Source organism: Vanellus vanellus, assembly GCF_965231255.1.
Source record: "Vanellus vanellus genome assembly, contig: HAP1_SCAFFOLD_35, whole genome shotgun sequence".
NCBI lineage: Eukaryota > Metazoa > Chordata > Aves > Charadriiformes > Charadriidae > Vanellus > Vanellus vanellus.
In genome coordinates, this window is record NW_028128889.1 from 1922862 (window position 1) to 1993655 (window position 70794).

The 70794-nt window shown below is 51.6% G+C and overlaps 2 protein-coding genes and 1 pseudogene across 3 annotated transcripts; 1 reads left to right on the plus strand and 2 right to left on the minus strand.

Moving 5' to 3' along the window:
- Positions 1–318: 318 nt before the first annotated feature.
- Positions 319–20322, plus strand: LOC309683954 (olfactory receptor 5AP2-like; the record flags this gene model as incomplete). The annotated part of the gene is made up of 4 exons (XM_082499924.1): positions 319–481; positions 5730–5821; positions 6002–6156; positions 19293–20322. 4 exons carry the CDS (start codon positions 319–321, stop codon positions 20320–20322), a joined length of 1440 nt encoding a protein of 479 aa, XP_082356050.1.
- A 7776-nt stretch (positions 20323–28098) lies between these two features.
- On the minus strand, positions 28099–29034 carry LOC309683842 (olfactory receptor 10AG1-like; annotated as a pseudogene). Its single transcript has one exon. The product of its transcript is annotated as an olfactory receptor 10AG1-like (transcript).
- A 34035-nt stretch (positions 29035–63069) lies between these two features.
- On the minus strand, positions 63070–64059 carry LOC309683955 (olfactory receptor 1E5-like; the record flags this gene model as incomplete). The annotated part of the gene is made up of 1 exon (XM_082499925.1): positions 63070–64059. One exon carries the CDS (start codon positions 64057–64059, stop codon positions 63070–63072), a length of 990 nt encoding a protein of 329 aa, XP_082356051.1.
- Positions 64060–70794: the final 6735 nt, after the last annotated feature.

Sequence of the window (70794 nt, forward strand, 5' to 3'; positions counted from 1 at the left end):
ACACCTAACCTGGAGCTCTCATCTTTAGCCCTTCCCTGAACACTAATGCCAAAGCTGAAACCCTCACCACGTGCCTCAAGCCTAAACCCTAACCCAACTCCCTCATCCTGTCCCTCAATCTCCCTTCCTCTTCAACCCCTCTTGTAAGCCTCACTCATGTTTCCCAGGAGGTAGAAGGAGGGGAAGGATTGTGAGGTTTTGGAGGGACAGGGCAGGGAGCTGATATCAGAGATGCCGTGCTAAACCTCCGACTTATAAAGAAAAAGGAAGGACTGGTTGGGGAAGTGAAGGCTACGGGCAGCCTTGGCTGCAGTGACCATGAGTTGGTGGAATTCAGGGTCCCGCAAAGAGGGAGTGGGGCAACAGGCAGGACCAGAGCCCTGGACTTCAGCCCCTCTGTTTAATGGGACAAGGAAGCAGGTGATGAAGGACATGGCAAAGTCCAAAGGAGCCAGTGCCTTCTTCACCTCCATCTTTACTGGTAAGACCAGCCTTCAGCAATCAGTCTCCCCCGAGACCAGAGGGAAACTATGGAGCAGGGAAGGCTGACCCTTGGCTAACTCACAGGGAATCGCAGAATGCCAGAACGGTTGTGGGTGGAAGGCACCTCTGAAGGGAGGGTGTAAAGGCAGAGACAAGCTCTTTTCACTCTTGCCCAGTGACAAGACCAGAGGTAACGGGCACAACCTGAAACACAGGAGGTTCCCTCTGAACATCTGGAAACACTTTTTGACAGTGAGGGTGACTGAGCGCTGGCACGGGGTGTCCAGAGAGGTTGTGGCCTCTCCCTGCTTGGAGACATTCAAAAGCTGTCTGGACAGGGTCATGGGCAACGGGCTGTAGGCAGCCCTGCTTAGAGAAGGGTAGAAGGTTTTGGGTCAGACACCAGAACACAAGAGGCTAATGTCTTAGCTGAGATGAGATGAATCCAAGTTTTGGTTTGTGAACCAAGGAGGAGATGGAGGGAGGTTTCCAGTAGGCAAGAGCTGAGGTGCTGACAAAAAGGGAGACCATGGACAGGTGAGGCACAGACTGTGGAAAAGGCATTGTGCTGTCCCTGCTTGGAAGGGATCTTGGGCATGGCCCTGAAGACCTGCACACAGGACAGCACAATGAAACAAAACACCTAAAAGCCCAAGAAGGCCAAGAGCATCCTTGCCTGTATGAGGAATAGCGTGGCCAGCAGGACTAGGGCAGTGATTCCCCTGTACTCGTCACTGGTGACGTCCCACATCAAATACTTTGTTCAGTTTTGGGCCGTGCACTTCAAGAAAGGCCTTTAGGTGCTGAAGAGTGTCCGGAGAAGGGCAACCAAGCTGGTGAGGGGTCTAGAGAACGTCTTATGAGGTGCAGCTGAGGGAACTGGGGTTGTTTAGTCAGGAGAAAAGGAGGCTTGGAGGAGGCTTTATCTCTCTCTATAATTACCTGAAAGGAGGTTGTAGAAAGGTGGGGGTCGGTCTCTTCTCCCAAGTAACAAGTGATGGCACAAGAGGAAACATCTTCAAGTTGCGCCAGGGGAGGTTTAGACTGGGCATTAGGAAAAACGTCTTCAGAGATGGAAGTGATGTAATCACCACCCCTGGAGGTATTTAAAAGACCGGTAGATGTGGTGCTGAGGGCCATGGTTTAGTGGTGGCTTTGGCAGTGTTAGTTTGATGGTTGGACTTGATGATCTTGAAGGTCCCTTCCAACCTAGATGGTGCTATGATTGTATGAAAAGCTAAACAGAGACTAAACCCAAGACCCCAACCTCCCTGAGGTGGCATTCTGAGCAGGAAAGCTTGAGGGTCTTTGGGAATTTATCAGAAGAACTGGTCCATGGCATTGCCTTGGTGGACTGGTATGGAAAAATATATTAGCGTTGTGCAGCAGAGCATGGAAAAAACTGCTGCGCCAGGCTGCTGTTGTCATTTTGACACAAGTCCTGCTGCTCATCAGGGTCTCACAGGACAAGGGTTTGCAGATGGCAACCTAGTGGTCGTAGGCCTTGTGTCATGTTTTCAGGCCAGCCAGCAAATAGGACCAGGCAGCCTCTCTCTCAGCCCCCCTTCTACCCTAGAGGGGTAGGGAGAAGAGAGAGAAAAAGATGAGAAAGGGGAAAAAAACCACCCTTGTGGATTAAGATAAAGACAGTTTAATAGAACAATAAAGGAAAATAACCCTAACAAGAATGGTAGAAGAATATGCCAGGCACATGTCGCTCTTGCTGCCTGGTGAATTGGTTTCCCAGAGCAATCCAAGCGGAAATCACAGATTCTTTGCACCAGCAAACCTCCATTTACACACTGAGCATGACATCATCATGTTATGTATGTGCCTCTTCCCAGATTCTGTGGGAAGCTGATAAAAATCCTTGACCAGTATAGACATCACTTAGCAACAGCTAAACCAATACGCATCATTGACATTCCTTTCATACCCAGTCTGAAAACACAGCAAAAATTAGAAAGAAAATTAACTCTGTTACACCGTGACAGTGAGAAGAGCGCACTAAGCTCACACCAAAGAGACAAAGAGAAAGGCCTGTGCAGCACATCCCGTGTAAGAGATGGCCCTGGTGTCCCAGAGGGAACTGCCCATGGATTTGGGGAGAGTGGTAGAGATGGTGCCAAGGTCCAGCAGGGAGAGGCTGAGGAGGAAGGAGTACATGGGGGTGTGGAGGCGGTGGTCTCAGGCTATGGCTGTGATGATGAGGGGGAAGGGAATACTGCTTTAGCCCGAGGGCTTCCAGCTTGGGATGAGACGCCTGCATTCCCTCAGCTGAATCGCTGCCCTGCACAGGGGAAGCCAACCCCTCCCTGTCCCACCCTGTGTGTCCTTTCATTTAGGGCAGTAATGGCATTTCCAGAGGGGAACATTTACAGCCTTTGCAGGCAACCACACTCTGCTGTGACAAACCATGCTGCTGGAGTCAGTCTCTCTGCTCTTTAGAGAGGGACAATTGGTGATTCCTTCTGCTGACTGCAAAGGACATTCCCCAGGGGTGACCTGGAACACCAGGGATATCTCCAGGGAGCTGGGGCGGAGACAGTGACCCCTTGGGCTGGGTCTCTTCTCCTGAGCTGATCCAGGCTCCTAGGACAGGGGGAGCTGGTGGCAACCGGGCAGTGCTGCGCTGAGACAGCTCTGCCCAGGAGCAGCTCCTCTGCAAAGCCCAGCAGGGCCGGGGGCACTGCCTGCAGGTGACAAGGGGAAAGGAGATAACACGATTTCAACAGCTCTCTGAAGCGGGAAGACAGCTTAAATCTCACTGCAGGAGAAATCCTCCACCTGCCCTTAACATGGTAAGTCTCTGGCTGCAGGGCAAGGCAGAGGAGAACCCTGGAGGGCTCCTCTAGAGCTGGCCCAGCTCATGGCTGGGAGGATGTGTCTCAGTGTTTCTGCCGGCTTCTCTAGCGCAGAGGAGGAGGATATTTTCTGGAGCCGTTATTAGCTGCCAAAATAGCCAGAAGGACAGGGCATGCCACCTCCCTTCTGCCAAGGATGGCTGCTGGGGTGGGAAGCCACGGGGTGCAGCCCAGGGTGCCCCGGGCTGTCCTTCAGAGCTGTGTCTCTCCACCCCTGGGAGCTGTATGCCGCGTCAGGGACTCTGCTGCTGCCGCCGGGCTCAGCACTCAGCCTGCCCAGGGAGCTCCCCACGGCGCTGCAGGGAGAAGCTCTGGGTAGACGGAGTGACCCACGGCAGGGCAGGGTCCTTCTGCCTGTCAAGGGGGTGATGGGTGGGTCAGGGCTGCTCTTAGCCCCTGCTCACAACCGAGACTTGTCTGGAGGGGACTTTACATGAGTATGACCAGGGCAGCCTTGTCTTGCTCAAGCCTGTTCTTTCTTGAAGCTGTGCTTGGAGTTTTCGCTGGTTTGTCTGCATGGGAATGGAGATAAGGCTGGCTGGCTTAGAAAAGGGCTGGGGCTCCTAAGCCACCACTCTGAGGTTTACGAGGAACCTCAGCAAGTGCCTTCAGCACCCATCAGTCTGCACATAGCACCAGCATCCCCTTTCCAGCTTCCTCAGGCTTTGTGACATGCTGGTTGGCTCCTGCTACCGTGGAGATGCCCATGGGCAGTGCCCCTCCTTTGGGAGGTGTCTGCAAAGCAGAGCTGAGCCCGCAAAGGGTGGGATGAGGTCTGTGAGTGATGAGGGGGCACAGAGGTGGGGACAGAGAAGCAGCTCCCAGCAGGGACAGGTTTAGGAAAGAGAGACGTAGGGAGGGAGGGAGAGGGTGCTGCTACCAGAAATGCCGAGGGAGGGGGGATTTGGGCACCTTCCTGCCATCCCCAGCAGGGCAGAAGCCTTCCCCAGAGCAAAGCCTCTTTCTCCTCTCCCACCCAGCAGAGCCTCTGCCCTCCAGGCTGTGGCTTTTCTGCCTGAGTAGCCTCCTCAGCAGCCCCACCCCTGGGGAGGAGAAATTCCTGAGTGACCATCTGCCTGTCCCTGTCCTGCCTGCCTTGGCAGGGACATTGAGGCATTTCTCCATGTTTCCCCGGCTCTCTGTGCTGCCTTTTCCCACCGACTGCAGGCTCTGAGCGCTGCCATGGGAGGGTCTGGGACTGAGTTCACATACACCCCCACCGCCCTCCACCCCCACCTCAGGACACCCCATCTTTAGGATATTCCTCTCTTTCTTGGGGGTGGGAGGGGCTGCTGGGCTGCAGGCTGCTCTCCATCAGCTCACCACTCTGCCATAGCATCTCTGTGTCATCTGGGAGCCCCCTGGAGAAGACACATCTCCTCACTCAACACTAAGGGACAGCCCCTTTACATCTCAGGACCCACAATATTTCACTTCCAGTACAGCAGAAATGCAAAAAAAAATCTGTTTTAAAAACAATCCTCCATTGTGGTGGGGCAACTCGAACAAATTAAACAAATCAAAATCTCCAGAGTTCTATGCTGTAGTTGAGTGAATTGGGAGCAACAATGGTAAAAAGCTCTTCTCTATCAGAAGCAGATTTCATCTGAAATCACCCTGTGTTCCTGTTGAACATTTGCTGCATGGCACAACTGACTTCTCCAGAGCCCTCAGCAGCACCCCTGCTCTCCTGGCAGCCTCAGCCAGTACCAGTCGCAGCTCAAGGAAAAGGGAGCTGCACAAACGTGTTAGTGAAAAGACAGAGGCATTTTGAGGGATTTCTAAAAAAAATGAAGTAGGTTTTCCTCAGAGAGGTATACCCTAACTCGTCACTGTCTTTTCCTCACTGGACACGACCCTGTGGCAAGAGGCAACAGATGGCCAACAGCAGCTCCATCACCCAGTTCCTCCTGCTGGCATTCGCAGACACACGGGAGCTGCAGCTCTTGCACTTCTGGCTCTTCCTGGGCATCTACCTGGCTGCCCTCCTGGGCAACGGCCTCATCATCACTGTCATCGCCTGCGACCACCGCCTCCATACCCCCATGTACTTCTTCCTCCTCAACCTCTCCCTCCTCGACCTGGGCTCCATCTCCACCACTGTCCCTAAAGCCATGGCCAATTCCCTCTGGGACACCAGGACCATCTCCTATGGGGGGTGTGCTGCACAAGTCTTTCTGCTGGTCTTCTTGATTGGAGCAGAATATTCCCTTCTCACCATCATGGCCTATGACCGCTATGTTGCCATCTGCAAACCTCTGCACTACGAGACCCTCCTGGGCAGCACAGCTTGTGTCCACATGGCAGCAGCTGCCTGGGGCAGTGGCTTTCTCAATTCTGTTCTGCACACTGTTACCACATTTTCAATACCACTCTGCAAAGGCAATGCTGTGAACCAGTTCTTCTGTGAGATTCCGCTCCTCCTCAAGCTCTCCTGCTCAGACTTAAACCTCAGAGAAGCCGGGCTAATTGCAGTTAGTGCATTTTTAATCTTTGCTTGTTTTGTTTTCATCATGCTGTCCTATGTGCAGATCTTCAGGGTGGTGCTGAGGATGCCCTCAGAGCAGGGACGGCACAAAGCCTTTTCCACGTGCCTCCCTCACCTGGCCGTTGTCTTCCTGTTCATCAGCACTTTAATGCTTGCCTACCTGAAGCCCCCCTCCATCTCCTCCCCAACTCTGGATGTGGTGGTTACTGTTGCATACTCAGTAGTGTCTCCAGCAGTGAACCCCCTCATCTACAGCATGAGGAACAAGGAGCTGAAAGACTCGTTGAATAAACTCATCCTACCGGTGGTACTTCAGAAGCAGTGAAATGCACAAGTCATCTCCAGTTTATCTTAGACAGGTGGTATGCTTTGGGTGTTTTTTCCTTGATAATCATGGTCATGCATGAGTTATTGCATTCATCCCACTTCTCCAGGGACAGAAAGCCTGTCTGTCTCACCCAGAGGCTTTCTGTAAATCTTCCTGGTTCCAGATAAACTGCTTCCAGTTTATCGATGCCTCTCTTGAATTGTAAGAAGTTAAAACCTGGGAAACATTCTGAATGTGGTCTGACAAGAGCTGAGCAGAGAGGGATAAAGATTTCCCCTGGCTGTGCTCCTGCTTATACAGCCCAGGATACCTACAATCCAGGGCCTTGTATCAGAGCTGAAAGCCAGCCAGGCAGTCCGTAGCCTCTGTCATTGCAGCGGGCTACCCAAATCGAGGGGCAGGACCTTGGATTTGTACTTGTTGGCTGTCGTAATGTCCCTATCAGCCCATCGCTCCAGCCTAGCTAGGTCCCTCTGGATGGCAGCCCTGCCCTCTGATGTAGCATCTGCTCCCTTTGATTTGGTGTCCTCCAGAGCAGGGCTGAGTGCGAATCCCTGCATGGGGCACCAGTGGGGCCGCACAGGGACCAGGCACTGGGCGAGGCAGCCAAAGCTGATGGGGACATCAGAGAGCATTGAAGGCTGACATCGGAACTGTGTCAGGGGACATCTCCCCACCCCGAACACAACTGCCCCGTGGGGTTTCTGTGCAGGGGGGGCATGGGACCACATTTAGGGCAGCAGGGCTGGGCCAGCGAAGGGACAGGGCACTGACAGGGGACACAAAGCAGCCAAAAGGAGGTGAAAGCAGGGACAGGCCACAGAAAAGGGATTGATATTTATTGCCTTTGTGTCATGGGTGTGTTTTTTGAGAAGGCAAACCTCAAAACCTGGAGTTGTTGGTTGCAAGGGAAGTCAAGAGCAAACACAAGAAGGAGCACATATTGTCAGGAACATCATGAAATCCCACAAGGACAGATGCCAGCTTCTGCCCCGTCAGTAGACTAACCTTGGCAAAGGCAAAGGCTGAGGGCTGCCTGGCTGGGGAGCAGCCCTGTGGGAAATGTCTCGTTGGGCAGCAGGCTGGACAGGAGGCAGCCATATGCCCTGGCAGCCATGAAGGCCAAGAGCACCTTGGTCTATAGGAGCAGGAGCACGGCCAGGAGACTGAGGGAAGGGACTCTCCCCCTCTACATGGCATTCATTAGGGCACATCCAGAATACCTTGTCTAGCTTTGGCACCCCCAGTACTGAAAAGGTGTGGGCAAGTGGAGCAGGTCTGGGGAAGGGCCCTAAAAATTCTTGGGGATGGGTGGGGCTGGATCACTTTCCTTGTGAGGGAAGTCTGAGGAAGCTGGGTTTGTTCAGCATGGAGGAGGCTGAAGGGAACCACAGCAGGGGGGGCTCATCCTCTTCACCATGCGGCCACCCAAGCATTGGAACAAGCGCTGGTCACCCTGAGAAGTCATGCAGTCCTCCATTCTTGGAGGTTTTCAATACTCAACTGGATCAAGCCCTGAGCCAGCAGGTCTGGCTGAATACCTGACGCTGCTTTGTGTAGGAAGTGTGACTACAGACCTCCCAAGGTCTACTCTGAATGAAAATGATGGAAGCACCCTCAGTGAGTTTGCAGACGACAGGAAGTTAGGCGGGAGTATTGGTCTGCCTGAGGGTAGGATGGCTCTAAAGTGGTATCTGGACAGGCTTGATCCATGGGCTGAGAACAATGGTATGAGGTTCAACAAGGCCAAGTCCTGCCCTTGGGTCACAACAACCTCATGCAGCACTACAGGCTTGGGGACGAGTGGCTGGAAAGCTGCCCAGCAGAAAAGGACCTGGGGGAGGGGGCGGGTGTTGGTTGACAGCCGGCTGAATATGAGCCAGCAGTGTCCCAGGTGGCCAAGAGGGCCAAAAGCATCCTGGCCTGTATCGGGATTAGTGAGGCCAGCAGGATGAGGGCAGTGATTGCCCCCCCGTCTCAAGTACTTTGTTCAGTTTTGGGCCCCTTGCTACAAGAAAGACATTGAGGTACTGGAGCATGTCAAGAGAAGTGCAACGAAGCTGGTGAGGGGTCTGGAGAAGAAGTGTTATGAGGAGTGTCTGAAGGAACTGGGTTTGTTTAGCCTGGAGAAAAGGTGGCTGAGGGGAGACATTATCAGTCTCTAAAACTACCTGAAAGGAGATGTGTGAGCCGACTCGGGCTGGACACAGGAACAACCACAAAACCACGGGTGAAAGACAAAGAACCAATTTAAACTCAATACCACGCAAATCAGGGAATCTCCAAAGTAACACCCGGGCAGAGGGACGCGAGCAGGGCATGCAGGCACCGCAGAGCAGGAGAAAGTCCTTGTTAGCAGGAGCGTGTGAGCTTCGACTTGCTGTTCTCACCTGCTTTTCAAGGGTTCAAGTAGTGGTAGTTTTCCACTGTGCTTTGAGCTTCTTCAACAACAAGGCAGTGATCTCAGGTATGCCAGATAAGGTGTCCCTGAGTCCATCCCAGGCTTACGTTATCTAAGTGTGGATGTTCTACTTGTGAGCACTCAAGGCTGAACAACAATTAGTGTGATACATGTGTTGTCCAGCAGCCCAAGTGGGAGTCACTTGAGCGTGTTTACAATCCTCCTCGCCAGTCTTCCATTATTTTCCCATAGGAGGTTGTAGCAAGGGGGAGTCAAACTCTTCTCCCAAGTAATAAGCGAGAAGACAAGAGGAAATGGCTGCAAGTTATGACAGAGGAGGTTTGGATATTAGGAAAAATGTCTTCACAGAAAGGGTTGTCATTTTGTGGAATACAATGCCCAGGGAAGTGGTGGAATCACCATCCCTGCAGGTATTTAAAAGACGGGTAGACATTGTGCTTAGGGACATAGTTTAGTGGTTTAGTGGTGGTTTTGGCAGTGTTAGTTTGATGGTTGGAATCAATGATCTTAAAGGTCCCTTCCAACCTAGACAATTCTATGATTCTATGGTTCTATGACATTTCCGTTGAGTAACAAGGTTCAGTGTGGACCCCTTGCTTTCTAAACTCCTTTTTGAAGCCTAGGTCTGGCTGGATCCAATCTTAGTCTCAGATTTGGTCGATGGTTCGTGTCTAATGGAATTATTCTTACAACATTAATAATATGTGGGTAGCTATATGGATTCGCAGTGTGTCAGAGTATTAATTCAGCATGCTATCAGTCACTTACTGAGGATCCATCGTGGTTAAGGGATCTCTCCGCCTTGGGTAAGGAAGGATCTCTCAGTCTCAGATAAGGAATCTCTAACCTTGAGAGGCGTCCCTGCTCAAGGGGAGAGTCACCTGCCGTGCTGTCCGCCTGCAATCCAGGGAGAGTTCACACTGAGCCCATCCTGATGGTAATATTGATGGAGTGAAGTAGTTGGCTGCTCATCAAAAGTATAGACAAGACAGTTGTGTTTCACTCTGGTATCTTGTTCTGAACATTGGTTAACTTGTACTTTTGGTTTTGAAACCACCTAGGTGGTCAATGAGTCAGTGGTCGTGGTCTCCCCCTGCCGGAATTACCTTTTATCCACTTCTCCTCTGATCTTGGCAGTTCCAAGTGGTTTTCTGGGTTTGCTGACCAGGCCTACAGTTCATCACTCTCTTGACAGGAATACCCTGCTTATCAACAATGCTACATTGTCTGCTGGTATGTTCCTTAATTGAATTGTAAATAAATCACGTCTAATTACTATTCCTCTTTTTAATCTTAGGTAAATAATGAAATAGGGTTGGGGCAGTACAGAAGACTTGAGCAGCAGCAGGTTTCCTTGGTTGCTTCAATTACATTTTACATTCCGTTTTTCTGGTTTACGTCAGTGTTACTACAACATCATCATATTTTGAAGCTCCTCAGTACCCAGTTCTTGCCCAGTCCCAGCCACGTCCCATGTGGGGATTCACAGACAGCCCTGTTTGAGAGTCTACTGGGGTCTGGGCCAGGAGAGAGCTGGGGCAAGGCTGGACGTTCTCCTGATACAGGCACTGGAGATGGTCGGTGAGCCAGACTGGGGGGTAACAAAGGCCCTGGGCCATCTTCCCAGTGTGTCTATGCCACCAAGGGCACAGACCAGCCTTCTCTCTCCTGCACCTCCACGCCTTTGAGCCCTTCCCCAAGCCCTGGCTCTGCACCACAATTGCTCTGGTGTGACTCCTCACCCTGCGTGGTCACACAGGACAAGCCAGACACTGAGGATTTTTACTCCTGGGCACTTTCTAGCCCAGCCCGGCTCCATCCCAGCTCTCTCCCAGGTCCCCTGGCCTCTCTCCATCCCAGAGATGGCCCCACAGCAGTGCCTGCCCCAGGGTGCTGCAGAGCTCTGGGAACTCACTCCAGAGCCCCAGCCCCTCGGGAGGGCACAGCAGCTGCTGGGGGGCAGAGCAGGGCCAGCCCCAGAGATGGGGGGCATCTGTGGCACAAGGACAAGGCAGTCAGTGCCACCCTGTGTCCTCCTCTCCAGGCTATTCGGAGAGGTCGGCAGCCCCTCTGGGCCACCCCCTCTCCCCAGGCCAGTACAAGAGCCCTGGCCCTGGGGATCCTCAGGCAGCTCCTGCTGCCCCGGTGACAGAGCGGCCTGCCCCAGGCTGCTGCAGCCAGAAAGGTCTCTTCATTTCCCACTCATTCATACTCTGCTGATGGTGGGTCTCACAAAAAGAAGTTGCAGCTGCCTCATTTTATTTTTTTCTTTAAATACAAAGAGAGCCTGACTCTTATTTTACCCAAAGTCTCTGGGTCACACAAGACAGGTGGATACTTAACACGACAGGATGAGTAAAAGAATTTCTTTTCAGAAAAGATCATCACAAGGGGAAAAAAAGACAAAAAGGAGGAAAAAAAAGGGAAGGAATGCAAGGCTTGGCCCATCACAAGACACACTGGGAATCATTTGCAGAGGAAGGTACGCAGTTTGTGGCTACTGAAAAAATGTCTAATCCATTGCCTCAGGGCATCCTTGAGCTCCCGGTTCCTCATGCTGTAGATGAGGGGGTTCACTGCTGGAGGCACCACCGAGTACAGAACTGCCAGCACCAGATCCAGGGATGAGGACGAGATGGAGGGGGGCTTCAGGTATGCAAATACACCAGTGCTGATAAACAGGGTGACTACAGTCAGGTGAGGGAGGCACGTGGAGAAGGCTTTGTGCTGTCCCTGCTCCGAGGACATCCTCAGCACGGCCCTGAAGATCTGCACATAGGACACCACAATGAAAACAAAACATCCAAAAAAAGGAAAAGCACTAGCCAACAGAAGCCCAACTTCCCTGAGTTTTGAGTCTGAGCAGGAAAGCTTGAGGATCTGGGGGATTTCACAGAAGAACTGGTCCACAGCATTGCTATGGCAAAGTGGTAGTGAAAAAGTATTCCCTGTGTGCATTAGAGAATAGAGAAACCCACTGCCCCAGGCAGCTGCTGCCATGTGGACACAAGCTCTGCTGCCCAGGAGGGTCCCATAGTGCAGGGGTTTGCAGATGGCCACGTAGCGGTCGTAGGCCATGACAGTGAGAAGAAAATACTCTGCTGACATCAGAAAGAAAAAGAGAAAAACTTGAGCAGCACAACCCGAGTAGGAGATGGCCCTGGTGTCCCACAGGGAATTGGCCATGGATTTTGGGAGAGTGGTGGAGATGGAGCCCAGGTCGAGGAGGGAAAGGTTGAGGAGGAAGAAGTACATGGGAGTGTGGAGGTGATGGTCGCAGGCGATGGCAGTGATGATGAGGCCGTTGCCCAGGAAGAGCCAGAAGTGCAAGAGCTGCAGCTCCCGTGTGTCTGCGAATGCCAGGAGGAGGAACTCAGTGGTGGAACTGCTGTTGGACATCAGCTTCACAGGGAGCTGCCCAAGGAAGAGAAGTTATTGCCAGGTTAGGACAAACATTTTGCAATATAACTCATTATTTCTCATAGAAACGCTCCAGTTGTCTTATTCCTTAGTAGCACCTTTGTTCAGCTCCATTTCTGGAGCTCCTTTGGTTGCTGTTGGAGTGTGCCACGAGGAGCTCAGGCTCCACTGTGTGCTCCAGAGTACTCTATTCTACTCTGCAACGGGGCAAGGTGGGGATTTAGCTTTCCCATTCACAATTTAAGTCAGATTTTAGCCACTCATAATCATAAGATTACCAGGGGAATATTATTTCAGAGATGAAACTGTCAGCATCTTTCCTGTAGTCTGAGTGAACTGCTGCATCTGGGGAGATGCAAAAGCATTGCCTGTGGCTTAGAGCAGAGTGAGGAGAGCTGGTCTGTCCATCAGCCTTGTTCCTGGCTCCTTTGTGCTTGGTTTGACCTGGAGCACATTCACTCTTTGTTTGACCTGGAGCATGTTCACACTGTCATATTATGTCCCCAAAGAAACAGAGGACAGTGGAGAAAGGAGGATTCACTTACAGAGTGCAGATCTGCATGGCAGGACCCACAGGGTCGGTGTCTGAGCTGCAGCTGAAACCCCACTCCCCGGCAAGTTGAGGGGAAGCCCAAGGGCGGCACAGACAGGAGGGGGAGGAAGAAGGAGCATCAGCAGGGTTCTCTGCAAAGGCATGCAAGGTGAGGGAGAGCCTGCAGAGACGATGCTGGAGCTCTCTGTAAGCTGAGGCAGAGGGAAGTTGGTGTTTGTGTTGCTTCCCCAAGACTTTTGCATCTTTCAGCATAACAGCTGAAGAGTCTCTGTTCCCCACCCAAACCTGAAAGTTGAATTTTAATTCCTCCTTCATCACGCAGCCCACCCAGAGTAGAAAAGTCAAAGCACAGACTCCTTCACTTTCAGGTTACCCTCATAAATATTCCCCTTGAAAAGTCCCCTCGGGAACACCCTGGGGGTGATCTGGGGGTGTGAGCAGCCCTGCCCCACGCAGCACCCTCTTGACAGCAGAAAGATCCTGCCCTGCCCTGCCCTGCTGGGGATCGCTCCTTCCACCCGCAGCTTCTCCCCGCAGTGCCATGAAGAGCTCCCCGGACAGGCTGAGTGCTGCCCCTGGCAGGTGGCAGGGTCCCTGCCCTGGCACACAGCCCCTGGGGCACAGGGACCCTGCTCAGCAGGACAGAGCTGAGCACCCTTGGCTGCACACCCACCCGCACAGCCCTGCAGCCGTCCCCGGGAGAAGGCGGCCGGCATGCCCGTCCCTCTGATGGTGCAGCAGGGAAGCCCTGCTCTGCAGCGCGTCCTTCTCCACACTCAAATACTCTGAGCGCCGCCCCGCCACATCCTATCTACGCTCATTTTCATTGACCGGCAGCCAGAGACTTACTGTGTTCAGCGCTGAGCAGATTTCTCCCCCAGTGAACTCTCACCATCCTCCAACTCCACACTGCCTTTAACTCTCTCTCACTTCTCTCGTGTCTCTTCAGCGCCTGCAGGCAGTGCCTCAGCCCTGCTGTGCTTTTCCGGGGAGCTGCTCCTGGGCAGAGCCGCCTCTCGGCAGTGCTCCCACTTGCCGTGAGCTCTCTCCGTCCCAGGAGCCCGGCCCAGCTCAGCAGCAGAGGACCAGGCCAAGGCGGCACTTTCTGTGCCCCCTCTGGGCTCCCTTGAGGTGTCCCTGGGGCTCCAGGGGAATCTCCTGTGAAAGAGGCTGAAGCAATCACTGATGTTCCCTCCTTCATCCGGGAAGAGACTCTGACTTCCAGCAGTTTCATTTCTCCTCTCCGGGACAGAGTTAGCTCTAAATATCACCTTTCCTTGTCTCATCATTAGACAGGACACCCAGACAGTGCCAGGGAGGGATCTTCTTCACCCTGCTGAAAGAAGGGATGCAGCTGCGTCAATCAAGGCACCTCCTTCTGGGTTTGTAGTCCTGAGGCTGGAAGGGGACTCAGCTCCTCCCACGACTGCCACAACCCCACAGGTGGTGGGATTCCTCTTGCCCCAGTTCAGATGTGCCCAAAATAGGCTCCTGCAGGGGAGTTCCTTCTTTCATCTCCCATTGTAATTACTGGAGGTGGAGGCCAGGAGTGAGCTGTTCAGACACACACACCCCTGGTGACATGTGAAGTGCCAGAGGGGACCAACATGGATGCTGGAAGCTGAAAGCTCTAATGGAGCAGTTCATAGAGACAGGGCAGCGTCTGGGGACATTTTGTTGGGGCTGGTAGGAAATTCTTTTGGCCAACTGAAATGACAGCAGATGCCCACACGTACAAAAACTGAACCTGTAACTATTGCTTTTGTCCAGGACAGCCTATAGAGGTCTTCAGCTGACCAGATGGAGTCATGTGCCATTGGGGGAGAGAAGTCTCTCTCTTTCTGTTCTCCACCAGCTGTATTTTCTCCATGTCCTTTGAGTATAATGACAATGGTCTCATGTGCATCTCTTTATTACGTAACTGAATTCAGGGCAACTGCATCTCAATTTCATGGCCAAATACAGGCCTGCAGTGCTACGTGAGATGCCAGGGCTCTCCAGCACAAGTGCACACAGCTGACACGGACGGCTCAGGTCCTATAGAGGAACTCCATCCACTGACTGAAGCCCATCACTGCAGTGACAGAAGGTGTGCCTGTTCCCTACCCAGTAGATGCAGGGAACTGCATGAATACAAAGAACATCACACCAGGGTCTCCACTCAAGTGCATTCCCTCTCAAACCCTGATGGGGTTTCCCCCATCATTTAACCATCCCCTTGATGATAGAATCATGGATGAGGCCAATGATTTTCACAGTTTGCCTGTACCACAGCACGTCCACTCCCAAGGACATTTTCAACATCATCTCTTCCTTCCTGACATCAGCTTCTGCTCCACCACAGCCCCTCAGGCCTGCAGAGACACCACAGACAGCAGGCTCCTCTTCTGCTCCGACTGAACAGCCCATCCCCGTTTCTCTCTGGCTTCGGGGAAAGCACAGTTCGCTCTTTGTGTGGGCACCTGATTTCTTCCTTACATTGCCATCCGCCATCCACTCCAGCGTGTCTCTGCCGTGGAGCAAAGACTGTGCACACATGAGGTCTTGGAGGCTTGGTAGCAGGTTTCCCCATGGCAAGTCCACTCTCAGCCCTGGTGCCGCAGCCCAGACATGCACCGGTGCCCTCAGCTTGGGGCACAGGCAGGAGGAGTCCCACGTGCCATCTCTTCATTCACTTGAGGGGAATAACAACGGAGGTGTGTTGGGACAGCCCACGTGACTGGGGTGCTGTGATGAATGGGCAGAGGATGATCATGAGAGACAGGCTGGAAAGATCAGGAGGGGAGAGCTGTCAGTGCGAAGGAGATATGCTTAGATATGTGGAGCTCCTCTATGGGACCGACAAATGGAGTGAGCCCTTATGGCTGAGGGTAAGGGGAGAGGCTGGTAAGGGTGACGTTGTTGTGAGAGAAAAGAAGACCAGAGGGCTCATGACCTTGCAAAATGGCCTTATGTGCCAAGTGTGAGCATAATTTTCCTTAGTTTCTCAGGCCTTATGTGCCCCCCGAAGGGGTCTGTAATGACCTGGTGTTGACTGGAAAGGAAGCACAACAGTGTGCAGACAATCGTTGAGGTTTCTGGATGGTGTTTGGACACAGCTCGGGAGGTGGGTCTTTATAGCACAGCTGCCCGATGGGCCAACTATGGTGACCAAGAGCAGGTCATGGTTGTGGAAGCCAGTGTCGTCCTCAGCTGTCATTCCCTTAGCCTCGCAAGGAGTCAAAAACCTTGAGAATGTTTAACACCACAAACAGTTCGGTGAGGAGAGAGCTATTGGTGAGGCTTTGCAGCTCCTGGGCCCCTGACAGACTAACCAGGAGGTGTGTGTGTGGCTTAGCCCAACGATTGGCTACGTAAATGCTGAACCTCTCTTTAAGAAGTTGTAAGAGTGTGACAGGTCAGAGCTGTAGCTTAATTAGTACCTTAAGCCCAAATTACAGCTGTGATATTGAATAAAACTTCTCCTCCTTCCCATACATCATGTGGTCAGAGCGTTCCTGGCAAAGAACCTGGTTGGCTCAGTGGGAGCAGATGGCAGGTTCTCAGGCCCATAGCTCTTCAGATGAGCTTTCCTGCAGAGGACACAGCCAGGTGGGAGGCAGGAGCAGGAAAGAAGCTGTCTCCATTGCCACCATGCACCATTGCCTGAGTGCAGCCTGTGCAGTGAAGGTTCCAAAGCAGTGAGCTGAGGGAGCCCACTCAGGGCTCCACTGGCAGCTGGATTAGATGGGAAGGGTGGGCTCCAGCTGGAGGGCAAACACCATAGAGGTGGGAGTCAACAAATAGAAATGGGATGGGATAGCCTGGGCATGGGCTCCTGGGGCTGCGTCTGAGGCCTTTGGGTATGTGCAGTCTCTGCATGGAGAGAGAAACGCACCAAAAGCAATGAATGTCCAAAGAAAGGCCATAAACTGTGCTGGCAAAGGAGTTCCCCCTCTTCCTGGACCACCACCAACTGGATGAGGAGTGAATGTGCCCAGCTTGGACTGGGACCCCCAGCACCTTCCTTTCAGTGTGAGGCTCCCAAGATAAACTGTGATTCGATATCTCATGTCCATGGGAGCAAAAGCACAAACATCTGTGTCCTTTGGGCCTCCCTCTCCTGCCTTTCCAGCCAGGGCAGAGGAACAGGAGAGGGTTCTCCCAAAGTGGAAGCCCACCAGGACTGAAAGGAGCCATGCCCACTTGCTCCCCTTGGCTAGCAAAGGAGCAAGGGAGGCCCCTGTGCACCTCCTGTGCAGGAGAGAGGACTCCTATCTGGAAGGACATACCCACCACTCTGCTGCCTTCAGCTGCCAACAAAGCAGGTCCCTCTGCCTCAGAAGGTCTGAGGCTTTCTCATGCTCTGTGAGCTGATGCAGTCATCTGAAGGGAACTGAGGTGAGTGCAATTTCTGGGGATTTTCTTGTTCTGCTCACCAAATTCAGAGCAGCTCCTGGTTCAGTTTCCCTGCCTCAGTTTACATCGTGTTTCTGGGGGGTCAGCAGTGCCTGAGGCTGTTGACACAGTCTCCACCATCTCAGAGCTTCCATCCCACCAGGGAGACAATTATACTGATTCTACTCTCTGCAAATCCTCAGGGGCGACACGCTACAGTGGAAACCTTTAGAGTCTCCTTTCTGCTATAAACCCGGGCAGACTTGAGAGATGAGGGAGCCTTCAGGTGCTGCTGGAGACTCACCTTAACAGCTGCTGGGAGAAGAGGGCAAGGGCAGACTGAGGAATGAGCCCTGGTTCAGGGCTTGTGGTGAGGTCCAAGAAGTGAAGGTCATGGTAAGGAAGAGGCAGAAGGTAAGACGCTGAACTTGGACTTCATTGCCATGATCCATCAGAGCTGATGTCAGTGCTTCATGACGAGGACTGCAGGTTTGTGATGGGTGTGCGGGGGGCTGTTTAGGTCTGAGTGTTATTAGTCAGGCTGCTGGGTCTTCAAAGACAATAAATGAGAGCATCGAGATAAGAGTTTCAGCCCCGTCCTTTCCTGCATGTCTTCCCACCCCAGCTTCCACCTTCCACCAGAAAAACCCGGGCCCCCGGCTCTGCACAGTGACATCCCAGGGACAGCCCCGGGACACTTTCCTTCCTTAGCTGGGAAGGCGGGAGAGCATTTGGGTAGGTTGTGTGGGGCCACATTGCCTGTGCCCTTCACTTCATCCTTCACGGGGCTACTTCAATTGTCTCAAGATTTGGTTATTTTTTTTGTTGTTGTTGTTGATGGGTTTTATATGTTTTCTCACTCTCAGAATTAGGATTATGACCATGTAGTTTTTGGGTTTTTTTCCAGCTCTCAGCTTTGTCACTCCCCTGCAGTGGAGAGGGCTGGGGGTATCAGGCATTCTGAATAGTTTTTGGCAAACTCTCGGCACAGTTCCTTTGATTATCACCGCTGGAATAAGTGCATTCCAGCCCAAGAGGTGGGTGTGAGGCCCTTGGAGGGCACTGCTGTTGCACAGAGCTGTGTTTGTTGGGCATGAGCTTTCTCCAATCATGCGCTGAGGCATGTCCTGGCATTGCCAACGCCCCTGACCCTGATCGTATCCCACCTCAGCCCCAGCACCCTGCGGACACCCCGCTTAATGTCCTGCTTGCCCAGGCAGCCCCTCAAGCACAGCTGGCCATGCCGAAGTCCTGCTGCTGGGCTGGGATCTGCAGGCAGGCATCCTCAAACCCCTCAGGAACCACTGCTCGTGAGGGAAAAATGTGAAGCAACAGGTTCTGCCCAGCAGCTCCCAGTCACAGAGTCACAGAGCGGCTGGGCTTGGAAGCCACCCCAGCATATCAGCCTGTTCAGCCCCCGCTTCCTAAAAGCAGAGTCAGCTGAGGCAGGTGGCTCAGGACCATGCCCAGTCAAGTTTTTAATAGCCACAGGGATGAAACCTCTGCAGCCTCTCTGGGCAGCTCTTCCAGTATTTCACCACGCTATCTTTAAATTCCAATTTCCTGTATTTCAATGTGTTCTTTCTTCTTGGAACCACTGAGGAGAGCCTGGACTTGGCTCCTTTTGCCCTCCCATCCTTCCTCCCTGCACAACCTCTCCCATGTGCCTTGGCTCACTCCCAGTAACCCCTTCCCTATTTTGGGGTTTTTTTGATCCCTTCCTTGTCACTTTTTATGCCACATTTTGACCCGCAATGTGGTTTTCAGCATGCTCTCTGGCAGTCCCCCAGCACAGTGCTTTGGTCATCTGAGGCAGTAACTCCTGACTTGCGCTTTCTCAATAGGAGGGATTTGCCTGTTGGGTGGTGGGGAAGGAGTGGGGTGGGAATCCTTTCCTCCTCATGGGAGTGTTTCCGAGAGCTGTGGCCACTCACCTGCAATGTGCCCATCCCTTGCTTTGGCGGAAGGGTGGTGTCTGCCATGATGCTTCACACACTGGGCTTTTTTGGAGAGCAGGGTTTATTTTCTCTGGCACACTTTGTCTTTCCTGAGAGAAGAAGGATGTTGATCCTCAACACCTATAGCACATCTTCCACAGGCGTATGAAAGTTATGTGTTTCTGTGTGAGCAAATGCATATCATAGATTTATTGCACAGTGAGAAAGAAGAACTTCCATTGGGCAGATGGCCTCTAGAATCTGCAGACGGCCTTCTGGGTTGAGCATTCTTTACCTATCAGGAAGAACATTTGTTTTTCTACTTTCACGAGGCATGAAACACAAACTCATGTGAAGAGAATAACGCCCTACACAAAAAATTATTGAAGGTAAACACTGAAATGTGTTTCTTTCTCATAGGTCCTCTTTGGAGGAACTGAAAGATAAGGAAAGTTGCATGGCCAAAGGGGAAAGGGACAACGGGACATCATCCACCGATTTTGTGCTGCTGGGAATAAGTGATGTCCCCACACTCCAGAACCTGCTCTTTCTCCTCTTGCTTATGATCTACTCAGTCACCGTATTTGGGAACATCCTCATCGTTGTGCTGGTGGTGGCAGACCGGCACCTGCACACCCCCATGTACTTCTTCCTGGGCAATCTGTCCTCCTTGGAGACCTGCTACAGCTCCACCATCCTGCCTCGGTTGCTGGCCAGCTTCCTGACTGGGGACAGCAGCATCTCTGCACACAGCTGCCTGGCTCAGTTCTACTTCTTTGCTTCCTTTGCCACTACTGAGTGTTACCTGCTGGCGGCCATGGCCTATGATCGGTACTTGGCCATATGCCAGCCCTTGCTCTATGCAAGCCTCATGACCTGGAAGGTCTCTGTACACCTGGCAGCTGCCTCTTGGCTATGGGGATCACTGCTGCTGGTGGTAGTCACAGTTTTCTTTTCCCAGTTGCAGTTTTGTGGCCCCAAGACGATTGACCACTTCTTCTGTGAGTTTACTCCATTGCTGGAGCTTGCCTGCAGTGACACCAGAGTGTTGACATTCATTGGGCTCATCTTTGCCTTCCTGGACTTAATCTTTCCCTTCCTTTTCACACTGGGCTCATACGTGTGCATCATAGCTACCATCCTGAGGATCCCATCCAGCATGGACAGGCAGAAGGCCTTTTCCACCTGCTCCTCTCACCTCACCATTGTCACTCTTTTCTATGGCACCCTCATCCTTGTCTACATGGTGCCTAGAAGAGGCCCTCTGAGGCAGCTCAACAAAGTGTTCTCCTTTTTCTACACTGCCCTCACACCCCTGGTCAATCCCCTCATCTACAGCCTGCGGAACAGGGAGGTCAGGGAGGCAACCAGGAAAATAATCCGGAAGGCTCTGGCCTGCACCCACAGCTTCCTTGGTGGCACAGGCAAAAGACACTTCTTGTTCCTTTGAATAGGAAAGCTCTAGACACCAATTGGTTCTTCAGACGTGCATGCTACTTGTGGAGTGGCAGAGGGAAGAAAGAACAAAGTCCTTTTAGAGAAATACTATTGTTTAGATAGCAATGTTGAAAATGTCTTGGGTTTGCTTTTCCCTTGATAATAAACACCTTGGTAGACTTACATTTGGGAGCTGTTAAAGTGTTAAAGATTTCTTTGTTGATGGAGATAAGAAAAGATATTTGGCCTAATATGTGAACATTTTCTAAGGGCCATCACGAGGGCATCTTTCTTGCTGTGGGGTCCCAGGGTTAGAGTTATCTTCCCCCAGTGGTGCACATTTCAAGAGCATGAATCTTGCATGGCAGCCACTAATGAAGGTCTGCTTTCATTGCACTGCCAAGGAAAAATGGGCCATTCCTATTGGGTGGATCATGTCGAGTACAACCATGCACGTCTCCTCATTCCACTGGCCAGGCCCTGCTGCAGGCATGCCTCAGGATCCAGCTGGGGATGCAGCAGCTCAGCAGCTGAGTGAGAAGCCTTTGCTTCTCTTGCTGCAAAGGCAGGTGGAGAGGCTGGACTGACACAAGCACTTCCTCTTTATGAGGGCTAACACAAGATCATCACCTGCATCTCCCTCCCTCCACCTTTCCCTCCCCTCTTCCCAGGGAAATGAGCAAATCCCTGCTCCAGCTGTGCTCCTCTGGCTCCAGCTCAAGGTCTTCTCTCTTCACTGGGACACCTACTCCCTTGCCCCATCTCCTCCATTTGTGGAGGATCAGGCTTTCCACCTCAGCCCTCCTTCCCCACTGGAAAGCTTTGACCCAGTGTAGGGGGTCTGGCTGGGATGGAGCTCATTTTCTTCATAGCAGCCCGTAAGGTGTTGTGTTTTGGATTGGGGACCAAAACCATGTTGATAACACCCCCCTGTTGTAGCTTTTGCTGAACAGTGTCTGCACAGCATCCAGACTGTCTCTGATTCTCACACTGCTCTTACAGTGAGTAGGTTGAGAGTTTACAAGAAGTTGGGAGGAGACACAGCAAGGACAGCAGACCAAACAGATATGCAATGCCGTATAGCATCATGCTCAGCAATAAAATTGGAGGGGAGGTGGTTTTGGGTGGGTAGCCATTGCTTGGGGACTGCCTGGGCATTCGTGTACTTGTGGAAGGTGGTGTTTGACTTTACATCTCTTACTATCTTCTTGTTTATTTATTTTTTATTCCTTCTTCTTTTTATTTCCTTTGCGTATTAAACTATATTTATCTTGACCCATGACTTTCCTGACTTTTGCTCTTCCTAGTCTCTGCTCCCATTCCACTGGGGTGAGGGGTGAGTCAGTGAGGGAGCGGCTGTGTGAGGCTTCACTGACAGCCATGACCAACCCACCCCACCCAGTTTATCCAGGGCCGAGGGCAGGGATGGTCATTGCACCCTGGTTCTCCACAGATCTCAACTTTTTCAGTGGCCTGTGCTATGGGAGCCAGTATGTCAATGGCCTTTGCCTCCAGGGCACACTGCTGACTCCTCCTCAGCTCCTTCACCAGTACACGTGTCTTTTCTCCTCTTCTCCCTGTGACTGCGGGGATAAGCTCGCAGTACAACTGGGATCCATTAGACACAAATGTTGGTTTTAAATGCTGCCTTCTATGTGAGCAGGGGCTGCAGAGATGCTGCATGAGCTCCTCATCGGCTCTTTAGGCTGCCACATGTATGACAGGGCTGATGGCATCTATCGTTCCTCTGGAAAGGAGTCTGGAGGGGTGAGGAGAGGATGGGGATTGTGCACGTTCCCTGGGGTGGGCAGTGAATGGAGACTCAGAAGAGTGATCACGGTACAGAGCCAGGTCTCATGGAGAAGGAAGCAAGGTGTGAAAGGTGGACAAGAGATGAGCTGGTCTGTGCCACAGTCCCTGGACACCCTGGGGAAGCTGCCCCAGGGCAATGGGGAGCAAACCAGCCCCGCACCCTGACCACTTCCACCTCTGGCCATACACCCCAGGCCCAGGGAGGGACCTTTGCTGCACGGCCAGTTCCATCCTCCTGCTGGGCTCAGTGCCTGCAGGGGGCATGGCCAGACCTGTGCAATCTCTCCTGGCCTAGATGCTGCCACACCCTGCAGCAGAGCTGTCTGCACACACCAACGTGGGATTCAGCTGGGGTTGGGCAGGGGCAGGCACTGGTGGGAGGGAACAAACAGGGGACTACTTGGGGAAGAAGGAGAAAGGGCTGCCATGGGGACTGTTTAGGGGTAACATTTATCCTGCCCTGAATGCACCCTGGTCCATGTGGTGTTGGAGGCCATGTGGGGCAGTGGGAAACCCACACACTGGACACAGCAGTCCTGATGCGGTTCCCAGAGGGAAAGCATCACTGCCCTTTCCCTGCTGCCTCTGAATTTGCTAATGCAGCCCAGAATGCTGTTGGCATTCCCAATCCTAAGGGCACGCTGCTCCCTCCTCTCCCACTTGCTGTCCACCCACCCTCTTTGCAGAGCTGCCTTCCAGCCGGTCATCCCCAGCCGGGCCTGTTGCATAGTGTTGTCCCAGTGCAGTGGCAAGGGGAACATGGCATTTGTCTTGGATAAACATATTCCACCCAGGCAGCCCCTTTCACCAAGCCGTCAAGGACTACTGCATCCACCTCACCCCCCATCCCAAGGGCCCATCGTGTTGTTGTAAAAGGCATTCAGGTTGGTCAGGCACAGTTTGCCATTGTTGAGGTAATGCTGGCAGTTCCCAATCCCCTTCTTGACCATCAAGGTCTTGGGAATGGCTTCCAGGAGGATTTGGTCCATCACCTTCCTGGGGACGTAGGTCAGGCTGACTAGACTGTAGTTCCTTGAATTTCCCCTTGGCTCTTCATGAAGATGGGTGGTATGTTTGCCTTCTGCCAAGCATCAGGAACCTCCCTGAGTTCCATGGCCTTCCCAGGATGAGAGAAGCAGAGAGACAATGACTTTGACCAGCACCTTCAGCACCCTTGGCTGCAACTCTTCATGTCTGTATGAGTGAGAGTCGCGTAGGACCAGTCAGCTCACTGACACTCTCTCCACATCCCCTTGGTCACCAGGCACCCTGCCCCACTCAGCAGTGCCACCACAACTTTTTGCCGCCCTCTGGCTGCCAACACTCTTACTGAAGCCCTTCTTGCTACCCTCTGCCTCACCCAAGCAGTGCCCATCCTGGGGGAAGCTCTGCCCTGTGCCTGGGGAAGGTGGACAGATAAGGACCAGGGAAGGCTGGAAGAAGACAGGACAGCTCTGCAAAAGGCCAAGGGGGAACGCATTGCTGAAGTTGGGGCTTGAACCTGGGGGTCATCAGATCAAACTTTCCTAGCTCAGCTCCTTCTGCCCTGCCCCAGGAGCCCTTGTCTTGGTGCCAGCCCTGCCTGAGCTCAGACAGGCATGCGAGAGGTGTGCTCCTCAGGGAGATATTGTGACTAGTCCCAGCTAAACCCCACAGATGGGACCTGCCCTCTCCCTGCCCATCCCTGGTCCCATCTCTCCAAGGGCACTGGAGCTGCCTCAGGTTCAGGCCATCTTGCACACCTCTCGTAGGATTTTAAATGCCACCATGTCCTGTTCGCTGCAGCCACGTGACACTGACCTTCTGTGGAAGAGCTCACGTACCCATGGTCCCACGGTGCTGGTGGGTCTATCTCAAATATTCCCTCCAGAAGTCCACCACAGGCAAAATGGTCCAGCAGGCCCTCCTCCCACATCAACCCTCTCATCTAGCTGGGTCCATCCCCAGAGGAACAGAGAAGTGGCAGGATCTGACAGTCCTCTTTCCAGTGCTGAGGCAGGCACTGGGACAGCGCAGTGCTTCCCCGTGCATGAGCGCCTCACAGGTGCTGAGCACATCATCTCCCTCAGAAGTGAGTGCAAGCCGAGCAATCCCGTGTGGGATTTGACAGGATGGGCAGGGGCAGGCACAACAACGAAAAGGAAATGCAGATGAGGAAAACAAAAATCTAAAAAGAAAATGAAAATCTAAAAGGGGTGGGGTGGGAACCCCAAACTGAGGCTAGAAAAGGCATGTTCCATGGCGTGGGGAACTAAACCCTCCAGCAGAGCACAGGACACACTGCAGAGCAATAAGCCCAAAGGCTGGGATTTCTCCCAAACCTCCTATGTGGCATAAAAGCACAAGATCTTGAATTCAGGTTGGGAGGGGGATGGCCATCACAGGGATTGCTGTCACTGGAGTTGTCAGAGATGGGAGCATACCAGTGACTCTCTTTGTCTTCTCCAAGAGCCCTAGCCTTCCCTTCCTGCCTCTTCCCAGACCCCTGTCTCTCCCTGTCTGCTCTGGGACGCCCAGCTCTCCCCCTCTTTACCTGCCTGTTCCATCCACCCTCCTCAGGAGCTTTTCTCCTACCGGCTTGTCAGTAGGGCTGGGCATGCTGCTCGATGGGTCTGTGTGTGGCCACATGGGTGAACATGTGCTTCTCCCATACAAATTGTGTCTGTCCTCTCCACCTCCTTCCCTCTCAATAAAACCACATTGAAAGTGAACACCATTTGGCTACGTAAAAATGTGGACAATGTTGTTCCCCATACCCACAGACAAGCTGTGCAGTTGTGACCAAAACCAATTTGGTTTCTTCTCCCTGTGGCCACCTCCCACGCCTTCCAGCTCATGTCCTGCTTCTCATCACATCCTTGTGTCATGGGCCATGTTGTGACAGACACTCACCATTTCAGGAAAGATCACCACATGCACGGGCAATGAAAAGGTGTCTGCTTTGGTCTGCAACGAGCTCTGCCCTTTCCTAGGAGGCCTTTGTACCAGCAGCAACTGCTGTGCTGTGCCCATCCTCAGTGCTACATGGACAGCTGGGGAGAGGGCAATGGAGCTCCCTGTTTTAATGGACAGTGTTCCGCACAGGGACACTGCCAAGCCCCAAAGAGCCACGCACCCAACTGCTTCCATTTTTCACGGCAGTGTTTGCAGCACCATTATCACGGCAGTGTTGCAAATTTTCTTGCTGAAGCCACAGGACCAGCAATGTTGAGCTGGGAGAGACTTTCCAGGATCCATCCCTGCCTTGCCCCTGAGGAGGATTTTCTAGTGCAGGAGTGAGTGAAAAGCCCTCTGAGCAACTGCATTCTATTTATTCTACAGGAGACACAGGGGGATGTGAAAGGCCCATGAAGTGTTGGTGTTGTGTGTGGCTGCTGATACAGTCAGTGCTTTCTCACTGTAGTGCAGGGTTCGGGTTCACACCATCATTCGGTTGTGTTTTCAGGCCAGGAAAGCATGTTCTTCAGCACTGTACCACTGACGTGAGGGTGGCTGATCCCTGTGCACACACAGGGTCACTTGTCTACAATGAATTTCACCTGCCGTGTGATTGCGTAGTCATTCAGTCTTAGTAGGTCTTAGGCAGATGCCAGTGCACACCCCTGCAGACCTCCCCTCCACTGTGAGAACTGACCTGTCTGTCCTTCCTTTCTTTTCTTTCTCCCTTCCTCCCTCCCTCCCTCCCTCCCTCTGTCCTCCCCTCTTTCCCTTCTCCCCTCCTTCTCTCCAAGTGTTGTTGCGGAATGGTGAGGAGTCCAGCCCATGCAGCAGGCCGCTGCAGAGTTGGTGGGGACCAGCTGGTGGAAGCAGGGCAGGCTGTCAAGGAGGAACTTGGAATCACCTTCCAGGGAAGCAGACAATGTTTTCGGAAAGCCAAAGCTTCCTCAGACTTGACCTTTGCAAGGGACAGGAAGGGTAAGATGGTGAGCTGCTGCCACTTCCTTAACATGGAAAGAATTAACAAGGACAGTGTAGGGCTAGCTGCTCAGCTGGGTCGAGAACCTACTAACAGCAGATCCAGATAGGTCTGAAGAACTCAAGGCCTCCTTCTCCCAACTCTTCAACAACATGTCCCAAGCCTTTGTGTGTAGGGTCACGTCTCCAGAGGAGAAATACAACCAGCAGTGGATGAGGGTGCGGTCAGGGATTACTTCATGAACTCAGCGCATGCAGGTCTGTGGGGATGAACAGACTTCATGGGAGTGTGTTGACAGCTGCTGCTTTCACTGCGAGGCCATTGTCTGTCACTTTTGGAAAGCCATGGTGATGGGAGAGGTCCCTGGTGAGTGGACCCATGGCCACATTGCACCCATCTTTGAAAAAGCACAGAAGTTCAACCTGAGGAACCCCAGGCTTTGATGAGAGTGTGCCATTGAATGAGTCCTCTGCAGGTGACATTTCTAGTCACATAAGGGAGAAGAAGGTGCCCAAGAATGGTCAGTGTGCTTGTATACTCAGGGGAAATTATGCCTCACCAGGCTGATTGCCTTCATGATAAACTAACTGTATAGAGGACTAAAGTGGATGTCATTTGCCTCAGCACAGGAAGACGTTTGACACGGTGTCCCTCAATATTCTTGTATTCAAATTAGTACGCTAGAGTCTGGATGGGTAGACAACCAGGTGGGTAAAGCACCAGTTGAGTGATTGGGCTGAGAGAGCATTAGTGAAGGGGTCACACCTCCCTGGATGGGCAGCAGAGGGGTCTTTCCTGGACCTTGTGCAGTTTTTAAGTCTTGGCTCTGCAGTGTCCAGACGTGGGGGCTCTAAAATAACTGCCTCCCAGGACTCTTGTTCTACTCACTGGCTGCTCTGCTGTTGTGGGTTAACCCCGGTGGGCAGCGAAGCACCACAGAGCTGCTCACTCCTTCCCCCCACCCCTTGTGCCCCCAGTGGGATGGGGCAGGAAGAAACGAAGTATACAAGCAAGAAAAGTTGGGTTTGAGATTTTTAAAGATGTTTAATAAGTGAAGGATAAGTGGAAGAAGAGAGAAAGAAATGAAAACAGAACAAGTGATGCAACAGCAATCACTCCCTACCTCCCATGGGTAGTGGGATGCGCAGCCAGTATCCAAGACAAAGGTGGCTAAATTCCCGAAAGCTCCCACTTTTCCCTTTTATTACCGAGTATGATGTCATATGGTAGGGATTATCTCGTTGGTCAGTTGGGCTCATCTGCCTGGTTGTGTCCCCTCCCAACCCATTGCGTCCCCACCAGTCTGTTCCCTGAGAAGGCGCTGATGCTGTTCAGCAAGAGCTAGAACATCAGCGTGTTACACACTTTGTCTGCACAAAGAGCAGAGAGCCCCCTCACCCCAGAAACTTGCTGGAAATGAACTTTAGTAAGGAAACAGGACAGGCTGGAGAGATCAGTCGCAGGCAGCTAATTATATGACCAGCCAACGCTTTACATGTGACCAGCTCTTTTTAACCCCTTTTCCCTCTGTTTCCCATGTTTGTTGCTCCCCAACCCACCTTGATCCCTTCCTTTCCTTTGCCTTTGGTCCTTTCCTAGACACGCCATGAGGAAGTGCAAGATGACTTTCAGATCTTTAATTATCCTAAGTTGATTCCATCCAAGGACACTCTGGATACTCAATGGGGTCTAGCAAACGATTTCTCAGCCTGAGGGTACTCATCTTCTTCTCATGGGATGTGTCACCCTCCCATCCCTCTTGACTGCTTTGACTATTTTCCTTTCAAGGTACTGGCAGCTTGGGCAGACACAGCCTGAACAAGCGATTTGCAGTCAACTCTCCAGGGGAACTGCGGATGTTCTGGAGTAGGAAGATATCGAGGTGGAGCTATCCAAGATGGCAGGAAGGCCCCAGCAGAGCTATCGCCTTCCTGAGGAGGATCATAGCCAGGCAGGACACCACTTTTCTCTAAGCTAATATGGGACACCTGTGTTCACACAACCAAACACCTTGTGGGGGCTTTTGGTACTGTTTCGGCTTATTTCACAAACTCTGCAGTATCACTTTCTCCATAGGAGTCTCTTCAGGGCAATACTCACTTCCTTATTCCTCAGGCTATAGATGACAGGGTTAAGCACGGGGGTCACAGCTGTGTAAAACAGGGCAAGGTATTTGTCAGTGTCTGCAGGGTCTCTTGACCGTCCTTTGAAGTACACAACCATCGCGGAGCCATAGAAGAGAGTCACCACCCCGAGGTGTGAGGAGCAGGTGGAAAAGGCTTTGCGTCTGCCCAGAACTGAGGGCATTCTCAGGATTGCCCTGACAATTTGCGTGTAAGAAACAACTCTCAAGGAAAAGGGAAGGACTGCAAAGAGCAGGATGATGGTGTGCAGCATCACTCGGTTCCAGAAAGTGTCTGCACAGGCGAGTTGCAAGAGAGGGGGCACGTCACAGAAGAAGTGATGAAGGGCATGGGAGGCACAGAAGGGCAAAGTGAACACCTGGTACGTCTGCCCTGCCTGTACTGGTATGACAGCCAGCCATGACCCCACTACCAGTGTGACACAGAGCCTCCCATTCATGATGAGGCCATAGTGCAGGGGGTCACAGATGGCTACATAGCGGTCGTAGGCCATGGCAGCCAGGAGAAGGCTTTCGGTGCTTCCCAGCAAAACCAGGAAATACAGTTGGGCAGCACAGCCAAGGAAGGAGATCCTGCCGTCTCCCATCAGGAAAGCCAGCAGCATTTTTGGCAGCCTGATGGAGATATAGCAGATTTCCAGGAAGGATAAGTTCCTCAGGAAGAAATACATGGGGCTGTGGAGGCTTGGGTCTACCAAAGTGATGAGCACGATGAGGCCATTCCCTACGAGGACCATGAGGTAGATGATCAGGAAGACTGTGAAGCACAAGTCTTGCAGGTTGGCCTGGTCAGAAAATCACAGAAGAAATCCAGGTCTGGCTGTATGATTCTCCAAGCCTTTTCTTTGGTGCATTTCCTGTATACAGAGAAATGCAAACAACACGCTCACTGGACAGTGGCAGTGGCCCATCCACCATCCCACACCCCTCAAGCACAGCGAAAGACTGCAGACACCAGCGCAGGTGTGACTGCAGTGTTAGCAAAGCCCCAACAAGATCTGCATGGCTGCATGGGAGTCTACCACCAGGTGCTTGTTGAGAAAAGGCTTCTAAGAGGAAAACAGAACAGGGATGTTCAGTCCAAATCATGGAGTTTGGCAGTATGGACCGGAAAAACGTGTCTTTCCTTCTTGGGAGGAGATGTTCTAAAAAGCATTGCCTGGTGATAGATGAGGGAAAGGAAGGGAAGGGAAGGGAAGGGAAGGGAAGGGAAGGGAAGGGAAGGGAAGGGAAGGGAAGGGAAGGCAAGGCAAGGCAAGGCAAGGCAAGGCAAGGCAAGGCAAGGCAAGGCAAGGCAAGGCAAGGGCAACACCAGATTTCACTCTTAGATTGTAGTGAGAGAGATTTACCTCAGCTCTTCTGAGACATAAGAACTCATCTCCTGAAGCTCTGTCCACACACGGTGAGCAGGGAGACATGCTTTGGATCCAAATTTTTCATTTCTACATGGCTGACAGGTGAACTCTATCAGAAAGAAAACAAATTCTATCTGTCCATGAATCAGAAACATTGATGGGGCATTTCAACACATCAGAAAAAGTGCTATTTGTGCGTCTATCCCAATCCCTCAGGGTGCTAAAAGGAGCCACTGTGCAACACTGTCTCAAAGAGCTTTCAATGCATCCCAAAACAAAGGTGATCAAAGGCAGAAGAGTGGAGATTAGAGGGTGATCTCCCAAGGTATCTGGTTTTCCTGAAAAGGTCAGGCTTTTATGACTTCTGAAGGAGCTCTGTGCAGTTCCCTGTTCCTGACCTTGCTGCTCTGTCGCATGGATTTATGGCAGTTTACCGAGGGCTCGGTCGCTCTGATGCCAAGGCAGAGATGTTTCCCAGGCCCCTGTAAGCCCTTGCAGAGCCGAGCGATGCTCTCATTGACTGGGAAACTGAGCCTTCCCCTCTGCATTTCCCACATTCTTGTGAATAACAGACTCAAACAAAAGGTTTTTTAAAAGTTTTGGTTTGATGCGGAGAAGGCATGTTCTCTTCCAGCGCTGAGGGTGCTGGCTGCGTCTCTGCAGCTCTCGCTGACTGCCTTCCAGAAGTCGTCTTAAACTCTGATGTATCGATAATGAGAAGAGCTGGTTAGAAAACATGTCATAAAAGCGTTCCCATTAGCCAAGTGAAAAACACACCATGTTTTGTCCAAGAGGTCACTTGAATTCACAGACACCCAGTCTTAAGAGCATGATTTTTTTTCCTTTTGTTTTTAATATTCTCTTTCTACTGTTCCTGCCTATTTTGGTGAGTTTTATCCATGGAGTTCTCTTAGAGCTGCCCTTTGAAATCTCCAAGAGAAAATCAGGGTTTATGTGAGGGAAAAGTGACCACGATCTCTTTCCTAATCTCACAACTTATGAACGCCAATGCACAGGAGCATTAAATACTTTTTATTTCCTGAAATACTGTCAGATATTGCATTTAGTGTACACAAGTTTTTAACAGAAAGCAGCCGCTTATAGGCAGCTTTTCCATAATCAGCATTGTCTGCTCCTTTCACATCCCCCCCGCTCCCAACCCTACAGCATCTTCTTTCTCAGCGCTTCACAGGATCACGCACAGTGCATGGTTTGGACTGGCTTTGGCGTGGGAAACTGCTGGAGGACTCTTTACCCGGGGACTGTCTCAGCAGCAGCGTTTCTCCAAGCTGAACCAAACCTGCTCCTCTGAGCCCAGCCGAGCCCCACAGATGCCTGCAGCTGCCGTGGCAGTGGCTGTGCTGCCACGGGCTCTCAGCACTTCAAAGCGTGCCAACAGGGAGTTACCATTGTCAGAAGCCACAATGCAGGGACACGCTCCTCACTCCATGATGCTGCAGGAGACGGTGCGGTCCTCTCTTCCTTTCTGTCATTTCCCTGGAAACCACCTGGATGGGGTTCCCCAGACTCTTCTCTGCCACTCCTGTTCCCACCTGGTTATAAGTCAGTGAAGAACCCCAGGAGAGAAGACAGCAATGCTGGTGCGACCAGTGCTCCTCCCCCGACACCCACAGCATCATTACCAACTTGAGAAAGACTGTCAGAATAATGATTATAAGGGTCTGAGCAACTTCTAGAATGTGACTTCTGAAAACAGAGAAATTGAGAAATGAGATTTAGCTGCTCAAAGGAAAACTGCTAAGCTTGTAAGGGGATGGGAGGAGAGGCGGAAGGCAAGAAAGGAGCAGTAAAGAAAAAAAATGAATCTGTATTTAACTTTAGTTTGCAGAAATGGAAAAGGCTGCTCTGCAACACCTCCTCCCAGGGCCTCCATTTTGGCTGTGCCCTGCATTAGCTCTAAGGTGAGATGGTCTTGAGAGGTCAAACTCCAATTGCTCATGCTGTTGGAACTCAGGTTCACCTCCAAAGAGGGTGCAGAGAGAAAGCTCGGGTTGGAGGTTCATGGGAAGGTAAGAAAGCCTGTGTCACAGAATCACAGAAACACAGAATGGTCAGGGTTGGAAGGGACCTCTGGAGATCACCACCGCCACCCCAGAGCAGGGTCAACTACAGCAGTTGCACAAGACGGTGTCCAGGCAGGTTTTGAATGTCTCCAGGGTAGGAGACTCTACCACCTCTCTGGGCAGCCTCTTCCAGTGCCACTTCTTCTCTGCCACCCTCAAAGAAAAGAAGTTCCTCCTCATTTTAAGATGGAACTTCCTATGTTCAAGTTTGTGCCCGTTACCTCTTGTCCTATCACTGGGCACCGCTGGAAAAAGACTGGTCCCATCCCCCAACACTCTCACTTTAAGTATTTGTAAGCATTAATAAGATCCCCCCTCAATCTTCTTTTCTCTAGACTAAAAAGACCCAAGTCCCTCAGCATTTCCTCGTAGGAGAGATGTTCTAATCCCCTAATCATCTTTGTAGCCATTTCATGTAGTCCTTTCATGGCACTGCACATATCTATGTTTGGACAGATTACTGTGGCCCCAGGGCCCCCCAAACGGATGAGTGTGTCTGACCAAGGCAGCCTTGTGTGGCTATATAGGGGAGAGCTCCCAGGGCAGAGCATCTCCTGCCCTTGAGTGAGGTTCATGCAGTCCTTGATTTCTACCTCTGAAACTATGCATGGGTTCAGCCCTGCTGTTCAGCCAGTTCTTCACGCAGCACACCATGTACCTGGACAAGTTGTCCAGAAGGATGCTGTGAGGGAAGCTATCAAAAGCCTTATTACAATCCACAACTACATCCTCCACTTTCCATTCATCCACTAGGTAGGTGACCTTACTGTGGGCCGTGGTGAATCGCTTGTTTCTCTTGATGTTAACTCCTTCTCCCAGGTGGGCATTAGGGCTCTAGACAGCCACCAGTTCAGGCTGGGCTCTTCACTGTCCAAGAAGGGCACTCTGTGCAGCAGAGCTGAGATAGTTTCCTAGCAAAGTCTGAGATAATAAGAGGAGGAGAAAGCCTAAGCTCTGACTCCATGAAGAGCAAGTAGAAGTGTTGGAGGTCGTCTGGCCAAAGATTCCTTATGACAGGGGAATCCTTTCCCACCACTATCACTGGATGGAACTCTATGGACATTTCCTGAAGTGTTTGAGTGCAAAAAGCCCAAAGAAAGTCGTTTAGTCTCCACACCGTGCCTTCCTGGTGGGCCTTCCGGGTGACTGTGCCTGGGTCCAAGCTCATCACAGTGCTTGACCCAGCCATGAGACTTCTCTTGCCTATCACCTGCACAGACAGATGTGACCTCACTATCTACATCCAAGCCATTTTCCTTTTTATGGCCTGCAAGTTTCTCAGACAGAACTGGCTTCATAGTCACCTTCACAGATATCTGCCCGTTACGCACCTGTGAGATTGTGATGCACAACTGACATAAGTGGAACTTCCTCACCATCACCCACCCTGTCACCTACAAGCTGATCTGACATCTCATCTCACATTCACCTTCCAGCACCATGTGACTACTCCAGGACATCACAGTCTCTGCATTCACTCTTCCTCCCGGGGAAAAACAGCTCCAAGTGAGGGTGAGAGGACAGGCGGAAGGTTAGGGGTTTGGAGGGAGGGTGCTGGGGCTTAGGGGGTTGGGGTTTCTGTTAGCAGTTTGCGTTCAGGCGAACCAGAAATTCTGCTGAGAATTTCTACTTTGTGCTCAGGGTAGGGCGAGGGGTAAGATCTTCCCTTTTAGGGTTGGGGATCAGGGTGAGGCTCAGGGTGAGGTTTTGGGATTGATCTTTGGGCTTCTTGTAATTGATGTGAGTACTGGTCAGCTTTGTGGGTTAGGGGGTAGGGTTAGGGCTGGAGGTGAGGGCCAGGGTTAAGGCTAGCATGGCATGAGTAGGGACCTCACAGACAGCAACCAAGCGCTGTCCCTCTCACGCACCTCTCCTTTGAAGTTCCCTCCACTCCCTTCTCTCTGATGAAACCCTCACTCTTCTTGAGCACCTCACAATGCTTCTTCTTAGCAACCAGCTTCCTCCAGCAGAAATGACATCCCAACCTACTCTCCAGAAAGGACACTTTTGCCTTCATCTTCCTCTTGCCTGCCCCCAACCTCTCATCTCATCTCCCTGGCCTTTCCCTCCAAAACCTCACAATCCCTCTCCTCCTTCTACCTCCTGGGAAACATGAGTGAGGCTTAGGAGAGGGGTTGAAGAGGAAGGGAGGTTGAGGGACAGGATGAGGGAGTTGGGTTAGGGTTTAGGCTTGAGGCACCTGAGGGTTTCAGCTTTGGCATTAGTGTTCAGGGAAGGGCTAAAGATGAGAGGTCTCGGATAGGTGTTCGGGTCAGGGTAGAGGCAAAGGTTTCGGGTGAGCTGGGCAGTGCCAGGTCTGAGAAGCAAAGGGCACTCTGCGTGCTTCTGCCCTTGTGGAGACCAGAAGGAAACCTCAGCTCCTGGTGACCAAAAGCATCACCATTTCAATGGGCTGGGGATCAGCACTGGGCCCCTTGGCTTGACAGGGCACATCCAAGGGGCTACACGACACAGGACATCTCTGCCTCCTTTCTTTGTCATCCCGAAACCGCTGCCTCTGAGTTTCTGCTCCAATCAGCCCCCAGGGAAGCCCGCTTCAATTCCCTGAAACAGCTTCATCACCCACAGCCTCAGCAGACCCTGCTAAACCTCCAAGCCTCTTTATTCCTGCCATGGCCCTCCACTCCCTGTGACTTTCCCCTGGGAGCTTGTTAGTGTGCAGCAACTGTAATGAGTTTATTCTTGCATCTCAATTTCTGTACGGTTGCAGAGGGATTTTTAGGAGAGTCTGTCTTTGAGGAAGAGTTTTGCAAAGTCTGACGATGTTAACAAGCACATGATGGAACACAGGTTCTTTTCTTTCTCAGTCGTGACTCAGTATTGATTTCCACATTGACAAGTGATTTTTCATTTGACTGTCAAATGATGCCCACAACACCCCAACTTCATTTGCTAGAGGTGGCCATGGGATCAGGAGGCAGAGGCAGCCAGGTAGATGTGACCACAGGAAGATGGGCAGGGAGATCGTGAGAGACATGAGATGGTGACAAGGCTCTGGGCTGGGAATTTGGCCAAGAATGGATGCTGAGCTCTGCCTGAGAACCTGAGAAATTTTGTCAACATTTCAAAAGTTATGAGCACTTTGTCACTCGCTGCAGTGATTGAATACTCCTACTAAAACTAATAAATTTTCCCCGAGTCATGTCAACTGAGGAATTTTAATATATGTTCAGTATTTTTTGGCCGTGTCTTCTTTCCTCAGTCGTGGGGATTTTTGTCCTCTCCTTCCACATTGTTTCTGCAGTCACCTCTCACCGCTGTGACCTTCAGGGAGTTGCTGCTTTCCCCTTCGTGAAGCTAAAAGCTCTCCTGTCTTCTGGTAGTCTGCTGAATTAACTCTTAAACCAACTTGCAAACTGTGTATATATTAATAATTTCCTCTTCTCTTGTCTAAAGTGTGTCATGTATGGTGATTGCTTGAGGAAACTGGACCTTATTGGAGGTTTGGACCTGGCATGCAGTTGAGGAGCGTGTTGCTTCTTTTTATTAATTTATTAATTTAATAAGAAATATTGGTTTATCATATACTTGATAAAAATCAATTATAATTTATTGATTAATAATTAATAATTGTATTTTACTTGTGGTTGTTCAATATTAATTACAAACCTGTATCTATTTACAGACAACTCTCAGGTTAAATCAGGTGGGAATTGGTACAAAGAAGCTGTAACAGTGATCTACAGAGTTCAGTGCAGAAATGTGATGTAGGAAAAGAATGCAGGTCCCAGGTGGCCCCCGAGAGAAGTGGTGGGGTTGGGGAGGTGGGGAGGAAAGTTGTACATACAGTGGGGGACCCCGAGGGGACAGCTGTTGCTGCCTCTGCAGATCTGCTCAGGACACCCTCTGCTTCAGTATCAGTTGGAGAAAGCTGCCAGCACTTCTGTACACTGAAAACATAAAATAAAATATGCTTCAAAATTAAAACCAATTTTTTTTTTCTGTTCACATTGAAATCTTCCACTGTAAGTAGACTCCTGAGACCTCTCCAATTAGCTGTACAAGCCTGGAAGCCCTGCAGAAAATTACAGAAGAGAAGATGCTCATTTGGGCTTTCTGCACTTTAACGAGCCCCATGGTGTATTTGGAGCTGAGCCCGTGAACCTCAGATACTGAGAGTGAACAACCTGTCCAGGAGTTAAAGTCAGCAGCAAACGCCAAAGTGTGTTGGAGCATTAATTGGCCCCACGGAGGGCCCTTCCAGATCAAGCCTCCCCATGGGTTTGTTAGAGCAGAGGGAAATATTTGACACAGTTATGATGTACAGTGATTAAAAATTTATTAGTGATTTAAGGTAGATCAAGAGATGGAATTTTAGCAGCACTTAATCATTAACCAATGTAGAGGTTTGCAAAGTGATTTAACAAAATAATTGAACAGCGACTTAGCTACAGATTCGAAGATGGCAAGATTCACACTAACGTACTATAGAGTATTCCAAATCAATACATATACATATGGGCAAGAGCACACATCTCCAGTTAATACATATGCACATAAGGAAAGCATATAAGTGCGCATGCACACACCCCCCCACACAGACAGAGGTCTTTGATTCCTGGAATCAGGAATTTCATAATAGCATATTAGCTGTAATGCTCATAATTTCATAATGCCACTAACGAGCCAACAGGTATTGCTTTTAACTCCTACGTGTGCATGGACAAACAGCAGAATATCCACATCCATAAAGCTAATGTGTATATCACAAACACATAGGTGGAGGGGTGGGTGGGATAGAGGCTAGCCTATAGTCACAATTTCCCTTTCCGGAGTTTAGGATAAATACTCACAATGCATCGGTGTTCCTCAAGGGGCAGTAGTTGAGGCTCGACTAGTCTGGTCTTCCAGTCCTCGAGGTGTCAGCCTGAGCGGTGTCCCCACTCAGGGGAGATCCTGGCCACAGCCCACTGTGATCCAGAAGAGTTCAAATGATCTTTACGATAATTACTACTTATAGGATCTGAGATAATTGACTTTCATCATGTACTTTTCCACTCTGAACCAGCTCAGACAACGCAATATCCCAGTACTTTCAACCAGAAAGTACGCAAGCCCAGAAGTTGCAAGGACTTGGGGTCCTGGTATTCCCTTTCTTTGTGGCCACGACCCATATGTTGTGAGTAGTGATGGGTTGTACTTATTATCTCCAAAGTGTAGGACCGTAGGGATCAGGCACACCATTGTGTTCTGGTCCGTTGTGTTCCACCTTTTCTATCTTTCATGGTACACCATTATGTATTGTTCTGATCTACTGTGTTATTTTGTGGCTCAGGTGGGGAGGAAATCTCGGCAAGTACCGAGTGGTCTGGGAGGAGGGGGGTTCCCCACCACAATCTGCTCTGTGACTAACGTTAATTTACCTCGTCCGTAGAGCTGCTGTTTTGTTGCCTCTTGTCTCTATGTCTATAAACATGGAATGCCTCAGTCTAAGTAGAATTTGAGGGAGACTTTTTGTTTGGTTAGTTCCTCAGCATTTTGTTAAATGTAGTTAAGTGGCATTATGTACACAGGGATATTTTTGCAGGAATGCAGTTTGTTTAGCCATCCTCCAAACTGCAATGTATAAGACAATATTTAACAGCAAGCATAATATAACAGCAGTCAGTAAGATCACGATAGGCTGTAACACCGGGTTTGGTATTCCAGTTGCCCTTGGAGACCATCCAAACAGGACTTCCCACCAGTGGTGTTCTTGTCCTCCTTTGACACTTTTTAACACTCAGTGTATTTCTTCAACATCTCTGTAGCCTGTGATAATAGTTTTTTATCCAGTCTCTCGTGTTCGTTGTAGAAGGTTGATTAAATCTGGGTGGTGAAGGAGCTGTTTGATGATACTTACACTCATTCTGATAGGTGTGGGCTGTAGCTGGTGATATATCATGTAATCAAAAGACAAATCATCATGAATAGTTATTGGTACAGAGAAAATAAAATCACAACCAACAATTATGAACAGGTTGCATACACATAAGTTGAGCTGATTGGTTATGTTGTAAGCAAGATCAGCTATCAATAAAGATTCACACAATGTTTGCATGCAGACATGTCCTTTTCCAATGTCTATGATGGCAGTTTCAGGAATCTCATTTGGGTGGATTTCAAAGTGGCAGATGTTTTGTTCTGTATCTTAACAGATGTCTTCAGCTTCAAGAGTGATACTTTTGCAAATGAAACCTTGTTGCTCTCTCATAATGCATGCATTGTCATCAACTGTTTGCCACTTTCCTCCCTTTGATGGGACCACACTCTGTGGTCTAAGGGACAGAGGACAGTTCCATTTTGATTTAGTCTTAATGCAGTGATTAGATCTTAATGCAGTGAAGCATTGCGTATTGTGAGGATGAAGGCAATAATCTTATCACTTTCTGTGTGATAAGTGAAGTTGATTAATTGCCACCAGGATTGAAACTGCTTTTCAAATTTTGAGGCATTGTCCCAAATCAATTGACGAGTTTCAGAGGGTAGGGTTCCTCCTCCTCTTTCTCTAAGAATGGCTGCTACCATAGGCTGTATCCACAAGTGTGCTCGGATACAACTCAAGGCAGGAGAGGTGTTATCTTGGGTTGCTCTGAGGGCTTTTGCAATTAATTGATGATCATTTTCTTCACTTTGTTCCCAATGAGGTAAAATGTCTGATCGGAGACACTGACTTGCTCCCAAGGCTGATAAAGATGACTGTAGTGGGCGTTCCAATTTGCTCAGGTCATGGGTAGTAGCAGTTAGTCTGTTCACTAGGACCTCAGCATCTATGCAATTCACTACTCCCAATCCTGTCCCCAGTAATTCAGTGGTGTCCCATCATATAAATTGGGATTGTTTATTGTTAAAAGATGGTCCATGTAACCATGCTATGCTGTCAGGAGTGATCAACCATTGTTATTATCTTCATACAACAGGACCATGGGGACCGGGCAGACTACTGTGTTCTGGTCCGTTGGGCTCCACCTTTTCTACCTTTCGTGTTAGACCATTATGTATCGTTCTGGTCCAGTGTATTATTATGTGGCCCAGACATTGGAAGAACTGCTCTCTCCTGGGCACTTTCCACACCAGTCCAGAGCCTCCCTGGCTCTCCCCCACCTCCCCTGCCCTCTCCCCAGCCCAGCAGAGCAGCCCAGTCTGGGCTGGCCCCACAGCAGCACTGGCCACAGGGTACTGTGGGGTTCTGGGCACTCCCCCCACAGCCCATATTCCTCGGAAGGCCACAGCAGCTGCTGGCGGGCAGAGCGGGCTCTCAGCCTCCCCACCAGCCCAGGGCTGGAGCTGGCCCCAAGTGCCAGCAGAGCCCGCTCACTCTCGGGCTCTCCTGCATTCAGCTGCGGGGCATCCCCCGCCCACACTGCCTCTGCCCCGCTCGGCCTCCCCGCCTGCCCTGCTCCCCAGCACAGCACCAGAGTCCTGGGGCTCCTCAGGCAGCTCCCCCACCTCTCCAGTCTCCCTTCCCTGGGCCCGCTGCATCCTCACTGCCTCCCACAGCACGGCACAGTCCTGGTTTGTGGGTACCTGGTTTGGTGCATTCTCCTGGGGGGACTTAATCTCGGAGGCTGTTTCACCTTCTCAGTCTCCATTCCCTTGCCACCCCAGAGGGCATGGAGTGTCCCCATCCTCCCCTGAACACTCCAGATTCCTTTCCACATGGACTGACATCTGCCATCAGCCCCATCATACCTGGACATCTTCAAGTGTTCAAGGAAGTGTCTGGTGTCTGAAAGATCCCAGTGATACCATGAGTTTATTCCCCCAAACACAGGGAGAAAACAAGGTGGAAAGACACCTGGAAAGTCCAATGCTTTGTGTTTGTTGCTAGCTACAACTGTATCAAGGAGAGCCCAGCCTGCAGGAACCACACTCAGGAGATCCCCTTTTATTGCAGAGATGCTATTAGAAAGGCAAGAGGTGACACATGGTTCTTCAAGGATTAGACACACAAGACAGAGACTCAAGAGAAGTGTTATGATCCCAAGAAATTACCTGTAAGTATGATTATGAGAGAAAAAAAAAAAAAAACCAAAACAAAACAAACAATAAAATAACCCAGAGGCCTTATCTAAAAAACATCCTCGGTACTCTGCAGACAAAAGGAAGAAAATTACTTCTGATGGTGCAAAACCACTTAGATCAGTTTCCTCAGGGCATTCTTCAGCTCCGTGTTCCTCATGCTGTAGATGAGAGGGTTCACTGCTGGAGGCACCACCGAGTACAGAAGTGAGACCACCAGGTCCAGGGTTGGAGAAGAGATGGAGGGGGGCTTATAGTAGGCAAACATGGCAGTGCTGATAAACAGGGAAACCATGGCCAGGTGAGGGAGGCACATGGAAAATATTTTTTGTTGTCCCTGCTCCAAGGGCATCCTCAGCACGGCCCTGAAGATCTCCACGTAAGAGAGCACAATGAAAACAAAACACACAGAAAATAAACAGGCGCTAAGTAAAATAAGCCCAGCTTTCCTGAGATAGTATATGTCAGAACAGGAGAGATTGAGGATCTGAGCAATTTCACAGAAAAACTGCCCTAGGCTACTCCCTTTGCAGAGTGGTATTGAAAATGTATTGGCAGTGTGCAGGAGACCATGGAGGAAACCACCGCCCCAGGCAGCTGCTGCCATGTGGACACAAGCTCTGCTGCCCAGGAGGGTCCCATAGTGCAGGGGTTTGCAGATGGCCATGTAGCAGTCATAGGCCATGACAGTGAGAAGGAAATATTCTGCTGAGATCAAGAAGGCAAACATAAAGACCTGTGCAGCACATCCCAGGTAGGAGATGGCCCTGGTGTCCCAGAGGGAATTGGCCATGGCTTTGGGGAGAGTGGTGGAGATGGAGCCCAGGTCGAGGAGGGAGAGGTTGAGGAGGAAGAAGTACATGGGGGTGTGGAGGCGGTGGTCGCAGGCGATGGCAGTGATGATGAGGCTGTTGCCCAGGAGGGCAGCCAGGTAGATGCCCAGGAAGAGCCAGAAGTGCAAGAGCTGCAGCTCCCGTGTGTCTGCGAATGCCAGGAGGAGGAACTCAGTGATGGAGCTGCTGTTGGACATTTGTTCCCTCTCCACAAGAGGAGCCTGTTCAAAGTAGGAAAAGACAGTGACAAGTTAGGACAGACACTTCTGAGCAGAACTTGTTCCATTTGTCACAGAGAAGTGCCCCAAATGTCCTCTGTCATTCCAGGAAGACATTTGTGCAGGTACACAGGAACCAGGAGTGATCGCAGGTTAGAACTACCTTTGATATAAAAGAGCTTTTCACCATTATTACTCCCAATTCCCCTGAAGGCAAAACAGAGATGTGGGTTGGGTTTCTTTTATTTTATATTTTGCTCTTGTTACTGCAGTCCCACACAAGGAGTCATTTTTGAAGACAAAAATCCCTGGGAGGCAACAGGACATACCCTTAACCGCAGAAGGAAGAGAGCCGGTCTCTCCATCCGTCCTGCACTCAGCTGCATTTTGCTTGAACCTCTTTGCTCTGGAGGATGATCTCATGGAGAGTAGAGGATTCCAGTTTCAAAGTGTAGATCTTCAGCCTCCCCAGTGAAGAGCTGTGAGCTTGTGGATGCCCAGAAGATGGGGTATCCTTTAATGGAGAGTCAGCTTTATCCCCACCCCATGGACTGCATTGCCGAGAGACCCACAGGTTGGAAAGGTGCTTGGGCACCATGGACACATCAGCATGGCAAGACATTCAGGGGCAGTTGCTGAGCTGCTGCTGAAGCCCAACCCCAAATAACCTGAAAAGCAGAGCAGCAGCAACAGCAGGGATGGATGGAGAAGCAAGGAGAAATGGCCCAATGGGTCTGCCAAGGCAGGCAAGGCCGGGGAGGGACAGAGGGGCACTCAGGAGAGTCTCTTCTGCCCGAGCTCTGGCCACAGATGAGGCAGCTGCTGCCCTGGATGCCACATCCTTGAGGGCAGAAGCTCACTGGGAAGGCACACAGCCCCCCGGGGCACAGGGACCCAGCTCTGATGGACAGCCCTGGGCACCCCTGGCTGCACACCCGCCTGCACACCCCTGCAGCCATCCCCAGGACAAGGTAGTCCTGTACCTCTGACGGTGCTGCAGGGAAGCCCTGCTCTGGAGAACACCCTTATCCTCCTCTACACTGCAGTGGCAGTGCCCTGCAGCCCAAGACTTACCGTGCAGAGTGCTGTGAAGCTTTCTCCCACAGTGAGCTCTCAGCTTTCCTCCCATTCCCAACTGCCTTTAAGATCTCTCTGCATCGCTCATCTCATCGTTGCACCTGAAGCTGTTCCCTCAGCCCTGCTGCGCTTTGCAGAGGAGCTGCTCCTGGGCAGAGCTGTCTCTCTGCAGCAGCACCAACTCACCAAGTGCTCCCTCTGTCCCAAGAGCCCGGCCCAGCTCAGCAGCAGAGCACCAGCCCAAGGCATTTTAATGACCCCCCTGGTGGGTTTGGCATGGAGTCCATGAACCTCAGACACTGAGAGGAAGTACAAGAAACTTCTCAAGAAACAGAACTTCAATGTCATCTGCAAAACCAACACTTTCTTGGAGTGTTAATGGTCCCACTGAGGACCATTACCAACAAAGCCTCCCCAGGGGCTCGTTGGAGCACAACACTGGAGTCAATAACAACAGACAGGGAAAGGAAAATTAAAGGTGGCTCTGATGCTGAGGAAACCTGAATGTGTTACATTGAGCCAAAGGGCCACGCTCGGACCTGCAGCCCCTGGGAAAGGAGATCTCGTCCCTCACCCCATGCTCAGGGCTCTTCCTGGGGCAGTGTGGTGTGGGGATGTGCAATGCTGAGGGCAGGAGTATGGCGTGAGACTTCTGGGTGGGGCAAGGAGGTAATGAGGCCTTACCGAATAAGGTTAAGGTACCTTCTGGTAGGATTTGGTGGCAGAGACAGTAGCCATAGCCATGGTGAAGAAGAGATCATGTCTGGTGGGGGCTTTCAGTGCCCCCTTCTTTCTTTGAAGGCTCTCAATTGTCTTTCATTTTCATCTCAAAATCTCAATTACTGATATATCTTCATCCTCTCTGGCTGTTCCTTGAAAGAGAAAGCCATGGCTTGGTCCTGCCCCACTCTGGCTGCCTGATTGTTCCACAGCACTGCCCTTGCAGTACATTTCCTTCTCTTCTTTTCTAGTCTCAACCTCCCAAGCCACACTTTGTGGCATTCTTCCTCTCTCCTGCTTTTTGACCACCTCGAAGAAAAGCTCCACCATCTCTGAAAACCCCCTTCAAGCAGTTACGGGTTGTGACGGTGATGCTCTGAGCCTCTACTTCACCAGGCTGAAGGAGCTCAGGACCCTCAGCCTCCCCAAATGGGGCATGTGCTTGAGACCATGAATCCCGTATTGGCAGACCTCCTCTGGACTCTCTCCATTCCTCCCCACTTGTCTAGAACAGGAATTCCCAAAGAGGACCACGCTAGTCCAGAGGTGGCCACATGAGGTTTCAGCGGAGCAGGATGATAGCCCCCCTGCTGTGGGTGACCCACACTCCTCCCAAGGCAGCTCCACATACACCTGGCCCTGTTCATGGTGAGCATGCCCTGCCGGCTCCTATGGAACCCCTGGTGGTGCCCAGGCCCTTCTCCTCAGGGTGCCTACTCAGCCAGGCAGGTCCCAGGATGCCCTCCTCTACTGTATTAATCTTCCCCCTGATGCACCACTGGCCTCTTATCTGTGTAAAATTTCAAAGGTTTTCTGTTGCCCAAATCCCAGAGTTTCTCAAGCCCCCACTGGACTGAAGCTCCCTTTTGTCAGCTGCCAACTTTAATGTGCAGTTGGTCACCCTGATGGTGGTGTCCCTCACAAGGTAACAACCCAGGGAGTTGCAGGGCACTACAGATACAAACAGGTGGTGCTACTTTAGTGCAACTTCTTTCCAATTTAGGATTATCCATAGTGACAATCTCAGAAACAGCTGCAAAGCAAGCAAAGCCAGGGCCAGTGAGGAAAGAGCAAACAGAGGTGGGCTGTTTGTACTGGAAAGCACAAGAAGGATCAAAGGGAAGAAAAGAGGGAGAAAGGAAATGGCAGGTGAAGCTAAGGACTAGATCAAGGCTGTTTTGGGGGTACCTTCCAAGAAGCTCTGGATGTGAGCAGCATGTACTTGTTTGAGACAAGAACAACCCAGATGATCTGACCAAACCTATGTCTGCCTTACTTCCAGGGTCTTGGAGAGTCTGAGTACTTTCCCCACCATGGTGAAGACAAGACCTGTGGTGGAATGACATGTGTGGTCACTCATGTTGAAGGGACCGCAGAAGCTCTCTAGGCCAATGTCCATCTCACAGCAAGTGCAGCTATTAGATTACACCAGGTTGCTCAGGGATTTATTCATGTTGGCTTTAAAACCTGCCAAGGAACGACACAGCACAACGTCACTGGCCAGCCTGCTCCAGTGCTTCACTCTCTTCATGGGTAAACAGTGTTTCCTCACACACAACAGGGAAGAACCTGGATCTGCCTCCTTGGTGACCTCCTGGTAGTGGTAGGAGGTAGTAATTTTACGTTCTTGTTAAAGCCCCCTAATCTCACAATTGAACAACTTCAGCTCTTTCAGCCTGTCCTACTGACAAGGTCAACCTTACCAATGCATGCCTGAGACATTTAGGGCTCTTCCAATCCCACTGGATTTACAAGCAAGGGACTTCAGGGATGTTGGAATATCATCACCCTCATGCCATCACGTTCTGTGTCGCTCTCATTGGTCACCTTGTTGCAATGCACAGCTGTTGCAGGCTGTAGGGACAGCCTGTTCTGTCTGAACAAGCAGTCACCCACAGTGAAACACTGAGCTGACGATGGTTCAGGCCCTGGTGGCAACAGGACACCACTGTGAGGGTCTGGCTCTGGGGCTACCATGCTTGGTGCTAACCCACATGCAGATGAGGAATTAATGGCTGCAGGAACCACAGTAGCCATTATCAGAGATGACAGGTTTATCACAGAACTGTTCAAGTTGGGAGGGAGTTTGGGATGTCTCTAGATCAGCCTGCTGCTCAATACAGAGTCAACCTTGAATTCACCCCGAGATCCTTCAATTCACTTTGTCCAACAGAATCCTGAAAACCTCTTCTGAGGACTTTGTCAAAGATCATGTAGTTCCAATATCCCTGCCATGGGCAGGGACACCTCCCGCTAGAGCAGGAAGCTCAAAACCCTGTCCAACCTTGAGAACCTCCAGGGATGGGGCCTCCAAAACTTCCCTGAGTAATTTGTTCCAGTGCCTCACCACCCTCAAAGTGAAAATTTTCTTCTTAATATTTATTCCCAATCTCACCTTTTCCAGTTTGAAGCCATTCCCCCTCGTCCTATCACTACATGCCCTTGTAAAAAGTCCCTCTCCAGCTTTCTCCTAACTCTCTCAGCCTGTTTTCAAAGGACAGGTGCTCCAGCCCTCTCTTCATCTTCGTGGCCTCCTCTGGACCTATTCCTAACAGGTCATGGGAGAGAGCAGTGGGAATGTCTGGATCTCTGCTTGGGGAGAGGTGATGAGTCAGCTGAGAACAAATGAGTTAGTGGGCAGAGACACATGGGTGAGGTAGTGGGTGTCTTCTCAAAAGTAGTGGGAAGATTAAAGAAGATGATTGAGGAAGATTAAGGCTTTCTTCAGATGATCAGAGCCATGCTCCCATGGGGAACATGCTCCTGTTTCATCTGGGAAGGGATATGAAGGGCAACAAGAAAGGACGCTACAACTCTATCAATGGCAAAGGGAAGGCTTGGGAAAACATGAGACCACAGCTGAATGGGGCGGGAGTCCTGCTGACACAGGACATCGACAAGGCTGAGGGATTTGATGCCCTTTCAACCTCACTCTTTGCTTCTTAGATGAGCCTTCAGTAATCCCAGACCCTTGAGACTAGAGGCAAAGGTCAGATCAAGGATCATTTACCTTTTCACAGAATTGCCAAATGGTTGAGGGTGGAAGAGACCGCTAAATGTCATCTGGTCAACTCCTTTTCTCCCGCAGCGCCACCTAGTGCCAGTTGTCCAGGATCATGTCCAGATGCCTCTTGAATATCATCAAGGATGGAGACTCCACAACCTCTCTAGGAAACCTGTGCCACCCCTCAGTTCAAATACTTTACCTGATGTTCAGAGCTGTGTTTCAGCTCATGCCCATTGCTGCTGGTCCTGTCACTGAACAGCACTGAAAAACATCTTAGAATCCTAGAATAGCAGTTTGGAAGGGACCTCAAGGGTCATCTGGTCCAACCTTTCTTGGCAAAAGCACAGTGTCAATTAGATGGCCCAGCACCCTGTCCAGCTGAATCGTAAAAGTGTTGTCCTGGTTTGGGGTGAAGCAGAATGGATTTTTTGTTCAGTAACTTCACTTTTGAGCTGAGCCTCTTCTAACTACTGAAATTAACAGCACATTGTGCAGACACTGTTCACCCTCAGAGGGATAAGACCTGTGTTTATAGCTGATGCCCGGGCATGGTATGCAGAGAGGCTCCTGCTTATACTTATTGCTATAACACCCAAGGGCGGCTCACTTTGGTATTTGCCCCATTGGAGGGTCGGAAGCAGAAGAGCGTAAAGGGGTCCCACCTGCGGGGAGGAGCGGACAGGACAGGTGACCCCAAACTGACCAAGAGGGTATTCCACCCCATCTGCCTCGTGCTCAGTGTAAAAGCTGAGGGATCAAAGAGTCAGGTCTCTTCCTTCAATAGCCTGTGTCCAAGGAGGACTCTGTATTTTCATTTGCCTTTGATCCCGGTCTGTGCGTTCCTGACTCTTGATCTGCAATCCAGTTCCCATCCGTTGCTGAGTCCAGTCTGGAACTTTCCCAGTGCTTGCCAGCGATGTGATCGTCATACACTGTGCTCCATACACGTTCTATATAATGAATATATTTCATTGTTTTCTTATTACTAGGATCAAATCTTCTTCCAATTATTTTGTTAAAATAATTTAGTTTCTTTTCAAAGCATCAGTTTCTCTCTCTCTCATTCTTCTCTCCCTTGGGAGAGAAGTTAAAGGAGAGCATCTGTCATTTATTTTGGTGGAAGTCCAGACAAAACCGCAACACCAGACTAAACAACCCCAGTTCCCTCAGCCGCTTCTCATAAGACTTGTTTCCTAGACCACTCACAAGCTTCGTTGCCCTTCTCTAGACATGCTCCAGTGCGTCAATGTCCCTCCTGTAATGAGGGGCCAAAAAATGAACACAGTACTCAAGGTGAGGCCTCAGCAGTGCCGAGAACAGGGGAACAATCACTTCCCCAGTGCTGCTGGCCACACTATTTATGATACAAGCCAGGATGCTGTTGGCCTTCTTGGCTACCTGAGCACGCTGCTGGCTCATACACAGCCGGCTGTACACCAATACCCCCAAGTCTTTTTCGGCCAGGCAGCTTTCCAGCCACACTTTGCAAGAACTGTAGCGTTGCATGGGGTTGTTGTGACCTAAGTGCAGGACCCAGCACTTCTCCAGCATCTGATTCCCATGACCTGCCTTCCTGGCCTGTGATGGGGCATTCCCAGGAGAAGGATGCGGGCTGGGGCTTGAGGAAGGCACATTGGCCCATCACGGGGCTCTGAAATCACCTGTGAAGGCAGGAGTGCTGAGTCCATGGGGCAGGGAACCACCCCCCTCCCACAGCAGGGAGAAGACCCAGGGGCCCAGGCTGCCTGTCCCCGTGCTCCTCTTCTGACCCAATACCAAATGGTGCCATTTGGTGTTCACTACAGCCCAGGTAAGAACCACTTTCCCGTTGTGCCTCCAAAGCACCGGCTGCCTCGAGGGCTGGCACCGCCTGCCCTTCGCCTCTCCCAGCCTCATCGGGGGACACTCCAGTTTGCCCTAATCTGCCCTTCTCGGGGGGCACACGGTGGGTGGGAATGGGGATCTCCTTTACAGAGACACCCCAGGTGTCCTCACTCCCTCAGTCACTCTGCTCATTGCCGTGGTAGAGCCAGAGAGGACCCAGGCATCTGGGCACTGGCAGGCGAGAGGGGACACCGAAACAGACACGGACACACGCGCAGAGAATAGCTTTGCTGAAGGGGTTTATTGATCATTAGGGGGGAATGGCCCAGGGCTCCCAGGGGATCAGGTGGGGTCATCCAGGATGATCATCTCCTCATGCTGCTGGAGGGGAACAGGGCAAGGGTGTCACCACCACTTCCAGTCCTGAAAGACAGAGCCCCACATGAGACCCCCACTGTCAACTGGGACATGAGAGTAGCCTTGTCTCCTACTGTCTCTCTCTGCAGAGCCCTGGGGAAGGAGCTGGGAATTGGAGCCCTCAACAGACCAAGGACTGGACTTGGCTCTCCTGAGACCATATGGCACCCAGAGTCCCTCGCCCAGTGTGTCTCTACCCTGAAATGCCCCTAAATCTCCCAGAACCCTGCACAGCCCTCACAGTGATCCTTGGGGTGTGTATGGCACTAGAGACCCTGCCTGGCCTGCATGGTGACCCTCTGGGTCTGTAGAGCCCCACTGCGTTCAAGGAAAGGCATGGAGGCAGCTCTGTCCCAGTCACCCTGGGACATGGATCATGGACAGTCCCCTCTCTTTCCCTCTCCCTTAGCCAAGTTCTGCCCAACCCAGAGGGCTCAGGGATCCCACGGGGCTCAGCATCCTTTGTGGGGCTGGAGACACCCTGATGCTGCTCACCTAGACATCAACGTCGACAGCCACACGTCTCTGGCGCGCAAGGTCCACCGCCAGCTCAGCCACAGGAGGCTGGGGAGAAAGGGAGAGTTAGGGACACCCTTGGGTGTACTGGGGTGTACTGGGAGACAGGGGAAAGTGATGGGATCCTTGGGTAAGGTGCTTCTGGGGAGGAATGGGGTACATGAGTTTGTAGGGTGGTGCACAGAGAGCAGTGGGGGTCCTGGGGAAGGGGCCCACTTGGGTACTGGCTGTGTACTGGAGTATCCTGGGGTATCCTGGGGTGTAATGGGAGGAATGGGAATGCAATGGGGACCCTGGGGAAGGGGGCCTCCCTGGGAAAAGACTGGGGTGCAGAGGTGTTTTCTGGGGTGTCAGTGGGGTGTACAGGGGTATACTGGGATGCCCAGGATTGTCGTGGTCATAGGAGGGGAGGGTTGGGGGCAAGTAGAATTTGTGGTACCCACCTCAGACCTCTTTCCTATCCGGGATTTGAGTACCTTCTCCTGTAGAGAGACCATGAGACCTCACTGGTCACTAGAATGTCCTCGGTCCCAGCAAGGGATGGGCGGGCCAAATTGCCCTCCCATTCCCCAAGTCCATCCCACTACTTACATCAAGGCTAAGACTTCCACTTCCTTCCAAGAGTGCCTAGGGAAAGAGAGAAAAGGGGTGGTCTGGATTGGACCTTGGTGGGGCTGCGGGTGGGGCACGGATTTCCCCACTCCCCCCAGGCCCATAGCTTCCTCCTTCTCTGAGAGGGGAAATCCTTTCTGCTCCTTCCAGCTCCGTTCCTCCAAGTTTCACCTGGGATAGCTGTTCACACAGGGACCAGGGGTGGGGATGGAGATAAAGATAGTGTGGAGAATTCAGGGCCTCCCAAGAGGATGGGGGAGGGGAGGACCCAAAGACGAGGCACTGGGGTGAATTAGTGGACCCCAGAGGGACTGTGCTGGGGGTGTTGAATGGACAGCACTGTGTCGGATGCGAGTGAGGGGTAAAGGAATTGAAGTAGAGGGGATATGGGGAGTTCAAGCGAGGTGGTCGGTGGGGGCAGAAAGAGAGGACTGCTGAGGACCAAAAAAAGGGGATCGGGATGGTGTTTGGGAGTTGGGTTTGAAGGAAGGTGATCTGGGGACACTACCATAGTGGACAGGATGAAAGGCAAAAGAATGAGGGGAAAGACTGAAAGCAAGGCATTGGGAATGATAAAAGGAAGAGGATTTGGGGACTCTAGAAAGGACACTTAGGAGATCTAAGGAGGTGATGTCTGAGGGTCACAAAAGGATGGGATGCGGAGGCCCAAAAGGGGGAGATGTGGGGGCACCAAGATGAGAAAGTGGCAGGTGCCCTTAGAGGAGTTTGCAGTGGACTCTCCCAGGGAGGGGACAGGTCTGACCACTCATTGAGGAACTCAGGCTCTGGGCACCAGAAGGTTAATTGCAGGGGAAGCGGAGACAACAGACGAATTACGGGAGGCAGAAAGCTGCATTGCTTTGGGCTGGAGGTGCATGGGAGCCTGGAGGAGCTCCTTGCATGGGAAAGGGAGAGGCAAAGCTCACCACCAATGCTATTCTGAAGGAGAACTGATGTCCTGCCACCAGGACCCATCCTTAGCCTCGAGCCTCTCCACATGGCATTGGGGACTCACCTCAGCATTGTCCGGGGTGCACAGCAGGATGGTGAAGAGGAGGGCCACGCTGAACACTGCGACCTTCATCTTCCTCTGTGGTGTGGTGAGTCCTGGGTGAAGCTGGAGAAGGTGAGGGGCAGATTTATCCCTGCCCAGACTCCTCCTTGCCCCTCCCAGCCCCGAGAGCCCCCAGGGCAAAGCCAGGCTTGGCAGAGACACCAGCACTGGCAACAAGCCCAGCCCTGGGACAGAGTGACCCCCGCCTCCAGCACAGAGCCACCTTCCCCGGCATAACTCCAGCTTCCCGCCTGGGGCAGCTGCAGATGGAACTGCTCAGGCATCAGCGGGTGGTGAGGGCAGTGCGCCCCTGACAGCTGCACACCCTACGGAGGACAACTGAGGGCAAGGGCAATGGGGACAGCTGGGTGACTGGCATCTTCAGTCCCTGGAGGCAATGGGGAGCACTGGTGAATGCTGGGAACCCAGAGACGAGGGTTGAGCTGGGGGGAAGTGCTGAGGTGGTGTCAGTGTCCAGCTCCAGCCCACTCCATTCCCCTTGCACTGCAGGCCCCAAACTTGTACGGTTCCCAGCCGCGACCTCCCCAGAGCACAGAACAGAGGGGGAAATCCCGTGCCCTCCAGACAGCATGGGTCCCACTCTGCAGAGCCGCCCCCACACGGTGGGTCCCAGTGGCCCTGTCCCAAACAAGGCTCTGGCTACAGCCCTGTCCATGGCTGGGACTTGGCCACAGCTCTTGGCCCTTTTCCCCACAGAGTGTCCCTTCCATGCCCTCGTCCTTGGCCCAGGCCTTTGCCATCACTGAGCAGGATGTGGCTGTTCTGAGAAACACGATGAAGGAGGCCCTTGTGCCTGGGCAGCCACCCGTAGCTAATTGTGGGGACAGAGCTCTCCTGGCAAGAGGAGGGATGTTTGTCCCCACAGCATCACTGATAAGGTCTGTTTGCCCAGCGCCCATGGCACCAGGAGCCCCTTCAGCAAGCTTGGTGCTTCACCATAGGGCACAACTGGGGAGAGTTGGGGGGGATAAAGCATCCTGGATGCCGGGGCTCCCTCCAGCCCTGTCAGCGGGCAGAGCCCGCAGAGGAGAGCAGTGCCGGGGGCACCGGGGAGAAGCAGGTCCTGGGGCACCCCACACGCCTGGGGCTCCCTCGCTGCCCTTGGGACAGGCTGGAGCCCATAGGTGGGGGCAGTCCCGGGGGAGCAGCCTGACACCCGGGGTGTCGCTGTCCTTTGGGAAAGCCTGGCGGCAGGGGAGTCCTGCAGGAGCGGGGCTTAGAGCAGCCTGGGGGCTGGAGCTGTCTCCCCAGGGGCACTGCCTCCCTTTCCCTCTCCCCCCTGCCTGCCCTGCAGCTTTCCCCAGCTTTCCAGGGGGGTTTCCTTCACAGCACCCCTGGCCCACACATCAGCATCCCGGGGGCCCTGCACAGCACCCTCTGGCCAGTGTGGGGCAGGGGCAGTGTGCGGTTGTACACAAGTGGTTCAGCTCTCCCCTCTCAGTGGGGATGGCCGCTGGGTGAAGCTGCTGGCCTGGCTCGCATCAGCCAAGCAAGACCTTCTCCAGCAATGCGGTATCAATGCACCATTCTTTCCAGTTGTGACCCACACGGGATTGGCCATCACTGCTCTCTTCAAGGATGCAACTGCCCAAACAGCAGAGGGAATAGCTGGTGCCTCTGTCAGCAGGGACATCTTCCTAATGAAGATGGGCATATTTTGGATCAAGAAGCTCCGGCACGCCTGCTGTGCCTCCTGTAGATGCACACAACTGGAAGAAGAAAGAGACAAAAGGACAGATATTTATGGATTTTTGCATTCCAAGAAGACCACCATTTTTCCTCGTGGTGTGAGCTAGCACTGGGAGGCCAGTAAAGGTCTTAGTCAGGAGATGCAGCATGTATTCACTTGCCTCTTTGGGTAGCTGATGGTCAGAAGTAACCACATGGAATGACCAGCAAACCCACCAGCTGACATCCTCTGATTGTCATGTGCCACAGTAATTCAAGCTACCGCGCTGTGCTTCCCAATTGCCCTTCCAAAACCATCCAGCAGTCCATGTCACAGGTCTGAAAGTAAAAGAGTGCTCTATTTGAGTCCTCGTTCTGTGAGAGGGTGAGGCTAATTTATTTTTATGAGACACAAGCTGGAAATAAAAGGCTGGTGGTAAAAATCTGGTTTAGGTTTTGAAATCAGTGGGAGGTTTTCCTGAGTTTCAGTGAATCCAAGGTGTCACTGGTTTTGTTCCCGTGATGACACAGGCTCCTGTCAGGGCTTCAAAGAAACAAAAATGCACTGACAAGTGGTTCACGAGAACTGTGAATGGCTCAGATTCTTCCATGACATTCTATGTCATTTTTGAGGCTTATGGGTACAGTTCTATCTTTACGGGAGACTAAGTATCAATAAGAGATCTGTTGTGGATCAGCTGTGAAAAGATTTCAGGGAACTGACTTGAATATTTGCTTTGGAAATTGCCCAAAGAGCAGGCAGTCACCTGGAAGGTTTTCATCTTGACTGCTTCTGCTTTGTGTATTACTTATTAGAGAGCGAAGTGACCGAGTGTTGATTTATTTATCATCTTTAAATATGCTGTGATGTTCTTTGTGTTCTGAACTTATGTTGAAAAGAAGTGCTGAACTGTGCGCACTGTCATAATTGAGGAATATTGACTTAGGAGAGGTCAGGGCTGCCTTTGAGGTCAATGCAAATGAGGGGCAAACGCATTTGATGGGCACTTAACCTTAAAGGCGCTGTTCAGGAAGATCCCATCTGCTGGTTTAAGGAGATCTCAAGGACGCACATCAGTGGGACAGACAGAGGGTGAAGGTCCTGTTTCCCCCACAGTTAGGTTTTGCTTCCCATCCCCCCATATCCTCCAGTTCCCAGTGTCCCTTAGTGCCTGGGGAGGGTGGGGGGAAGGACAGGACTCAGCAGGGGGTCTCTGTCCTGCTGTCCTGCTTTGGGCTGGCATAGAAATAACAATAGATATGACCCCAGCGTGTTAGAGGGAACTTTTAATTGTTATATCTGTGTAACGGCTGCTTGTCACGATATTGACCTATATGTACTCGACCTTCGTTTATCTGCTCTGTGCCATGCTCCCTTTTGTGTTGTGGATGTTAAAGGCTGGTTTTGGCTTTTGTCCTTTGCTGTGCTCTGCAGCGCTTGGTGGTGTTTTCTCTGGGAGATTTACTGTAAAAGGACTCTCCTGAAGCTTAATGTGGTATTTGAGCTCTGCACTGATGCCATTTCTCTACTTTGGGAACCATCTCATGGAGACAATTAACAATTACACTTTCACCTTTGTCCTCCAAGAGGTTTTTGGGGGAGGACACACAGCATGGCACCCTCACCATCTTCTGCGTGGCAGATATTTTCTCCCTCATTACAATAGGTGTCTTCAATATCTTGAACACCCTTGGGTAGCCAAAATGCTGCTGGTGGTACTTCTCAAGAATACTCTCTCCCCTTTTTCTAAGGTTAACCAAGTACTTGGGAATATCAGGCAGGCCTCGAGGCAGTGTGGTTATGGGTGGCAAGAATGGTGGTCACCTTTGATGGTCTGGGACTTCAACCCAGAACAAAGGGTGCCCTGGTCCTGGCTGTGCCCAAGAGCCACAGCTTGTCGCGCCGTGCTGGGGCCTGGCCTGCGCCTACTGAGCTCTCTTCAGCACTGCTCAGCACCAGAGAGGGGCTCTGGATCTCAAGACGTGCAAACAGACACTGTGGCTGAACCAGAGACGCAGCCCTCAGCCAGATCAGTCTCCCCTCTAGCCGAGAAGGAACAACGGAAGCCGAGGTCAACTTGCGAGGTGTGCAAATGGATTTCAGCCATCATCCAGGAGAGCAAATTGTCAGCTGGTTGCTCCGATGCTGGGACACTGGGGCCACTAGTCAGAATGAGAGGGTAAGGATGCCCGGCAGCTCGGGGTGTCCTTGCCAGGGATAAGGCCGTTGTGCACATGCCAGCACCTTGTCTATAGTGAGCTGGACAGACGCGGAGGCACCAGCTGTGGAGGGACTGCCCAGCCAGCTGCAGGAATCGAAAGAGACTCTCGCTTGCTCCCTACAGGCCTGCGTCTCAGCTGTGGAGAAACTGTCCCAACAATTGCTCCAGCACTTAAAAAAGGATGTCTTCCTCTCTCATACTGACCAACATCTCAGCTATTAAGAGTCAGCCTTTTTCTGCTCAAGAGAGAGGGTACTGGTGGCACACACCCTGTGCCACCCTGTGGTTCTATCTGCGTGACCAGGAAAAGGACATGAGGAAGTGGGATGGTGTACCTACCGGGAGACTAGAAGTTTTGGTACAAGAAGTGCAAAAAACCCCAAAAAAGACAAAAGGCAATCCATTTCCTATTTATTTATTTATTTATTTTTATTGGCAATAGCCACGTGCCATGACAGTCCACAGGCGACAATATCGTACAAGCTGAAACTCCCTGGTCCGCTCTGTAAGCTGATCCAGCGACTGGAGAGCCAAGGAGTGATCTGCAAGACTTGCTCACCCTTTAATAGTCTCAAATGGCCACTGCAAAGATCAAACCAAGACTGGAGGCTAACTGTGGCCACTTTTGTGGCCTGAACAAAGTCACACCACCACTGAGTGCTGCCGCACCAGACATGATAGAATTCCAGTAGGAACTGGAGTCAAAGGCAGCCAAGGGCTATGCAACAATTGATACCACTGAGTTTCTTTCTTGATCTCTTTGGCAGCAGAGTGCAGGCCAGAGTTTGCTTTCACCTGGAGGAGTATCCCAAACGCCTGGAATCGACTGCCCCAGTGGTGGAAACACAGCCCCACCATCTGCCATGGTCTGATCCATACTGCACTACTGCGCTCCCCAGAGGAGCAGGGGCTGGAGCCCCTTCTCAGGACAGACTGCTTGCCAAGAAGCCACAGGCATGCGGGAAGCTCAGGAGGCTTTTTCTGGCACTTCACTCGGCATTTGTTTTGACATATGTGGTGCTTTTCTGTGACTATTCTTTCTGCACAGAATACCGTAAAAAGACAACCATTTCATAAAAGATGGTCATGAAGTCCCTGTTAAATTACAGGAAAGATCCCCATGAGCTGTGGAGGAAGACAGGGAGATTGTAATAAGCACCAGGAAGATCCAGAAAGGTCAAGATCCTGTCTGAAGAGTGAGTGGCTCTGAGCAGCAGTGATTGGCCTCGCGTAGGACTTGACTGGCTGCCAGGTGCCCACCGAGCTGTTCTGTCGCTCCCCCTCCTCAGCAGGACAGGGAGAAAATAAAATGAAAAGCTCATGGGTTGAGATAAGGACAGGGAGATCGCTCACCAGTTTCCATCACAGGCAAAACAGACTCGTAATTTATTGCCAATCAAACAGAGGAGGATAATGAGACAAAAGAACATCATCTAAAAACACATTCCCTCCACCCCTCCCTTCTTCCCAGCATCAGCCTTGCTCCTGACTGCTCTACGTCCTCTCCCAGAGTGATGCAGAAGGGTGGGGAATGGGGATTGTGTTCGTTCTGTATCACTTTGTTTGTGCCACTCGTTCCTCCTCATGCTCTTCCTCTGCTTCCTTCCAGAAGCCTCCTGCAGTGTGGGCTCTCCACAGCGTTGCAGCTTCCTTCAGGGCACATCCACCGGCTCTGCTATGCCATCCTCCACGGGCTGCAGGTGGATACGTGCTCCGCTCTGGATATCCACAGCCTCCATGGGCTGCAGGGGTCAGCCTGCCTCACCATGGTCTTCCCCACGGGCTGCAGAGGAATCTCTGCTCTGGCACCTGGAGCACCTCCTCCTCCTCCTTCTTCACTGACCTTGGTGACTGCAGAGTTCTTTCTCTCACATATTCTCACTCCCCTCTCTCAGCTGCTGCTGCGCAGCCATTTTTTACTCCTTCTTAAATATGTTATCAAAGAGGCACTACCACTGTTACTGATTTGCTCAGCTTCGGCCAGCGGTGGGTCTGTCTCATAGCCGCCTGGAACTGGCTCTGCCCAACGTGGGGGCAGCTTCTGGCATCTGCTCACAGACACCACCCTGGAGTGCCCCCCTACCAAAACCCTGCCACGTAAAGCCAATGCAGTGTGTCTGGGAAGGTGGGTCAGGGGATGTCAGTCAGTAACAAGGTGATGGCTGATGGCTTTAGCAAATCCTCACAAGCAGGCTTAAAGATCATCAACCAGGCTTGGGCATTCCTCTTGGTGAAACACATCAAGGTCTTTCGGAGCCACTTCAGCATTTAATTTTCCACCTGTAACCGGTGCCTCTGACTGCCTCTTTCACCAGCCCGCAGCGACCGTCTCCTTGTCAGGCCATGCCCTCCATGCTCTTTTCAGTGATGGCCCTCAGTGGGGCCTGCTGACATGCTCAGAAACTTGAAGGTTTGCTGCTGACTCTTTACTTCCATAGAAGCTTGTTCCACCTTTCAATAACTGCAGTTCAAACATTTGACACCAGAGGGCTCATAAACACCCAAAAAGCCCTAACAAGCCAAGTCTTGGGGCAGAGTTTTCCTGGAGTCCTCAGTTCTCATGTGGTTGATTAGAGAGATTTCAAGAGCCCACTCAAAGTGAAAAGAGTTGAATAATAAATAACAATAACAAAGCACTTGTTCTTTTTCTAGTTCTTTTCTTTTTTTTCTGATTACAGATTAAGTGAGGTCGGCAATCCATGACGGATGCTGTTCCTGAGTGCCTCCAAATGGACAGCCTTAGACCAATGGAAAAAAATATTTTTCTGTCAAGCACAGATCCCAAGGCCCACCTCAACACTCCCTTCTCGGACTCTCTCAGTCTTCCCTTTTTTTGCCTACTATGAGTCACATGGTGAATTCATGAACTCCCTCAATTCACAGAAGGAAGCAAAGAGACACAGTTAATGAAGTGCTCTACTTTGAGTAGCCAAACCTGCACTCATCCCAATGCATCAGGGATAAAGGATCCATTTCAAGTAGACTCTGCAGCACCTACACCAACTCCTGTTTAATTCCCTGCAGGGTAGGGTACAGGTGGCTCCTTTGCGGGTGGAGGCAGGGATGAGAGTCATCTCCTCTCATGTTGGAGAGCTGGGGTGCCATTGCCCAGGCTTCCTTTCCTACCCAAGGAAGAGAAACCAGTTGTCTCAACTGTCATGCTTTGACACAGCCTGTCTGGCGACCAGCTCCTGCTTCAGAAGTGCTCCTGTAGATCATGGATCACCGGGGGGTCCCAGTCCTATGTGGGGGCTTCAGTGCTGCAGCTCTTGCCCTTCTGTCTCTTCCTGGGCATCTACCTGGCTGCCCTCCTGGGCAACGGCCTCATCATCACTGCCATCGCCTGCGACCACTGTCTCCACATCCCCATGTACTTCTTCCTCCTCAACCTCTCCGTCCTCAACCTGGGCTGCATCTCCACCACTGTCCTAAAATCAATGGCCAATTCCCTCTGGGACACCAGGCCCATCTCCTACACGGGATGTGCTGCTCAAATTTTTTTAGATTCTCTTTCTAGTTGTAGCAGAGTATTTCATTCTCACTGTCATGGCCTGTGACCGCTACGTGGCCATCTGCAAACCCCTGCACTATGGGACACTCCGGGGCATCAGAGCTTGTGTCCACATGGCAGCAGCTGCCTGGGGCAGTGGGTTTCTCAATGCTCTGCTGCACACTGCACATACATTTTCAATACCTCTCTGCCACAGCAATGCTGTGGACCAGTACTTCTGTGAAACCCCCCAGATCCTCAAGCTCTCCTGCTCAGACTCCTGCCTCAGGGAAGCTGGGGTTTTGTTGGGTAGTGCTTTTCTTTAGTGCATCTTAGTGCATCCGGGAGGCTGAGAAGGAGATAGCTGGTTACAAGCACAGCCTGAAGTGGACCCACAGCACACGGCCAAACAGCCAAAACTTCCCACTCTGGCACACACAGAAGGGAGGGGCACCAGCGACACAGGGGAATGGAAGCTTGTTACTGCAAAGACCAGCAGGAGGAAGAGACTTCCCCCAAAACCTGAGGTGCCCTTGCAGAACCGCTTCACTGCTCTGCAGAGTGAAGAGGAAAAACCCACTGCATCAGGAGAGGCGCTGGAGCTGAGTAAGGCCACCCGATCTGCTCCCCGTGTAACAACCAGTGCAACTCAGAAAAGGCGACGGGTGATAGCAGTAGGTGACGCTCTTCTGAGAGGCACGGAGGCACCCATTCGCTGACCTGAGGCACTCTCTGGAGAGGTGTGCTGCTTAGCGGGGGCTCGTATCAGGGATGGCGCCGAGAGCAGTCCTCTGGCTGTTATCTGCTGCTGCTGTTTCACGTGGGCACCAGTGATGCATCCGGGAGCAGCCTGAAGACTACCAAGAAAGACTATAGAGCCATGGGAACAGTGGTCAGGGACTCTGGGGCGCAGGTGGTTGATTCATCCATCCTCCCAGTCAAAGAGAAGGGTTTGAAAGGTCCAGTCAAAGCTGGCCAGTCAATAAATGGCTACAGGACTGGTGCCACAGCCAGGGGTTTGGCTGCTTCGACCATGAGACTCACTTTGAGAAACCGGGTCCCCTGGGGCCTGATGGGGTCCACCTGTCAGGGAAGGGAAAGACCAGCTGCAGTGCATGGAGCTCCACCTGGGGATGGATAAGGAGCGGATCAAGAGCTTATGGTTCACGATTAAAGGGAGGGCAGGGACAGGTGACATTACAGTGGGGGTCTGACAGAGGCCACCCCACCAGGAAGACTGTACTGATGAGGCCCTCTATAGGCAGATTGGAGCAGCCTCACATTCACAAGCCCTGGTCCTCATGGGGGACTTCAGTCACCCTGATATCTGTGGGAGGGAGAATACAGCAGGGCATAAGCAATCCAGAAGGTTCCTGCAATGCGTCGATGACAACTTCCTTCTCCAAGTGACAGAGGAGCCAATGAGGAAAGGGACCATGCTGGACCTTGTTCTCACCAACATGGAGGGGCTGGTGGGGAATGTGAAGCTCAAGGGCAGCCTTGGCTGCAGTGATCATGAGATGGTGGAGTTGAAGAGCCTTAGGGCAGCGAGGAGGGCGCACAGTAAGCTCACTACCCTGGACTTCAGGAGAGCAGACTTGTGCCTCTTCAGGGATCTGCTTGGCAGAGTAGCATGGGATAAAGCCCCGGAGGGAAGAGGAGCCCAAGACAGCTGGCTAATATTTAAGGATCACCTCCTCCAAGCTCAGGAGCGATGCATCCCAACAAAGAGGAATTTGGGCAAAAATGCCAGGAGGCCTGCATGGGTGAACAAGGAGCTCCTGGGCAATCTCAAAGAGAAAAAGGAAGCCTACAGAGGGTGGAAGCAAGGGTAGGTAGCCTGGGAGGAATACAGAGAAATAGTCCGAGCAGCCAGGGATCAGGTTAGGAAAGCTAAAGCACGGATAGAGTTAAATCTGGCCAGGGGCGTCAAGGGCAACAAGAAAAGCTTCTATTGATATGTCAGTGACAAAAGGAAGATGATGGAAATTGTGGGCCCTCTCAGGAAGGAAACGGGAGACCAGGTAACGTGGGACATGGAGGAGGCTGAGGTACCCGATGACATTTTTTCCTCGGTGTTCACCGGCAGGGGGTCCAGCCACACGGCCCAAGTCACAGAAGGCAAAGGCAGGGACTGGGAGAATGAGGAACCATCCTCTGTAGGAGAAGACCAGGTTCGAGACCATCCGAGGAACCTGAAGCTGCACAAGTCCATGGGACCCCATGGGATTCATCTGTGCGTCCTGAGGGAACTGGCAGATGGTCTTCTACCAGCCCTATGCTTTCTCGACCCTCAAAAGGGAAAAGTCACAGTATCTCCCTGAGGAGCACACCTCTTGCATGCCTGTCTGAGCTCAGGCAGGGCTGGCACCAAGACAAGGGCTCCTGCGGCAGGGCAGCAGGAGCTGAGCTAGGAAAGTTTGATCTGATGACCCCCAGGTTCAAACCCCAACTTCAGCAATGCATTCCCCCTTGGCCTTTTGCAGAGCTGTCCTGTCTTCTTCCAGACTTCCCTGGTCCTTGTTTGTCCACCCTCCCCAGGCACAGAGCAGAGCTTCACGCAGGATGGGCACTGCTTGGGTGATGCAGAGGGTAGCAAGAAGGGCTTCAGTGAGAGTGTTGGAAACCAGAGGGCAGCAAAAAGTTGTGGTGGGACTGCTGAGTGGGGCAGGGTGCCTGGTGACCAAGGGGATGTGGAGAGTGTCAGTGAGCTGAATGATCCTATGCGACTCTAACTCATACAGACATGAAGAGTTTCCTCCAAGGGTGCTGAAGGTGCTGGTCAAAGTCGTTGTCTCTCTGCTTCTCTCATCCTGGGAAGGCCATGTCACTCAGGGAGGTTCCTGATGCTTGGCAGAAGGCAAACCTCCCACCCATCTTCATGAAGAGCCAAGAGGAAATTCAAGGAACTACAGTCTAGTCAGCCTGACCTACGTCCCCAGGAAGGTAATGGACCAAATATTCCTGGAAGCCATTCCCAAGACCTTGATGGTCAAGAATGGGATTAGGAACTGCCAGCATTACCTCAACTATGGCAAACTGTGCCTGACCAACCTGAATGCCTTTTACAACAACACGATGGGCCCTTGGGATGGGGGGTGATGTGGATGCAGTAGTCCTTGACGGCTTGGTGAAAGGGGCTGCCTGGGTGGAATATGTTTATCCAAGACAAATGCCATGTTCCCCTTGCCACTGCACTGGGACAACACTATGCAACAGGCCCGGCTGGGGATGACCGGCTGGAAGGCAGCTCTGCAAAGAGGGTGGGTGGACAGCAAGTGGGAGAGGAGGGAGCAGCGTGCCCTTAGGATTGGGAATGCCAACAGCATTCTGGGCTGCATTAGCAAATTCAGAGGCAGCAGGGAAAGGGCAGTGATGCTTTCCCTCTGGGAACCACATCAGGACTGCTGTGTCCAGTGTGTGGGTTTCCCACTGCCCCACATGGCCTCCAACACCACATGGACCAGGGTGCATTCAGGGCAGGAGAAATGTTACCCCCAAACAGTCCCCATCGCAGCCCTTTCTCCTTCTTCCCCAAGTAGTCCCCTGTTTGTTCCCCCCCACCAGTGCCTGCCCCTGCCCAACCCCAGCTGAATCCCACGTTGGTGTGTGCAGACAGCTCTGCTGCAGGGTCTGGCAGCATCTAGGCCAGGAGAGATTGCACAGGTCTGGCCATGCCCCCTGCAGGCACTGAGCCCAGCAGGAGGATGGAACTGGCCGTGCAGCAAAGGTCCCTCCCTGGGCCTGGGGTGTATGGCCAGAGGTGGAAGTGGTCAGGGTGCGGGGCTGGTTTGCTCCCCATTGCCCTGGGGCAGCTTCCCCAGGGTGTCCAGGGACTGTGGCACAGACCAGCTCATCTCTTGTCTACCTTTTGCACCTTGCTTCCTTCTCCATGAAACCTGGCTCTGTACGGTGATCACTCTTCTGAGTCTCCATTCACTGCCCACCCCAGGGAACGTGCACAATCCCCATCCTCTCCTCACCCCTCCAGACTCCTTTCCAGAGGAACGATAGATGCCATCAGCCCTGTCATACATGTGGCAGCCTAAAGAGCCAATGAGGAGCTCATGCAGCATCTCTGCAGCCCCTGCTCAGCAAGAAGGCAGCATTTAAAGCCAACATTTGTGTCTAATGGATCCCAGATGTACTGTGAACTTATCCCCACAGTCACAGGGAGAAGAGGAGAAAAGACACATGTACTGGTGAAGAAGCTGAGGAGGAGTCAGCATTGTGCCCTGGAGGCAAAGGCCATTGACATACTGGCTCCCATAGCACAGGCACTGAAAAAGTTGAGATCTGTGGAGAACCAGGGTGCAATGACCATCCCTGCCCTCGGTCCTGGATAAACTGGGTGGGGTGGGTTGGTCATGGCTGTCAGTGAAGCCTCACACAGCCGCTCCCTCACTGACTCATTCCTCACCCCAGTTGAATGGGGGCAGAGACTAGGAAGAGCAAAAGTCAGGAAAGTCATGGATGAAGATAAATATAGTTTAATACGCAAAGGAAATAAAAAGAAGAAAGAATAAAAAATAAATAAACAAGAAGATAATAAGAGATGCAAAGTCAAATACCACCTTCCACAAGTACACGAATGCCCAGGCAGTCCCCAAGCAATGGCTACCCACCCAAAACCACCTCCCCTCCAATTTTATTGCTGAGCATGATGCTATACGGCATTGCATATCTGTTTGGTCTGCTGTCCTTGCTGTGTCTCCTCCCAACTTCTTGTAAACTCTCAACCTACTCACTGTAAGAGCAGTGTGAGAATCAGAGACAGTCTGGATGCTGTGCAGACACTGTTCCCAAAAGCTAAAACAGGGGCGTGTTAACAACATGGTTTTGGTCCCCAATCCAAAACACAACACCTTATGGGCTGCTATGAAGAAAATGAGCTCCATCACAGCACGACCCCCTACTCTGGGTCAAAGCTTTCTAGTGGGGAAGGAGGGCTGAGGTGGAAAGCCTGATCCTCCACAAATGGAGGAGATGGGGCAAGGGAGTAGGTGTCCCAGTGAAGAGAGAAGACCTTGAGCTGGAGCCAGAGGAGCACAGCTGGAGCAGGGACTTGCTCATATCCCTGGGAAGAGGGGAAGGAAAGGTGGAGGGAGGGAGATGCAGGAGATCATCTTGTTTTAGCCCTCATAAAGAGGAACTGCTTGAATCACTCCAGCCGGAGAGGTGGAGAACCTATCTTTGCAGCAAGAGAAGCAAAGGCTTCTCACTCAGCTGCTGAGCTGCTGCATCCCCAGCTGGTACCTGAGACGGGCATGCAGCAGGGCCTGGCCAGTGGCAGGAGGAGATGTGCATGGCTGTAACCCATGTGAGCCACCCAATAGGAATGGCCCATTTTTCCTTGGCAGTGCAGTGAAGGTAGACCTTTGTTAGTGGCTGCCATGCGAGCCTCATGCTCCTGAAATATTCACCACTGGGGGGATGCGCACCACGTGACTACCATCCCCGGAACCCACAGTGAGAAAGATGGCCTCATAATGGCCCTTGTAAGTATTCACAAACTTGGGCAAATATCTTTTCTTGACCCTTCCAGAAAAGACAACCTTGACACTTCAGTACTTCCCACATGGTGTTTATTAACAAGGAAAATCAAACCCATGACATTTTCTAGACTGTTAATTAAACCATGATATTTCTTCCCAAAGACCTTTTGCTTTCTTCCCTTCACCACTCCACAAGCGGTCTCAGTGGCACGCACTTCTGAAGAGCCAGCCGGTATCCAGAGCTTTCAAAGGAGCTAGAAGTGTCTCTTGCCTGTGTCAACAAGGGACCATGAGCTCTGGGTGAGGACCAGGGCTTTCCTTATAATTTCTCTGAGTGCCTCCCTGACCTCCCTGTTCTGCAGGCTGTAGATGAGGGGGTTGACCAGGGGTGTGAGGATGGTGTAGAAAAAAGAGAACAGTTTATTAAGCTGCCTCAGAGGGGCTTTTCTAGGCACCATGTAGACAAGGATAAGGGTTCCATAGAAAATGGTGACGAGAGTGAGGTGAGAAGAGCAAGTGGAGAAGGCCTTTTTTCTACTGATGCTGGATGGGATCCTCAGGATGGCAGCTGTGATGCACACATAGGAGCCCAGTGTGAAAAGGAAGGGAAAAACTGCATCCAGGATGCCAAATATGAATGTAACAATTGTGACTGCTCTGGTGTCACTGCAGGCAAGCTCCAGCAATGGGGTAAAATCACAGAAGAAGTGGTCAATGGCCTTGGGGCCACAAAACTGCAACCGGGATAAGACAACTGTGACTACCACCAGCAGCAGTGATCCCCATAGCCAAGAGGCAGCTGCCAGGTGTACAGAGACCTTCCAGGTCATGAGGCTTGCATAGACCAAGGGCTGGCATATGGCCAAGTACCGATCATAGGCCATGGCCGCCAGCAGGTAATACTCAGTAGTGGCAAAGGAAGCAAAGAAGTAGAACTGAGCCAGGCAGCCGTGTGCAGAAATGCTGCTGTCCCCAGTCAGGAAGCTGGCCAGCAACCGAGGCAGGGTGGTGGAGCTGTAGCAGGTCTCCAAGCAGGACAGATTGCCCAGGAAGAAGTACATGGGGGTGTGCAGGTGCCGGTCTGCCACCACCAGCACAACGATGAGGATGTTCCCAACCATGGTGACTGAGTAGATCATAAGCAAGAGGAGAAAGAGCAGGTTCTGGACTGTGGGGACGTCACTTATTCCCAGCAGCACAAAATCCATGGATGATGTCCTGTTGTCCCTTTCTCCTTCTTCCATGTTGTTTTTCTTTCAGTTCCTCAGCTTCCACAGAGAGGTGCTACGACAGAGAAACACACTTTAGTGTTTACCTTCAACATTTTTTTGTGTAAGGCATTGTTCTCTTCACATGAGCTTTATGTGTTTCGTGCCTCACGAAAACAGAAAAAGAATGTTTTTCCTGATGGGTAAAGAACACTCATCCCAGCAGACCCTCTGGAGACTGCAGAGGTGAGCTGCCCAATGGAAGTTCTTCTTTCTCACTGTGAAATAGAACTATGATGTCCATTTGCTCACACAGAAACAGACTACTTTCATATGCCTGTGGGTATGCCCAGGAAGTCATAGAGTCACTGACTCATAAAATGGTTTAGGTTGGAAAGGACCTTGAAGATCATCAAATTGCACTATCGGTGTTGAGGACTGACATCCTACTGCTCTCAGGAAAGACAAAGTGTGCCAGAGAAAACAAACCCTACTCTCCAAAATAAACCAGTGTGTGATGCGTCATGGCAGACACCACCCTTCCCCCAAAGCAAGGGATGCGCACATCACAGGTGAGTGGCCACAGCTCTCTGAAACACTCCCATGAGGAGGAAAGGATTCCCACCCCACTCCTTCCCCACCACCCAACACAGGCAAATCCCCCCCATTGAGAAAGGGCAGGTCAGGAGATACTGCCTCAGATGACCAAGGCACTGTGCTGGGGGACTGCCAGAGAGCATGCTGAAAACCACATTGCGGGTCAAAATGCGGCATAAAAAGTGACAAGGAAGGGATCAAAAAAACCCCAAAATAGGGAAGGGGTTACTGGGAGACAACCAAGGCACATGGGAGAGGTTGTGCAGGGAGGAAGGATGGGAGGGCAAAAGAAGGCAAGTCCAGGCTCTCTTCAGTGGTTCCAAGAAGAAAGAACACATTGAAATACAGGAAATTGGAATTTAAAGATAGCGTGGTGAAATACTGGAAGAGCTGCCCAGAGAGGCTGCAGAGGTTTCATCCCTGTGGCTATTAAGAACTTGACTGGGCATGGTCCTGAGCCACCTGCCTCAGCTGACTCTGCTTTTAGGAAGCGGGGGCTGAACAGGCTGATATGCTGGGGTGGCTTCCAAGCCCAGCTGCTCTGTGACTCTGTGACTGGGAGCTGCCGGGCAGAACCTGTTGCTTCACATTTTTCCCTCATGAGCAGTGGTTCCTGAGGGGTTTGAGGATGCCTGCCTGCAGATCCCAGCCCAGCAGCAGGACTTCGGCATGGCCAGCTGTGCTTGAGGGGTTGCCTGGGCAAGCAGGACATTAAGCGGGGTGTCTGCAGGGTGCTGGGGCTGAGGTGGGATACGATCAGGGTCAGGGGCGTTGGCAATGCCAGGACATGCCTCAGCGCATGATTGGAGAAGGCTCATGCCCAACACACACAGATCTGTGCAACAGCAGTGCCCTCCAAGGGCCTCACACCCACCTCTTGGGCTGGAATGCACTTGTTCCAGCGGTGATAATCAAAGGAACTGTGCCGAGAGTTTGCCAAAAACTATTCAGAATGCCTGATACCCCCAGCCCTCTCCACTGCAGGGGAGTGACAAAGCTGAGGGCTGGAGAAAAAACCCCAACAACTACATGGTCATAATCATAATTCTGAGAGTGAGAAAAAATACAAAACCCAGCAACAATAACAACAAAAAAATAACCAAATCTTGAGACAATTGAAGTAGCCCTGTGAGGGATGAAGTGAAGGGCACAGGCAATGTGGCCCCACACAACCTGCCCAAATGCTCTCCCGCCTGCCCAGCTAAGGAGGGAGAGTGTCCCGGGGCTGTCCCTGGGATGTCACTGTGCAGAGCCGGGGGCCCGGGGGAGTCTGGTAGAAGGTGGAAGTTGGGGTGGGATGATATGAAGGAAAGGACGGGGCTGAAGCTCTCGTCATAATGCTCTCATTTATTCTTTTCAAAGACCCAGCAGTCTGACTAATAACACTCAGACCTAAACAGCCCCGCGCACACCCATCACAAACCTGCAGTCCTCATCATGAAGCACTGACATCAGCTCTGATGGATCATGGCAATGAAGTCCAAGTTCAGCGTCTTACCTTCTGCCTCTTCCCTACCATGACCTTCACTTCTTGGACCTCATTGCAAGCCCTGAACCAGGGCTCATTCCTTACTCTGCCCTTGCCCTCTTCTCCCAGCAGCTGCTAAGGTGAGTCTCCAGCAGCACCTGAAGGCTCCCTCATCTCTCAAGTCTGCCCGGGTTTATAGCAGAAAGGAGACTCTAAAGGTTCTCGCTGTGGCATGTCGCCCCTGAGGATTTGCAGAGAGTAGAACCAGTATAATTGGCTCCCTGGTGGGATGGAAGCTCTGAGGTGGTAGAAACTGCTTCAACAGCCCCAGGCACTGCTGACCCCCATGAAACATGATGTAATCTGAGGCAGGGAAACTGAACCAGGAGCTGCTCTGAATTTGGTGAGCAGGACAAGAAAATCCCCAGAAATTGCACTCACCTCAGTTCCCTTCAGATGACTGCATCAACTCACACAGCATGAGAAAGCCTCAGACCTTCTGAGGCAGAGGGACCTGCCTTGTTGGCAGCTGAAGGCAGCAGAGCGGTGGGTATGTCCTTCCAGACAGGTGTCCTCTCTCCTGCACAGGAGGTGCACAGGGGCCTCCCTTGCTCCTTTGCTAGCCAAGGGGAGCAAGTGGGCATGGCTCCTTCCAGTCCTGGTGGGCTTCTACTTTGGGAGAACCCTCTCCTGTTCCTCTGCCCTGGCTGGAAAGGCAGGAGAGGGAGGCCCAAAGGACACAGATGTTTGTGCTGTTGCTCCCATGGACATGAGATATTGAATCACAGTTTATCTTGGGAGCCTCACACTGAAAGGAAGGTGCTGGGGGTCCCAGTCCAAGCTGGGCACATTCAGTCCTCATACTGGTGGTGATGGTCCAGGAAGAGGGGGAACTCCTTTGCCAGCACAGTTTATGGCCTTTCTTTGGACAATCAATGCTTTTGGTACGTTTCTTTCTCCATGCAGAGACTGCACATACCCAAAGGCATCAGACGCAGCCCCAGGAGCCCATGCCCAGGCTATCCCATCCCATTTCTATTTGTTGGCTCCCACCTGTATGGTGTTTGCCCTCCAGCTGGAGCCCACCCTTCCCATCTAATCCAGCTGCCAGTGGAGCCCTCAGTGGGCTCCCTCAGCTCACTGCTTTGGAACCTTCACTGCACAGGCTGCACTCAGGCAATGGTGCATGGTGGCAACGGAGACAGCTTCTTTCCTGCTCCTGCCTCCCACCTGGCTGTCTCCTCTGCAGGAAAGCTCATCTGATGAGCTATGGGCCTGAGAACCTGCCATCTGCTCCCACTGAGCCAACCAGGTTCTTTGCCAGGAACGCTCTGATCACATGATGTATGGGAAGGAGAAGTTTTATTCGATCACAGCTGTTATTTGAGCTTAAGGTACTAATTTAAGGTGCCAGTTACTGTCTTTGAATGTAAGAACAGTCATTGGTTTGCTGTATCAAAATATATGACGTTCTTTGAAATGTTAGAAATACGTAGAAACATGTTATATGTATTTTTGATACTCCTTGAAATGTTATAGCAAATAATAAATATATACTCATGTGTATACATATATACATATAAAAAATTAATATACTTGTCTATGTTATATTCTTTGATCTGTTACCGGCCTCTCAATATTCACTGTCATTACCCGAGACATCCCCCACTGCCAGGGGTGAATACATGCACTGAGGTCAGCTCTGACCTGTCACACTCTTACAACTTCTTAAAGAGAGGTTCAGCCTTTACATAGCCAATCGTTGGACTAAGCCACACACACACCTCCTGGTTAGTCTGTCAGGGGCCCAGGAGCTGCAAAGCCAGTAGCTCCCCCCTCACCAAACTGTTTGTGCTGTTAAAACATTCCCATGGTTTTTGATCCACACCCACCATTAGATTATGTAGCTGATGGGAGGGATGGGGAGGGAGAAGGAGAGGCCTCCTGCTCCCCAGTTTTTCTTCGATAAACTACAGTTTTGTGCCCTTGCACATCACTACTGACATTCAAGACAGCAGCTCAACTCCCACCCTCACATGCACTCAGGATGAGGGATGTCACCGAGTGCTCACAGATGCTCAGATGGACTCGGGCTGTAGCACCAGCCTTTCCCATCTCCACGCTCAGAGATTTGGCTCTGGGAGATGCTACTCTCCATCCACTGCCAGTTGTTCTCCTGGGTTTCCGTCTCTTGGGCACATGGAAATGGGAGTCCTGGCTTGTGAAGACGAAGGCCACAGCGTACCTCAGACCTATCTACACCAACTCTTACGTAATTCAGCATGGGCCACACATGTCCTTCCTTTCTTCTTCAACTGCTCCTGAAGTAGGAAGAACTCATCATGGTACTTCTGAACAGCCTCCCAAGTGTCAGCTCTGTGGGGGCTCCAGCTTTCCTAAAACCAGACGTATTTTTAAATTCCTCCTTAGGTGTTAGTCTCTGCAGCCACATCCTGTGTGCTTCCTTTTTTCTATTGAGCTGCCCCATGAGTTTCCTGTTTCCCCAAGCTGCTCTCCTGAGACCTCTGCTTGTTTCCCTGATTATCAGTATAGTATGGTCAGTCCTGTACCTGAAAGGCACTGTCCTTGAAGACCAGCTGTACTGTGAGATCTGATGCCTTTCCATGCTGCTCACATGGCCTTCCCCACTACAAGTCCCCAGACGAGGCCAAAAGCTGCTCCTCTGAGTTCTGGCATCAGCACTCTTCTATTCTCCTTCCTTACTCTCCTTGCGAGGTGAGACGCCACCACTTTAAGGTAATGACAGCCGAGGATGACACTGGTTTCCACAACCATGACCTGCTCTTCCTTCTTTGTGAGCAACAGATTCACATGAGTGTCACCATAGTCGGCCCATTGGGCAGCTGTGCTATAAAGACCCACCTCCCGAGCTGTCACCATCCAGAAACCTCAACGATTGTCTGCACACTGTTGTGCTTCTTTTCCAGTGAACACCAGGTCATTACAGACCCCTTCGGGGGACACATAAGGATTGAGAAACTAAGGAAAATTATGCTCACACTTGGCACATAAGGCCATTTTGCAAGGTCATGAGCCCTCTGGTCTTCGTTTTCTCTCACAACAATGTCACCCTTACCAGCCTCTCCCCTTACCCTCAGCCATAAGGGCTCACTCCATTTGTCGGTCCCATAGAGGAGCTCCACATATCTAAGCATATCTCCTTCGCACTGACAGCTCTCCCCTCCTGATCTTTCCGGCCTGTCTCTCATCATCATCCTCTGCCCATTCATCACAGCAGCCCAGTCATGTGGGCTGTCCCAACACACCTCCGTTGTTATTCCCCTCAAGTGAATGAAGAGATGGCACGTGGGACTCCTCCTGCCTGTGCCCCAAGCTGAGGGCACCGGTGCATGTCTGGGCTGCAGCACCAGGGCTGAGAGTGGACTTGCCATGGGGAAACCTGCTACCAAGCCTCCAAGACCTCATGTGTGCACAGTCTTTGCTCCATGGCAGAGACACGCTGGAGTGGATGGCCGATGGCAATGTAAGGAAGAAATCAGGTGCCCACACAAAGAGTGAACTGTGCTTTCCCCGAAGCCAGAGAGAAACGGGGATGGGCTGTGCAGTCGGAGCAGAAGAGGAGCGTGGTGTCTCTGCAGGCCTGAGGGGCTGTGGTGGAGCAGAAGGGGATCTCAGGAAGGAAGAGATGATGTTGAAAATGTCCTTGGGTGTGGACACGCTGTGGTACAGGGAAACTGTGAAAATCATTGGCCTCATCCATGATTGTATCATCAAGGGGATGGTTAAATGATGGGGGAAACCCCATCAGGGTTTGAGAGGGAATGCACTCGAGTGGAGACCCTGGTGAGATGTGCTTTGTATTCATGCAGTTCCCTGCATCTACTGGGTAGGGAACAGGCACACCTTCTGTCACTGCAGTGGTGGGCTTCAGTCAGTAACCCAAAGGCACCAAAGCGCTCTGAGATGCACGCAATGACTCTGAATGGGGATGGGGTTCCTCTATAGGACCTGAGGTGTCTGTGTCAGCTGCGTGTAGTTGTGCTGGAGAGCCCTGGCATCTCACGCAGCACTTTCAGGACATGAAATTGAGATGCAGTTGCCCTGAATTCAGTTACGTAATAAAGAGATGCACATGAGACCATTGTCATTATACTCAAAGGACATGGAGATAATACAGCTGGTGGAGAACAGAAAGAGAGAGACTTCTCTCTCCCAACGGCACATGACCCCATCTGGTCAGCTGAAGACCTCTATAGGCTGTCCTGGACATAAGGAATTGTTACAGGTTCAGTTTTTGTACGTGTGGGCATCTGCTGTCATTTCAGTTGGCCAAAAGAATTTCCTACCAGCCCCAACAAAATGTCCCCAGACGCTGCCCTGTCTCTATGAACTGCTCCATTAGAGCTTTCAGCTTCCAGCATCCATGTTGGTCCCCTCTGGCACTTCACATGTCACCAGGGGTGTGTGTGTCTGAACAGCTCGCTCCTGGCCTCCACCTCCAGTAATTACAATGGGAGATGAAAGAAGGAACTCCCCTACAGGAGCCTATTTTGGGCACATCTGAGCTGAGGCAAGAGGAATCCCACCACCTGTGGGGTTGTGGCAGTCCTGGGAGGAGCTGAGTCCCCTTCCAGCCCCAGGACTACAAACCCAGAAGGAGGTGCCTTGACTGACTCAGCTGAATCCCTTCCCTCAGCAGGGTGAAGAAGATCTCTCCCTGGCAC